The 72,089-nt window shown below is 37.5% G+C and overlaps 2 protein-coding genes across 2 annotated transcripts; one reads left to right on the top strand and one right to left on the bottom strand.

Annotated features, from left to right (window-relative positions):
• Positions 1-20,498: 20,498 nt before the first annotated feature.
• On the top strand, positions 20,499-25,569 carry LOC141628532 (protein FAR1-RELATED SEQUENCE 5-like). The gene is made up of 5 exons (XM_074441660.1): positions 20,499-20,571; positions 22,067-22,345; positions 22,437-23,663; positions 24,000-24,142; positions 25,462-25,569. The coding sequence occupies exons 1-5, from the start codon at positions 20,499-20,501 to the stop codon at positions 25,567-25,569; spliced, it is 1,830 nt and encodes a 609-aa protein (XP_074297761.1).
• Positions 25,570-43,923: 18,354 nt separating this feature from the next.
• Positions 43,924-44,358, bottom strand: LOC141628531 (uncharacterized). Its single transcript, XM_074441659.1, has one exon. It carries the CDS (start codon positions 44,356-44,358, stop codon positions 43,924-43,926), a length of 435 nt encoding a protein of 144 aa, XP_074297760.1.
• Between the last annotated feature and the right edge of the window lie 27,731 nt (positions 44,359-72,089).

Raw genomic sequence — 72,089 nt, 5'->3', positions numbered from 1 at the left:
CGGAAAACAATCAAGTGGACCGATAACAAGGGACTCCTTTCCAAGTTGACAACGGGAGAAGGAGAGATGTTCAAGCCAGATGATGCTTCCGATACTGAGTCTGAGTCTGAGTCTGAGATAGGTGTAACACCCCCATACTCCAAGTGCCTTACCAGGACCACTCAGGTATAAGGACATTACCATCTCGGTTACCCGAGGCAATGATAATCAAATAAAGAATAATGAAACGATATTTAAATAGTAATACTTTAGCGAAAGGTTACAATCCAAAAACCAAACCAAATACTAATACATGTTCTCAAAACGGCTGTCTACTGAACTAACTGAAATGTATATGAAAACTACTAAACTACAGCGGAAGACTTATATCATCTGATCGTGGCAATCCCAGCTATCCCAGTACTCATGTCATACCTGCTCAATATCTGCTCACCATCCCCGAATGGATCACCGCAGGTTTTAAAACATTAACCGGGGTCAGTACTATTTACACAAGAGGTATAATTAACAATACAGTAACCCATACAACTCAAACAATCATACACGATCAAGCACTCCACTCCATCTCCGTCACCGATCGTCCACCGGACTGGCCACGCGATGGGGACCGCACCGTTCCCACCTAAGCCCCGCTCATCATACCGAGCGATAACCTTATCCCATTAATGTGCACATCCCCTTCCGTGGCGGGTTCCACGAAGGGCGAAACTAGGGCGTGAAGCCACTCCCGCAAGTGACTCCACTCAGCCGAGAACGCATCTCGAGAACCACAGACAAACAATCACAATCACAATCACAACATCGTCTGAATCAACCAATTATACTAATTACAAAGACAACACCACACCACATGTAAGTAATACCGAGTAGGGAAACCCTACCCTGAAAGCACAATTGTCGGACGATCTCACAAATTTCAAGTCAAAAAGCTTCCTCTACGAATCCTCCTCCTAATTATACAAGCACATAATTACTACTATGCACATAACACAACAAAATCCCCAATTCCCAATATTAGGGTTTAACTAACTTTGACGAAATACAATAAAAACGGTATAAAGGTCTTACCCTCGACGCAAGGATTACAACGGTGTAAAGACAAGTGAAATCCAACCTTCCAAGCTCCGGGATTTGTTAACAATGCGATTAAGGTGATGAACGTAGTTTGCTTTCTCTTCTCACAGTGATTTAGGTTTTAGAAAAGTGATTAGAATGAATGACGAAAAGATTATATACCTTAATCGCATAATTAACGAAACCCGAGAAAACAACCTCCGTAAACCGGCTACTCGATCGAGTAGCCCCAGGTACTCGATCGAGTACCCCCCTACTCGATCGAGTATCGTAGTTACTCGATCGAGTACCCAACAGCCGTAAACTATTTTATTTCGCAAAACTCCCTTACTCGATGAGTAAGGCCTACTCGATAGAGTACCCCAAGACTCATAAATACGGAGTATTACGGTCTTCCCTCCTAAAAAGAACTTCGTTCCCGAAGTTCAAACCAACACAAAACAAAGACTCACACTACCACACTCCCGACTCAACAGTCGAAACAAACTCAATATAAAAACTTGTTACTAACTCAAACTCAACCCGACTCAACGACAACAACTATACCGACACAACGTAAAAGGGTATAAAAACTCTTAAAAACTCTTTGCGATCATCTCCTACCCCCCTAAAAGAAACAAGGTTACGTCCTCGTAACCAAACATACCTGATAAAAAAGGAAAGGGTAGCGCTCTCTCATGATCTCCTCTGCCTCCCATGTAGCTTCCTCTGTCTCGTGGTTAGACCAAAGGATCTTAAGCAACACTGTCTCACCACTCCTAGTCTTCCTAACCTTCCGGTCAAGGATCTGCTTAGGTACCTCAAGATATGATAAAGACTCATCTAGTTCTATGCTCTCTGCCTCTAACACATGTGACGGGTCACTCACATACTTCCTTGGTGCGATACATGAAACACATTATGCACTCTCTCTAAAGCAGCAGGTAAAGCCAGACGGTAAGCAACCTCCCCAACTCGCTCTAAGATCTCATAAGGACCGATGAACTTCTGACTCAACTTGCCTTTCATCCCAAATCTCATAACACCACGCATAGGAGACACTTTCAGAAGAACCTTATCCCCAACCTGAAACTCTATATCCCGGCGATGTAGATCTGCATAACTCTTTTGTCGATCCTGAGCTGCTCTCATGCGTTCCCTGATCATCTTAATCTGTTCAACCATCTCATGTACAATCTCTGGTCCTAGAACCACTGCCTCAGCACTGTCGTCCCAACAAATCAGACTCCTGCATCTCCTCCCATATAACGCCTCAAACGGTGACATGCCAATACTAGTGTGGCAGCTATTGTTGTAAGAAAACTCTATCAAATCCAACCTCTGTTCCCAGCTACCACCAAAGTCCATCACACAAGCTCGTAACATATCCTCAAGAGTTTTGATTATTCTCTCAGTCTGACCGTCTGTCGCAGGATGAAAAGTTGTACTCATCTTCAAAGTTGTACCCAAAGATTCCTGCAACTCTTTCCAGAACCGTGATATAAACCTCGCATCTCTGTCAGACACTATGTCCTTAGGGACTCCATGTAACTTGAGCACATTCTTTTGATAAGCCATAGCCAATTGTGCTTTAGTCCATGTATCTTTCATTGGAACAAAGTGAGCTGACTTGGTCAGTCGATCCACTATCACCCATATCATGTTATTACCCTGTTGACTCTTTGGTAAACCCAAAATAAAATCCATAGAAATGGATTCCCACTTCCACTCAGGTACCTCCAAAGACTGAATCTTACCTTGTGGTCGTCGTTGTTCCCCTTTAACTCTCTGGCATGTCAAACAACGGGCCACAAACTCAATTTATTTCCTTCTTCATCCAGGCCACCAAAACGTGTTCTTCAAATCCTTGTATAGCTTGTCTCCACCTGGATGTACTGAATATGGTGTACAATGTGCCGCTGTCATGATTGTCTTTTTCAGCTCCTCATCATTAGGGACACACCACCTACCATCAAACCTCAAACTACCATCTGTGTGAATGGAAAATCGGGACACTGTCCCTTTCTCTACTCCAGCTCTCCACTCAACCATCTTAGGATCCAAAGCTTTTTTACCTCGAATATCATCATAAAGATCAGGCTGCATTGTCAAATCTCCACAGCATCTCCTCTCTAAATCATATGTATCCCAAACTTCCCCACCTCATCTCTCAACCTCATCAAAGATAGAGCTGTACACAGGGAGTGTACACTCTTCCTACTCAAAGCATCTGCAACGACATTGGCTTTCCCTTCATGGTAGATAATATCCATGTCATAATCGCCAATCAGCTCCATCCACCTCCTCTGTCTCATGTTCAACTCCTTTTGAGTGAAGATGTACTTGAGACTCTTGTGATCAGAAAATACCTTAAAGGTTGCCCCATAAAGGTAATGTCTCCAAATCTTGAGAGCAAACACCACCGCACCCAACTCTAGATCATGTGTAGGGTAGTTCTCCTCATACAGCTTCAATTGCCTAGAAGCATAGGCAATCACCTTACCGTTCTGCATCAACACACATCCCAACCCATTCTTTGAGGCATATGTATAAACCTCAAAGTTCTCGATCCCTTCAGGCAATGCTAAGATAGGAGCTGTGGTCAAACGCTCCTTTAATGTTTGGAACGCCTTTTCACAACTCTCATCCCAACGAAACCTGTTCTCTTTCCTCATCAACGCTGTCATAGGTCTAGCTATCTTGGAGAAATCTTTCACGAACCGTCCGTAGTATCCACCTAAACCCAAGAAACTCCTAATCTCGTGACATTCTTTGGTGCTTCCCACTTTGTCACTTTCTCAATCTTTTAGGATCCACAAACTACTCCCTCCTTAGAGATCACATGCCCCCGGAAAAGCAACTTTCTCCAACCAGAACTCACACTTGGACAGTTTAGCATACAACTCATGGTCCCTCAACGTCTGCAACACGATCCTCAGATGCTCCTCATGCTCTTCCTTAGTCTTAGAGTAGACTAAGATGTCATCGATGAACACCACCACGAACTTGTCCAAAAGCATCAAGATTCTGTTCATCAAATCCATAAACACGGCGGTGCGTTAGATAACCCAAACGGCATCACCACATAATCATAGTGACCATACCTCGACGTGAAAGCCGTCTTTGGTATGTCCACCTCTCTAATCTTCACCTGATGGTACCCCGACCTCAAATCAATCTTGGAAAAGACTGATGCACCACTCAACTGATCAAACAGGTCATCTATCCTTGGCAAAGGATACTTGTTCTTCACCGTCACTCGGTTAAGCTCTCTGTAATCTATGCATAACCTCAAACTCCCATCCTTCTTCTTCACGAAAAGAACTGGTGCTCCCCACGGTGATACACTAGGTCTAATGTATCCCTTCTCTATCAGATCATCTAACTGCTTCCTGAGCTCCTCCATCTCTTTAGGACCCATCCGGTACGGTGCCTTAGAGATTGGCCCCGTCCCCGGTTTCAACTCAACGGTGAAATCTATCTCCCTCTTCGGTGGCAACCGGAATCTCGTCGGGAAAACATCGGCAAACTCTCCCACCACCGGTATCTCGTCAATCGCGTCGGACTCTCTATCCGGTCATCTCTCACATGGCACAAGATCAAAGGACATCCCTTCCTCGGATAAGACTTCAACGTGATAGTCTGCAATCAACTTAACTTTGGGTTTGACTAAAAACCCACGATAAGACACACTACTAATACCCTTAGGCCCTCTCAAAGAAACTTTCTTTTGATGACAATCTATCTTAGCTTTATACTTTCCCAGCCAATCCATCCCGACTATCATCTCAAAACCGTTAAAAGGAAACTCTAGCAAGTCTTTGGTAGGTCGACTTGCCCAACTATCATAGACACATCCCTAAACAACCTCCCACAAGATACGGACTCCCAAGGTATAAAAACTTTCTCACTTACAGGACTCATAAACTCTCAAACCCAACCTTTAACATGACTCGATGATGCAAACGACCGGGAAGCCCCGAATCAAACAAAACAAAGGTATGAATACCGTTAACAAGAAAGGTACCGGTGATAACATGTGCATCCTCCTCACCGCTTTCTTGTCCATCATGAAATGACTTTCCACCGGTCTTCCGTCCACCTCCTGGATAGTATCGGTGATGTGGCCGGCTTAGCACCCGACCCCCGATTGTTGTTGTTGTTGTTCGTAGCTGGTTTCGATAAGAATTACCGCCGTTGCGGTTACCTCCACTCGATAGCTCGGCTCCCCGGTTAGACCATGACCCACTTGTCAGTGCATTTGTTGCTCGCATAACTCGTGCCGGTCCCCGAGAATAACTTCCCCGACCCGTCCCCGAAAAGCTCCAGGCACACTCGTGCACTCATGTCTCTTGTGGCCGACACCGCCACAGCCAAAGCAAGTCATACCCCAAATTCTATCGCTACCCCCACGGCTACGCCCAAGGAAGCCCAAAGACTAAACCCCGACCCAAATAGAAAACCCTTAGCTTGATTGTGGTTGCCTTTCTTATGACTAGATTGGCCACCACCCTCACTCTCAACCTTTATTTTCTCAACACCGGACCTCTCCGAGCCATCTCCACTAACCTCTCAGCCCTCCCGGCTCTCTCATAAGCGTCCTTAACATCGCAAGGACTCCTACAAAGTTGCTTATCCATGATCTGAGGGGTCAACCCCTCTCAAACCTCGCCGTGATTCTCATCACTCAATCCCATGTCCTCAAAGATACCTAGACTTCTCATTAAACCGCTTTATAGTACTCAGCCCACATACATATCGGATGTCATCTTGAACCCATCGAACTCCTCCCTCGCCTTGCTTCTCACATGCCCGCACAAACTCTTTTCTCATAGCCCTACGGAACTCATCCCAAGGTATAGCAGGTAAGCCTTGGTTAGCATACATCTCTCTCGCACTCACTTTCACCTTATCCCACCACTCACCATTTGCCTCTCTCGGATAGAACGCGACTTGCTCTACTCTCATCTCATCAAGACAATGAACCAGTCCAAGATATTCTCCATCTCACGATGCCGAGTTGTCAAGAAGGTTTGGTTCTCCGGTCCCTTTGTACTCCTTTGGGTTGAACCTAGCTATGTAAAGGCTGATCTTAGAGTGATCAACCTCCTTATCCTTATTCACTTTCTTTAAGGCCTCCGTAAGAGCATCCTGGTGCTCCAACATCTTAACAATATCATCCGTATTCATGGACTCAGCTCTCGCATAGTAAGCGTTTCTCTTAGGCGGCATCTTGAAGCTATATATAAGAAAGGGTAGACATAAACACATGTACTAAACCTCAAAACACGAAAAAAACAGCTACCCGGGTGCTACTCGATCGAGTGTCCCAACCTACTGGATCGAGTAAGAGGCTACTCGATCAAGTGCCTCCCATACTCGATCGAGTACCTCGACTCCAGAACACAAACAGACCTTCTGACCTCTAACATACTCGACCGAGTAGCCAGACTACTCGATCGAGTGACCCCCTACTCGATCGAGTACCCCTAGTTACTCGATCGAGTACCCTAAAACTCGATTCTGGTCGTAAAAACGTCAAAAACCCACCCGATCAAGTCAGTCCCACTCGATCGAGTCATGCTAACTCCAATATGCTACCCGCGTGCTATAACATATTCTAACATGTAAAACAACTTATAAACACGATATCATTTCTTAATTATGCATACTATGCTACTCAACTGCTCATGCGATTAACCAACAATTATATCATGTTATTAATGCCACATAGTAATCACTCAACATGCTTCTCATTCCAACACAGTTCTATATATATATATCTCTTCAATTTCATTCATATTCTCAACTTCTACTTCAAACATCCAACATTTACAACACACCTCATCACATCCACACACCAGCGAACAAACAACACATATGACTTAACAGATATTCCCCCCATGTGACCGGTTCAAAATTGTAGGGCGAGTTCGCGACTTTAGCACGTCTCCCAAGCCTTTGCATTAGCTCCTACAACCTTTACCCCGGGTTCATTTTAATTGACTCCCTATATTCATTGGGTTCATTGGTTACAGGTTTCAGGATCGTCGCTCTGATACCATTTTGTAACACCCCCATACTCCAAGTGCCTTACCAGGACCACTCAGGTATAAGGACATTACCATCTCGGTTACCCGAGGCAATGATAATCAAATAAACAATAATGAAACGATATTTAAATAGTAATACTTTAACGAAAGGTTATAATCCAAAAACCAAACCAAATACTAATACATGTTCTCAAAACGGCTGTCTACTGAACTAACTGAAATGTATATGAAAACTACTAAACTACAACGGAAGACTTCTATCATCTGATCGTGGCAATCCCAGCCTATCCCAAAGTACTCATGTCATACCTGCTCAATATCTGCTCACCATCCCCGAATGGATCACCGCAGGTTTTAAAACATTAACCGGGGTCAGTACTATTTACACAAGAGGTATAATCAACAATACAGTAACCAATACAACTCAAACAATCATACACGATCAAGCACTCCACTCCATCTCCGTCACCGACTGTCCACTGGACCAGCCCTGCCAGTGGGGGACCGCAGCCGTTCCCACCTAAGCCCCGCTCATCATACCAAACGATAACCCTGTCCTATTAATGTGCACATCCCCTTCCGTGGCGGGTTCCACGAAGGGCGAAACTAGGGCGTGAAGCCACTCCCGCAAGTGACTCCACTCAGCCGAGAACGCATCTCGAGAACCACAGACAAACAATCACAATCACAATCACAACATCGTCTGAATCAACCAATTATACTAATTACAAAGACAACACCACACCACATGTAAGTAATCGAGTAGGGAAACCCTACCGGAAAGCACAATTGTCGACGATCTCACAACCAAGTCAAAAAGCTTCCTCTACGAATCCTCCTCCTAATTATACAAGCACATAATTACTACTTTGCACATAACACAACAAAATCCCCAATTCCCAATATTAGGGTTTAACTAACTTTGACGAAATACAATAAAAACGGTATAAAGGTCTTACCCTCGACGCAAGGATTACAACGGTGTAAAGACAAGTGAAATCCGACCTTCCAAGCTCCGGGATTTGTTAACAATGCGATTAAGGTGATGAACGTAGTTTGCTTTCTCTTCTCACAGTGATTTAGGTTTTAGAAAAGTGATTAGAATGAATGACGAAAAGATTATATACCTTAATCGCATAACTAACGAAACCCGAGAAAACAACCCCCGTAAACCGGCTACTCGATCGAGTAGCCCTGGTACTCGATCGAGTACCCCCCTACTCGATCGAGTATCGTAGTTACTCGATCGAGTACCCAACAGGTCAGAAACTATTTTATTTCGCAAAACTCCCTTACTCGACAGAGTAAGGCCTACTCGATAGAGTACCCCAAGACTCATAAATACGGAGTATTACAATAGGTCCTAAGATTGAGTCTAAGGAGTCAGGTGTTGAAAATACCCCTCCCCTAGCTTTCCCTTCCTATGCACCCTTTCCTAGTAGTGGTATTCTGGGGCCTGTCCCGAATACCCCTATCTCGCCACTGAGCTCCGACCAGTTGGCTCAAATGTTAGCGCATTTCGCGCAATTTCAAATCAATAATAATATGAACCAGTTTGCTTATGACTTGTCTCACTTACATTGCAATTCGAACTTTGAAAATGATTGTTTTAATAATGACATTGAGACTGAGGTCGAGGACGAACAGCTGGTCGAAGAAGAAGAAGAAATAGAACTACCTCTATAGTTGATAAAAGGGTTGGAGGAGTATGAACAGAAACTTCGGTCATCGAAGATACCGAACCTATCAATGTAGGTACAACCTTAGAACCGCAGGAGCTTAAAATAGGAACTACTTTAAGTCCCACCGAGAGACAAGGGTTCATTAGTTTGTTGCATGAGTTCAAAGATGATTTTGCATGGTCCTACAAAGACATGCCAGGTATCGACAGAGAAATTGCGGAGCACAGGATCCCCATCAAGCCGGGATATAAGCCAGTCAAGCAGAAGCTACGCAAAATGCACACAGATTGGTCTTTGAAAATCAAGGAAGAAATCGACAAGCAACTCAAAGCTGGGTTTATCAAGGTGTCAGAATACTCAGACTGGGTGGCTAACCTCGTACCAGTGCCAAAAAAAGATGGTAAAGTTCGGGTTTGTGTCGACTTCCGGGATTTAAACAAGGCAAGTCCGAAGGACGATTTCCCATTACCTCACATCGACATCTTGGTTGACAACACGGCATATCACGCGTTACTATCCTTTATGGACGGATACGCCGGTTATAATCAGATCAAGATGGCAAAAGAAGACATGCATAAGACCGCGTTCAGAACGCAATGGGGAACCTATTGCTACACAGTAATGCCTTTTGGGTTGATAAACGCAGGGGCTACATACCAAAGGACCGCGACAACGTTGTTACATGATATGATGCATAAGGAATTCGAGGTTTATGTCGACGACATGATTGTCAAATCAAAAGAGCGTGACGGCCACCTTGGCACACTACGCAAATTCTTTGACCGATTGTGCAAGTATAACATGAGGTTGAATCCACAGAAGTGCGCATTCGGAGTCACATCCGGCAAACTGTTGGGTCACATCGTTAGCCACCGTGGCATCAAGGTGGACCCATCAAAAATCAAGGCCATAATGGAAATGCCTCACCCGAGAACCGAGAAGGAAATTCGAGGTTTCCTGGGAAGAATTCAGTATATAAGCCGGTTCGTGGCAAAGTTAACTATGATATGCGAGCCAATTTTTAAGAAGTTGAAAGTCGGGGAACACGTCATATGGGATGATCACTGTCAAGCTGTGTTCAACAAAATCAAAGAAATACTATCTTCCCCTCCCATGCTCAACCCGCCAACGGCTGGATTACCGCTTTTGTTGTATCTTACAGTTACAGATACTGCAATGGGGGCGATGCTGGCACAGATAGTCGATAAAGAGGAAAGAGCAATTTACTACATTAGTAAAAAGTTCTTGGAGTACGAAATCAAGTATACTCAGCTCGAGAAGACATGTTTGGCTTTAGTATGGGCGACAAAGAAGTTACGACACTACATGCTTAGTCATAGTGTCCGCGTCCACTCGAAGATGGACCCAATCAAATACTTGTTTGAAAACCGATTCGAACGGAGAATGTCAAGATGGACTCTAATGCTTTCCAAGTTTGATCTAAAATATGTACCGCCAAAAGTGATAAAGGGAAGGGCGGTTGCGGACTTCGGGCGATAAACCGATAGAAGAAAGCGAGGTTGTAGATACGTGGTCATTTCCGACGAAGATATCGTTCATATAGACAACGATACGTGGGACCTCTATTTCGATGGAGCATCGAACTGCAGGGGATACGGGATAGGAGTTCTACTCATTTCACCAGAAGGTGAACATGTTCCCATTTCGATCAAGTTGGACTTTAATGTTTCTAATAACGCGGCCGAATCTGAAGCATGCCTACTCGGATGCACGGTGCTCTCGAGTTAGGCATCAAAAAGCTTATAGTACATGGGGACTCGTCACTAGTGATCAATCAAGTTGCCGGGACGTGGAAAACCCGAAGCGATAGCCTAGCTCCGTACCAAGCAAAAATAGAGGAACTAGAAAAGCTTTTCGCCGACGTCAAATACGTGCACCTCCCTAGAGATGAAAACCAGTTTGCTGATGCACTATCAAAGCTAGCCGCTCTGATCAACATACCTGATCATATGGATACTATGCCCATATGTGTCGAGCGAAGGTCATCACCGGCTTACGTTAATGTAATCGGAGACACGGAAGAAACCGAGGCTGAACCTTGGTATCAAGCCATTCTGAAATTTAAAGAATCGGGAGAGTATCCACCCGACATGGACAACCGCGGAAAGCGCGCTATTCGAATGCTAGCCGCTCAGTTCGTTAGAACCAATGATGGACAATTGTACAAGAAGACCGAGCAAAACATCCTTCTGCGATGCATAGACTCATCAACTGCAAAAAGAGTCATGGAAGAAGTCCATGACGGGGAGTGTGGACCACACATGAATGCCCATATGCTAGTTCGTAAAATCATGAGATTAGGGTATTATTGGACCACGATGGAGACAGATTGTCGCAAATATGTCAGACATTGCCATAATTGCCAAATCTTTGCGAATATACAACACGTGCCGCCATCACTGTTATATACTTTGACATCACCATGGCCTTTCTCAACATGGGGAATCGACATTATCGGAAAGGTCAACCCGTCTGGAACAGGTGGGAATTATTTCATGCTAGTCGCCATCGATTACTTCACGAAGTGGGTAGAAGTGAAATCATATAAAGTGCTACAAGCGAAGCAGGTAGCAAAGTTCATTCAGAATGAAATCATTTGCAGATATGGGGTGCCGCATGAGTTCATTAGCGACCATGGCACTCACTTCCAGGCTGAAACTGCTGTAATACTTGAAAAGTATAAAATCAAACACCACAAGTCGTCACCTTATCGACCTCAAACAAATGGCGCGGTGGAAGCCGCTAACAAGACAATCACTGTGATTCTCAGAAAAATGACCGACAATTATCGCGAATGGCCAGAAAAGATACCGTTCGCACTATGGGGATACAGGACGCCTATTCGTACAACCACTGGAGCAACCCCATTCTATCTGACATATGGGACGGAAGCAGTTCAGCCTGTCGAATTAGAGGTACCTTCTTTGAGAATTATGTTAGAAAGTCAGGTTCCAGAAGCTAGCTGGCTGCAGGCTAGGTATGATTCCTTGGTCATGCTCGATGAGCGACGGTTAAATGCGCTACACCATGTTCAACTCTATCAGAAAAGGATAGAAAGGGCATTTAACAGGAAGGTGAAGCCTCGAGGAATAAAGGATGGGGATTTGGTCCTAAAATCTGTCCGCGCTTTACTACCAATTGACCCGAGGGGAAAATTCAAGCCGAATCGGGGCGGTCCTTACAGTAAAGAAAATATTGTCGGGGCGCGGTCGGACTAACAGATCTAGATGGAAACAACCGCAAATCCGACGAATTTGGATCAATGAAGAAATATTATCCTTAGAACTCATTCTCAATGTCGTAAAATAAAATTTTGAATTGCAGTGCTTGCGAGCGAGTCTAAGCGTGGCGATTTTGCTTATTTGCTTTTTGTGCGTTATAAACTGATAGTTGTAGCGCATTTGTTTTGTGAAACTACGAGCTCGGTTTAATTCTGTTGACAACAGATACGTAGGCAGCTCTTTATAAGAGTACAACCGACCCTTCCTTTAATAAAATGAAATTTTACGCAGAAACTGGGAATTTTAATAAATAGTAAGTCTTATTAAAATCGGGCGATGCCCATTACAACTTTCAAAAAAAAAAAAAAAAAAAGCAAGCAACAAATGATAAGTAGTAGTATTAAATAATAGATTGGAGTCGAAGGCTCCTACATCTTCCTTTTCCCTTTGCCTTTTGAGTCCCGTGACCGAGGCTCCTGCGGAGGAGGGGTAGTCGCGTTCTGTCTAGCACGCTTCTTAGGAGGGATCATCATTTCCTCCCGAGGGCCCAGCCTATCTTTTACACTCAAGCGAGGGCCAAGTCTTCCTTCCAAGGCTGAGCCCGAGTGTGCCCTTGAACCCAACCGTTTCCACACACCTGTCACCTGTAAGTCAGTCTTAGAAGTTTTCTCGGTTTTAGCTTCAGGCCCAGATGCAGACGAAAGATCATTAGCGGAGAAGTCGCGACTGCTTCTGCCTTTGTCATAATATTTGATGTCGACAAGCTCATCCTTCCGCCACAAATACTTGCCTGAATCAGTTTTCTCATTAAGCCACTTAGTGTACGACGGGGATACCCAAGTAGTCTGAGGGCGCGCAGACACGTACCAAAGACGCCTTTGGTGCCACCTTTCGAGCCAATCATCACATATAGAGGAATTTAGTTCTCTTGTTCGTCCCAGAACAGCCTCACACTTAGGAATTACTTGTATACGGCCCATCTGACGCAGGACGCGGCCGGGGTAAATGTGAATAGACCGTTCCAAACCCAGTAGTTGCAAACGCCTGGTCTTATCATCCTCCGGAAGGATAGTAAAAGATTTGAGGCGAAGCCAAGGCATAAACCAGCAAAGGGGGTGACCTCCTTCTTCTGTCATTTTGTTTCTCCAATAAGCAAGGTGATTTGGATGCTCGTCTTCATACCGCTTAGCACGCATAGTTAGCATACGGGCAAGATACGAGTTTGACTCGCGAGGCGGGACGAAGAGCCAAAATCTCTCACAAAGCCACTCCTGCAAAAAAAAAGGAAGCGTAAAAAAAAAGGAAAAAAAAAAGAAAAAAAGAAAAAAAAAAAAGAAAAAGGAAAAAAAGAAAAAAAAGAAAACGAAAAAAGAGAAAAGAAAAAAAGAAAAAAGAGACAAAAGGAGCAAAAATCGTGGCTGAATACAGCAAAATCGGGGCAGATACACAGAATTGTGGCAGAAATCGTGGCAAAATATAGATAAGTCGTGGCGATAACACAAGAATTTGTGGTAAAAATCAAAAGCGAAGGACAGGGAAATCAAGAGGATAGATTTTGTTACCTGCAGCAGACAGGAGCATCCCGACCATTCAACACCAGAGTTTGTTTTCTTAGCATCTAAACCCCTAATAGTTTCAGCAAGAATAATCCAAGAAGGATTATGTCCTGTCTCCATCTGAGACACAATAGACACAAGCTTCGCTTGTCCTATACAAGTTGTCTTGTTCATTCTATCTTCGAAGACATAAAGATGTAACATGATCAATCCGAATGCTCTGCGGCAAAGATAATCGGGCAAAGTGAAATCTTGTTTCGCAAGATGCAAAATTTCCGATGAATAGCAAGAAGGTTGACTTCGTCACCAGTGACTATATCCTCAGACTCAGTCCTGGAGAGGCCAAGACAGTCTCGATATATTCCACGCCATCCCGAATGAAATTTCGGTATACCCGGTACGGCCTCAGCATCCCACCCTCCCAGGGCAGAAAACTCTTCCGGCAAAGGGCAGATCTCCCCCTCAGGAAAAGCAAAGACATGGTTAAGGGGATCCCAAAAGCTAAGGCAGTATTCCAACAAAGCAGGTTGAAGGCGGATCTGGCGTAAAGGAAGTAATTGCGCCAGTTGAGCGGTCTTTAATTCTTGTCTCTCTGCGACAGTGAAGTCTGTCTCCCATGCTCGCGTAACACTCACTAGATTATTCATAATAATTTATTTTGTTTGCACCAGTTTGAGAAAGCAGAATAAATTTTGAATCTTGCAATGCAACTCTTCCTTATATATAGAAAGTATAAGAGAAAGGCAACACCTAGGGTGACACCCCTAGGGTACCATTTTTTTAGCCGTGTGGGCCTTGGGTCGCGTGCCTCTTAGGCTCGCCCCAGTCTTTAGCACGATACGTCGGGTTTTCGCTCATTCATCGCATTTTGGGTGCGCCGGATTGGCCAATTTACCTTTCTATCCCCAGCAAGTCAATATTTGAATTAAAACCCGTGCACACTTACGGTTTTATTTTCCTTTTTGTTTTACGGTAGCGGGCTACGCCCACGTGGTTTACGAGTCATACAGAGTGTCTGAGTCGTATTTCATGCTCACCCATCAAGGTTCGATTTCAAAAAATTTCAAAATTCCAAAATACTTTTTGCGAATTATGGGTAGATGATCCAAGTAGTGGAATCTTCTTGGGTCGATGATCCAATCCTTCGAAATTCAAAAAAAAATTCAAATTTCAATTTTTGAAGGGTCGATGGCCCAATATTCTAAATGATGACAAATTTGAAATTCGGGTCGATGACCCAATTACTCAAAATTTTCAAATTCAATTTTCGGGTCGATGATCCAATCTTTTAAATGATCCAATTTTAAGATCGATGATCGAAATGTGCTTATGTGATGATTATTGCTTGTACATTTTCTATGTTTCAAATATAGCAGGATATGCTTCAACTGGGGGCTCTAAAGTCTTCAACTTTAGAGCCATCACAAACTGGGGGCTCTGAAGCCGTTGGCTTCAGAGACCATTATCAAGATGTAAAGGATGATATCCACCAAGAATTCAATTCAATACAAGAGTACGAAAAGGAAGAAATCCGTAGCTGAAAGCAAATGATGAATTTCGGACAAGTGCCAGCAGATGATAAATTTTGAGCAAGTGTCAGCAGATGATGAATTTTGGACAAACGCCAGCAGATGATAAACTTTGGGCATGTGTCAGCAGTTGCCGAACTACGATGCGGGTTTGATTCCGTCAGAAACGGATACGTAGGCGCCCAAGCATAAGGCTCAACCCACCATATATGCAATTTATGGGTTGATGACCAATGATGACAATTTGACGCAATAGAAGCAAGAGTTAATCCCCGACGAAGTTTCAGGTACGATCTCTTCTTATGGCTGGCGAGCTTATATACGCAAGTCTAATGGACTATAAACGACCCGCAAAATCCTCAGATCGAGAGGGACCTGGGGTATACTTTGACTTTCGCCTTGTCCAAGCCTCAGTCAAAGTGGGGGCTCTGTAGATACCCGTATCCGTCGATATTGGAATTTATAGAGAACTCGACAAACACCCGATGATGATAAGGACACATGTATTCTTTAGTTGTCATTGTCATTATTTGGGCTCGTTTTACGATGTAGAATGAGCGTTGTCGACGAAGTATTTTATTAATTTAAATGATATTTAAATTTATGTTTTTTAAAGTGAATTCATTTTATTGTTTTAATTTGAATTTATTTTTATAATTTTATTTTATTGAAATAAAATAGATATTTGATTTGAAAAATCATTCTTTAATTAATTGATTTGAAAAATCAATTTATATCGTTTATAAATCGTATTTGAAGAACTCGTTTTTTACGATGGTTTTATACGCGATTTTGAGCTCGTTTTCAACTCGTTTTGAGCACGATTTTCGAAGCAAACTCGAGCCAACTCCTGACCCATAACCCAACCCATCACTCACCCTCACAATCAGGCCCTAACCCCATGCAAAACCACGTCCAAACCCTCCCAAACTCACGACATAAACAGCCCACACAGCTAGCCCGTCACCCTTCAACCCGAGTCCATTAAACAACCCCAAACCCATTTAAAACTCGTCCAACCTGCTTCCTACCAGACCTACATCCATACCCGCATCCTATACCACTTATTAGTACCTTGCCCATTAAGAAACCAAGCCCAAAACCTTGCCAAAACAGCCGTGTACAGCAGCTCCAAAACAGAGCATGAACCCGTCCGTGTATGCTCTTATTCTCGTCTCAAATTCGCCTCCCTTCATGCTAAACCTAGCCTACATTCATCCTTACCTTAATCCCCAAGTAACCTAGCATCTAACCCTAACAAATCCTATCTCTTTATCCACGAAAAGAGCAGTCAAAGTGGAAGACAAACACAAGCAACCCGACGGCTCTTCCTCTCGGCTAATCTACCTTAAACCCTACTTTAACTCCCTATAAATACCTCCCCTATGCCATACTTTCATTCCTCGAAGTTCTCCCCACATCATACTGCAAATAACAACCATCAATCATCCAAAAAAACCCTAAACTAAAGCCGTGACAGCCGCTTGAAAACAGGGACACAAATCTTGTTTTCGAGTTTCTATCATGGTCTTTGGCCTTGATTCTCGTGCATAAATCCAATTAAAACTTCTGGTTTATTTCCATATTCACAAAATTCAGTCTTTTTAGTATCCAAGACATCTTTCGGATTGAAAAATCGTTGAGAAACGAAGTCGTGGTGAGTGATTGAAAATCGCTGCTCGAGTCTGCCTTTTGAACGTGTTGTTTCGTGATTTCAAAATTCAATTTCAATTGTCTTCGTCGACAACGGCCCCTCAAGATAAAATCTACGATCGATTACGACCCAAGACGGTGTCAACGATACATGTAGGTTGAGGGTGCATCAAATCCTCCTTCTTTCCCTTTTTATTTCGTTATTTTTATTTGTTTTTCTATCGCTTATTTTATATATTATACATCGTCTAACATCGTTAACTATGAAACATTAGTATAGTATGAGTATGAGTTAAAGTGCCATTCCGAATACCCGCGTTGACTTGAATTGGGAAAGAAATCCGCCAGATTGGTCGGTCGTATCCCCTTCTCATTTACATATCCTCGTATTTGGAATCGGACAGAATTAAATCAATCTAATTGACGTAGTATGTTATTTGTACCTTTGTTTTAACTTTGATCTTTTCATTCATCGTAATAGTAGGCCACCTTTACACAATTCTTTCAACTAATTTAACACCTCAATTTAGTTCGTTAATTCATTAGGCATCTTAGGAGTAAAATAACATTATTGTAAATGAAATTTGCAATCTTCTAATTTTTAATTGAATTCATCTTCCCATTCACTAATTTTCTCGCTAGCATGGAAGTGCGTGCTTAACACCTTTCCATTTGCACTCATTGACAAATTAGAATCGTTTTTAACCTAGTTCGTAATTATTTAATTTAATTTATAATTAATTAACATTTAATTTGTTTTACTTGTTTCTAATATTGTAAATTTTGTTTTTATTATTTTTTAAGGTTCAAAATATGTAAATTTAATTTAGTGAATTTTTCCGTAATTTATTTTGCTGATTTCGAAATTAAAATGCAATTAACTTTGTTTTCTACAAAAACCGTGCACTGCACGGGTCTGTTCTGACTTCTGATCCGTGCACTGCACGGGTCTTTTCTTACTTCTGATCCGTGCACTGCACGGGTCTGCCAGTTTTGATTTCTTTTCTTCTTTTGTTTCTTTAATTGTTTACTAATCCTATTTTAATAAATATGGATTGGTGAATAATTTTAATGAGTTGGGTTCAATTTAATCAATAAGTTGTACCTAATTTATTTCAAACCTTTGTATTTGTTTAATTTAATTTAATTAGTTTAATTCTAGTCTAATTTGTTTACTAATTAATAAATCGGCTAACATCATTAATCAATCTAACTTAGTTTTAGCCTTTTTGTTTACATTTATTTTATTTGTTAAGTCATAATAGTTTAAGTTGTTTTTTGTTAGTTTGTATTGTAATTTTGTATCATGTACATAGGTTTTATTTTAATTGAGTCAAAATAATTTCGATAGTTGTTGTAATTAGATCGAGTTGTAATTTATTTCTCGTTGTGTCGGCATGAAATGTCTGGGTTGTAATAGGATAGATCCCAATGGCTCCCCCATTCCTCCTAAGCCGTGTTTGCGCATCTTTTATTTCAAATCAACCAACATGCTAAAACAACTTTGATAAAGTTAGTATTCATGCATTAAACGACGTAGAAATTATTGTCACATGTTAGGGTTTTAAAACGATGTTTGCATATCATATATCGTAGTAGCTACGACCTTGTTTGAAATCCGATACTTGACTTAGTAGAGGCCGTTATTGACGGGCGGGGTTAGGTGTCCTTATGGGCTTCCTAACACGTACCCTCACCCCTTACTCAAAATCTGTGGTTTGTGGATCCGTGTAAATACCATTGGATTACGAGAGTTATTAAAATCAAGTGATATAGGGTACAGGTCTTTATCTTTAATCACTCGTAGTCGATTGGCTTTATGCTTTTCGATGAAAGGTGTAAAGTTGACTTGAACGGTTCCAAGTTCCCATAAAACTTGGTGGCGACTCTAATTTGTCTTAATTCGATTCGAAAGAACCTCGAGTCGATAATGCCTAGTGTGGATCCCGCGGACGCAGATCCCGAAGGCCTTGTCCACAAAGTTATACTCGTAAAGTATTAAAGTTACATTAATAAATCAGTGAAAATAAATAAATTTTAGTCACAATCACATTATTACATAAATGATAAATTTTTTTATTAGAAATAACCTAAAAAAAAAATTAAAGTTTCACTTTTAGTCATTAAACTTGCACTCGTATACCATTAAAGTTACAATCAAAAATTAGTTAAATTAAATAAATATTAATCACAACTATATTATTTCATAAATTCAAATTTTTATATTAGAAATAATCTAAAAAATTGAAGTTACCATTTTAAGCATTAAAATTTCACTTGTAAAACATTAAAGTTATATTCAAAAATCCATAAAATTTTATTTTTATTTACAAAATGACTTTAAAAAATTAAAGTTACAATTATAAAGAATTAAAGTTATATTCAAAAATTAAAGTTTCACTTATAAAACATTAAAGTTTCATTTCAAAAATTGCTTAGAAGTTACAAATCTCAACCATCCATCTTAGAAGATCTAATGGCTTAGATAAGGACTTAGGGACTCACCATTTTAGGTGGACTCATTTGAACTTGCCTATATATATATATATATATATATATATATATATATATATATATATATATATATATATATATATATATATATATATATATATATATATATATATATATATATATATATATATATATATATATATATATATATATATATATATATAGAGAGAGAATTAGGATCACATGAGTCCACCCTATCTTTTTGAGTCCGTGAGTCCATGATACAATATCACACGTTATATTAAACAATATCACGGCTTATACTCCAAAAAAAAAAATTGTGATATTGTTTTGTAATATAATATCACCCGCTATCTTTGAACAATATCACAGCTTACAGTATCACACGTTATACTAAACAATATCACAGCTGAACAAAAAAGTTTGAAAAAAAAATTCGAAAAAAAAAATCGTGATATTGTTTTGTAATCCAATATCACACGTTATTCTAAACAATATCACAGCTTACAAAAAAAAACTTTTTCGAAAAAAAAAATTTTGAAAAAAAAATTCGAAAAAAAAAAATTTGAAAAAAAAAAAAATATTTTTCGAAAAAAATTCGTAATATTGTTTTGCATAGTGCGTGATATTGTTTTACAGACTCATGGACTCAAATATTTAGGTGGACTCACCGGATCCCACATATATATATATATATATATATATATATATATATATATATTATATATATATATATATATATATATATATATATATATATATATATATATATATAGAGGCAAGATCCGGTGAGTGTAACACTTTTCATGAGTTTCCCCCGCATATATAAGCAAATGAGTTGACAAAACCCAATAATCAAAATTTGAGACGTCATTAAATTCACAAAGATCGCTCTCTCTTTCCCCCCCCTTTTCTCTCTACCGATTAAACACTCTGTTCATCAAAACAAATTTGTTCATCAAACACTCTATACACGCGGAATTTGTTCATCAGTTCTTCAACAAATTTGATCAACAAAATTCATCAGTTCTTCAAAATTTGATCAACAATTCATTAACTATTTTGATTTTTTCAATTAAAACTATCAATTTGTTCATCAATTTTTCTTCGAATACCCTAATTCTTCAAATTCGACTGAAGGTATTGATATTTCTTCCGATTTCTTATTTAATAATTGAATAACTTCAGTAATTGAATCAAATAACAAATTCTGACTTGATTTAAGTGTTTTTTTCCATAATTTTCAGGTTAAACGATGCTGAATTCAGACGATCAAACTCTTACTCTGCTTGATAATATTGCTGATAATCAAACAACGATGAATTCAGGTATAAATTTGTGACATAATGCTGATATAATAACTGTTGTTATTAGGTTGATAAGTTTTTTGTTAAAATTACTGATTGCATGTAGATTATTTTCATATTGTTACTCATTTTGTCGTTATAATAACAACTATATAATATTACAATAATTGCATGTAGGTTTTCATTCATGATATCATTCAATATCTAGTATTTGAATAACTGGATTACAATAATACAATAACTGACTTACAGTATTAAAATAACTTTGATATTACATTAAAATAACCGTGATGCATTGTGCTGGTCTAGGCTACCAATCTCATTAAAACCCTCCCCTCTCTGATAGAATAATTGGATTTGTATAATACAATAACCGCATTATAACGTTAAAATAATTGTTGTAACAGAAATTGTTTTTTTTCATAATAAATACTATTTTATAGGATCTAACATAAATATCCTTACAAAAACTACTCTTTAATAATGAAATAACTGTAATATTATATTAAAATAACTGTGTGTGCATTGTAGTGGACTAGGCTACCAATCTCACTAAAACCCTCCCCTATGTGATAGAATAATTGGATTTGTATAATACAATAACCGCATTATAACGTTAAAATAACTGTTGTAGCAGAAATTGTTTTTTTCATAATAACTACTATTTTATAGGATCTAACATAAATATCCTTACAATAACTACTCTTTAATAATGAAATAACTTTAATATTACATTAAAATAACTGTGTGTGCATTGTAGTGGACTAGGCTACCAATCTCACTAAAACCCTCCCCTCTCTGATAGAATAATTGGATTTGTATAATACAATAACGACATTATAACGTTAAAATAACTGTTGTAGCAGAAATTGTTTTTTTTTTCATAATAAATACTATTTTATAGGATCTAACAAAAATATCCTTACAATAACTACTATATAATAATGAAATAACTTTAATATTACATTAAAATAACTGTGTGTGCATTGTGGTGGACTAGGCTACCAATCTCACTAAAACCCTCTCCTCTCTGATAGAATAATTGGATTTGTATAATACAATAACTGCATTATAACATTAAAATAACTGTTGTAGCAGAATTTTTTTTCATTATAAATACTATTTTATAAGATCTGACAAAATTATCCTTACAATAACTACTATATAATAATGAAATAACTTTAGTATTACATTAAAATAACTATGTGTGCATTGTGGTAGACTAGGCTACCAATCTCACTAAAAAGCTCCCCCCTCTGATAGAATAATTGGATTTATATAATACAATAATTGCATTATAACATTAAAATAACTGCTGCTGCAGAGATTGTATTGTTTTGTTTTTTTATAGAATCTAAGATATTGAAATTAATAATACCATAATAGTTCTCTTGTTTTAATGTTTCCAGGCATTGAAATTAATACTACCAATGCAACAACTTTGTCTACACCTACCGTTATGCTCGAAAACAGGGAGAAAATACTATCCATAATCTGGGATTGAGATATACTCCAGATGGTAGTGAGGAGTGGAGTAGGATGGTAGAAAATGGTTTCAAGCCTGCTCTGGGGTTAATGTTTGTGAAGCTGGAGGAGGCAATAGAGTTTTACAATTTATATGCTGTGGCTTATGATTTCATACCAAGAAAGTACACACAAACAAGATTCCGTGATGGTCTGATAGACAAAAAATCAATGGTCTGCAACAGACATGGATTCAAAGAGGATCGCAAAAAACTCAAACCTGCTGTTGAATTTGAAAACACAGAAGAGAAAAAAGAAGAGGAAAAGATCTGTAGAGCCAAAGAAAACAAAAATAACAAGATTTGGTTGCAAGGCAAAAATACGGTTTTGTGCTGTATTCAATGACCTTAAGGAGTTAATAGGGTATGCCATTGATACGTTTTATGAAGGTCATAATCACAGACTCTGCTCACTCAAAGAAAGGGAATTCCAGAAAAATTTAAGAACACTTAACCTTTACATTAAGCAGACAATTGTTAACAATTGTAAATTCAACATCGGGGCTACCAAGACATTTAGAATTCTGGCGGAACAATCAAATGGGTATGCAAACATCGGTGCATCTCTCACAGAATTTAAGAACTTCAAAAGAAATATTAAATGTTACATAGGTGACAAGGATGCTGACATGATTCTCGATTATTTAAAGGCGCTTTCTGAATCACAAGATGGCTTTTACTATACATATCAAGTTGATGAGGATAACTGTTTGGCTAGCATATTTTGGGCAGATGCACAAGCAAGAATGAATTATTCCTTGTTTGGGGACACCATCACCTTTGATCCTACTTACGGTACTAATAAGTACCACATGGCCTTCACCCCATTCACTGGTGTTGACAACCACAAAAAATCGGTGACTTTTGCTGCTGCACTTGTCGATCATGAGAACGATGGGTCATTCATTTGGGTGTTTAAGAAGTCACTTGATTATATGGGCAACAAGGAACCTCAGTGCATTCTTACTGATCAAGATCCGGCAATTAAACTCGGGGTGCGTTCTGTATTCAAGAAAGCAAGACATCGCTACTGCATGTGGCATATAATGAAAAAACTTACCGATAAAGTTGAGTCACAGATTTGTAAGGAGACTGACTTTGTTGAGCGAATATGTGCAGTTGTTTGGGATACTGACTTGGAACCCATTGAGTTTGAAGAAAAATGGTCTCAAGTGATTAATGACTTTGAGTTGAATGATAATATTTGGTTGACATACATGTATGGAAAAAGGCACAAATGGATACCTGCTTACTTTAGGGATTTGCTTTTAGGCTGCCTTTTGAAAACTACACAAAGATCAGAGAGTCAAAACAGTTATTTCAAAATATTTGAGAGCATAGATGGCACACTTGCAGAATTTTGGTTGCGTTTTCAGAGTGCAATGGAACAACAACGCTATAATAAGAGACTTCTTGATGCTGTAAGTGACAGCACGTTGCCACAGGTTTCTTCTAAGACAATGATTGATAAATATGCCTCTAAAATCTACACACATACGGTTTTCTATGAGTTCCAAGAGCAAGTGCAAATGGCTCCATGTTCGTGTGCCGTTAGGGGATTTTCAGAGCAAGGAAACATGCACATTATAAGTGTTAAAGATGCATGCAGGAAGCATAGAATATTTCAGGTTATTTCATTTTATAAACATAATTGTCTTTTTACTTTAACATACAATAACTGTGATAAAAGAATACAATAACCGTGTTTTAACATTAAAAAAACTGATGGACTTCTACCTTGGTGTTCATTGCTAGTCTGCATAAAATAATTCATGTTAAACTATATAATAACTATGTTTGCCTTTTGAAATAACTACGCTGTAATGCAGGTTGCTCACAATAACGAATCAAAGGAAACAACATGTACGTGCAAGATGTTTGAGAGGAAATGAATCCTTTGTAAACACATTATATGGATTATATCAGGAAAAGGACTGCAAAGCATACCAGAGCAGTACATCGAAACCATATGGACGAAGAAATCATATAGAAAGCCTTTGTATGGACTGGATGGAAAGTTATTGCAAGACTACGATCCCACTGATTTGAGAAAGTTGGAATTATCAAGGGTATGGTCTGAATTTTATGCAACAATAAGTGTTCTTAACTCGATGCCTGAAACTAGATCAAGCAGCTAAGTTTGATGCTTTTATAATTCCGAGAGAAAATAAATCCAACAAAAGAGAGCTTGACAAAGGAACAAGAACTGGAAATGCTCTTAGGTTGTTCAGCAAAATCAAATATTACTGTTCTTCCGCCAAAGATTGCAAAAAACAAAGGAAGTGGCAAGAGAATGAAATCAAACAAGGATAAGGCAATTGAGAAGGCGAGCAAACCGAGGAGGCTATGTTATAACTGCAAACAAATGGGAAACCATGACAAGAGAAACTGTCCAAATCCGTTTGTTGAACATGCTTTGGAGGAAGAAGATGAAGAGGAAAATGAAATGGAGGATGAAGATGAAGAAGAAGAATGAAAAATGGATTACGCTTTAAAATAACCAAGATTACGCTTTAAAATAATCAAGATTATGCTTTACAATAACCGCATAATTGCAATAATTGTGTTAGACTTTTACAATAATCAGGGGTATACTTTACAATAATTGTGTTAGACTTTTACAATAATCAAAGTTATGCTTTACATTAATTGATGTTGAATTTTTTTGCAATTGTTCTGATTTTGTTCATTTAATAATACCTTGCGCTATTACAATAATCATGTGAAAACTTTACAATAATCACAGTTATGCTTTACAATAATTGATGTTGAATTTATTTGCAATTGTTCTGATTTTGTTCATTTAATACCTTGCGCTATTACAATAATCATGTGAAAGCTTTACAATAATCAGGTTTATGCTTTACAATAACCACAATTTACAAAAACTATAATTTTCAATAATTGACGTACCAAAATTCCATAAAAATATAGTACCAAAATTACATAAAATGTAGTATGTTTGTTTACATGATTCTTGTAAACAAACATACTATATTTTATGTGAAAGCTTTAAAATAATCAAGATTATGCTTTACAGTAATTGATAATGCTTTACACTTGCCAATTTGCTCTTTGCTGACGACAAGAATCATGTAAACAAACATAAGAGACATACCAAATTTTCATAAATATATTAATTTGATGAGTTGTAACTTGACACGGTAAAAGCTTATTACGTCTCAGAATTTGTTACAATAATCAAAGATCTGCTTTAAAATAATTGGGAAAGAGCTTTACAATAATCAGCTACATGAGAGCTTTAAAATAATCAAAGATATGCTTTAAAATAATTGGGCAAAAGCTTTACAATAATCAGCTACATGAGAACTTTAAAATAATTGCATTTGATTATTTGAATAACTGTCTGGAATTATTACAATAACAGCTTATAGGCATTACAAAAACGCTATCTGAAGAAATTGTTCAGTCAATCAATAACAGCTATCTAAACATTAGATTATCCAACAAAAATCCATCTACAATTGTTCGCTAAATCCATCTAGATACAATCAATTGTTCTTTTATGGTTTTTGCCGAGAAGAACCTTTAACGGCTGCTGTTTTAACCCTTTTCGTCCCCAATCTTCTGTCTTTTAAAAGATCTTTCTCCACTTCCAATATACTCCTCCTCAAAATTTCCACTTGTTCCAAAAGAAACGCTCTTGAATCGTTGGCATCTGACATCAACAAAATAGCCACCATCTCAAGCCATATAGGAATCCTCTCAACTCTCTTCTTAACCGAATAAAATCCCTTCTCGTGCTTCCCTTCATATGTGAGCATGTGAAACATGGTGAAAAATCCCGATTCCTTATCAGACTTGACATTCGCTTTTCATTCAAAATCAACATTCACGAATGTAAATGTGTTAATGAGAACTCCTTATTTTGCTGTTTTCCTTGTATCCAAAAAGTCAGAAAAACAATCAACCTACAGCATGTACAAACAAAAAAAAGGAATTAGAAAACATGAGTATACAATAATAGGTTTAAAATAATACAATAACTTTGTTACAGCAATACAATAATTCTGATTTAAAATAAAATTTGTATATAATCAGGATTTAGAAAAACGTACTGCAATCTTTGCAAGTCTGTAAGAATCGGATTTTTTCCAATCTTTATGCAACTTATGGTCCAGCACATCAACCGTCTTGTTCATAAAGTTCACACAAACACAAAAGTAGTACTTATCTAAAGACAACAGGATGAAGACAAGGTCCACATCAATCTCAGAGTTTACAACGTTTTCACCTAAAAAATAGGACCAAAACCGCACAACCTTGTCTTTCTGGCTATCAGATAGAGCATCACTATCCCCTCCTTGCTCTATCATGTCTTCAAAGATTCCCTATAAATACCATAAAAGTGTGAAGAAAATTGAAGATAAATGATAAAACATTCTACAGTAACTGCACAATGAAAAACAGATCATACTATATGTTGTTTCCCAAGGAACATCATCACTGGCGCTTCTTTCTCTTTAACCTCCATGAAATTCAAGACGACTGACCAGGCAGCTATTATGCGCAACTCAGTGTAATTTTCGAGCTTTGTAGAATGAATATTAGACCTATCCAAGATAACATTTCCCGCAGAAAACAAAAGTTCACTGCAAAGGAGTAAAAAAAAAGCTTAGTAATATTTTAAAACAATATAAAAAAAATCACTACCAGCTACAATAACTGAGTTTTTCATAATACAATAACTATGTTAATGTAATACAATAATCGATTATTGTATTACATTAACATAGTTATTGTATTACGAAAAACTCAGTTATTGTAATTTGTAAAAAAGATAGAATAATTGAACTTGTATAATACAATAACCACAATACAGTATTAGAATAATCACACAAACTTGTTTCTCATTGAGTTTGGAGAAAAAAGAACATACTCATTTGCAAGATTGTAATCATCCAAGAAACAATAATCAACAATTTGTTTCTTCTTGCTTGGCATAGCACGTGTATATCTGCTGTTAGCCCTCATAACTTTTGAAACAACAACAAGATTTTTATCCGCTTGCCACGCGATTTATTGAGCGGCCAAGACCATCGAGTTCGATCTCCTAAAACTACCTCACTGATCTAATCATCCCAGCGCTCATAGGTGTATCAGGCATCCTCTTTTCCTGTGCCCCGGAGAACTTACACCATCATCCGGTTCCTCCGCCATAACCCTAGCGACTTCCAAAGCATCGCCGACCCCTCATCGCTTCCGACTCAGCTAGCTTACGCTTCTCAACCAAAACAGGCAGGAAAGGTGCCTTTGCCTTTGTAAAAGCATCAACCAAATCCAACAACTGTTTCCTCAATTTGTTGATATCTGCTAAAACCAAGATGGCAGTTATCTCAGCTCTATATATGATCCTTTTCAATGGGTCATGCAACTCTGATTTGAACAACTCCCCAACATAAAACATCATATGAATCATGACAAAAACACCACAATCCAAATTCTGGGACCTTTCCGATTTCCACCAAAAAGCCACATTTACGAATTTGAAATTGCAGACCTCACCGCCTCTTTCAAAACCTTTCTCGACAAGAAAACTACCAAAAATTTCAACCTGGTTACATTTTTAAATCAAAATTCATCATTCAAGAACAAAAAACATAACTAGAAGAAGTAGATGAAAAAAAACTTATAATAAGGTACGTACAATAGAGTTGGTAGCCAACACCCAGATACTATCTTCAAAATCATCATATACACGATTGTCAAGATAGTCCACAGTCTTCCCTACAAAATTAACAACGACAGAGAAAAAATGATCTCCAAAATTAACAGGGATAAAAACCTGGCATGATAAAACAGACGTTAATAAACCTTTGTTGTTCTCAACGATAAAATAATCAACAGAAGAAAGAAAGAAGAGAAAGGATTGGAAAAATTACCAAATCGGCACAATTGTCAAGAGAACCTTGGCTGTTCTCAATGACAGTGTCCCAAGCATTACAAATTTCCTTTCTGTATAAATCTTTCTCATCATCAGTAGCTTTGATAAGCTTAAACAAAGAAGCCTATGAAAAATATTACCACACTGATGTGACCATAATTAGCGCATATTTAGCCCCCGAATTAGCCTTGTTCCCATGCTTTTTAGTGCCTATTTGGGTCATTTCTTATCTTTAGTTCTTTGTTTTGCATATTCTTTGAGATTTTGATCCCTTGGTAGGAAAGGAGTAAGAATCTTGCATTTTCATGGCAAAACGAGGCTAAATTGATTGTATTCAATGACCAAGCATCAAGAAGAGACAAGACTAGAAGGCCTTTGTACATATCATAGTAGAAGAACATGGTTGAGAAAGGATCCTTGCGTCCCCAAGGAAATCCCCAAGGAATTTATGAAGAAAAGGGAAGAAAAGTAGAAGAATTGACGCTGACCAACAATCCGAACGGATTGCAGACAATCCGCCCGTCCAGCCAGAACAATCCGAGCGTCCCTCCTTGGAATCCGCTCGGATTCCCCCTCAACAATCCGAGCGTCCCTCTCCTGAATCCGCTCGGATTGCACAGCCCAAATCCGGCCGTCCCGACTCTAATCCGCCCGGATTCTCGCACAAAGACGGATTTCATTCTTCAAGCTACGAAAAGAGAAGCCCTTCTCTCGGAAAATACCGGGTCCTCCTTGCTCAACTTAAAAGTGTAATTACTAGTTTAGCCCTTAGTTAACCCTAATGCATCCTCCCTAATTTTCACTATAAATACCCCATTAGGCTAATTAGAGGAGCATGTTCTTCTTATCAATAATTAGTGTAGTTAATATCAATCAAATCTCTCTTTAATATTGTAATCAAGTATTAATCAAGTTTTAATCCAAGTTTTAGTTCTTTAATCTCTCTTGTTCTTCCTTTATTTTGGGTAATTGAAGATTATTTGGGTTATTATTGGGAGATTGACAACCTCTCAATCTAGGATTCAAGTACTTCTATTATTCTTGCTTTATTATTGGAATCATTAGTAGGTATAATCTCTTAATCCCTTTTTAATTATTGTTAATTACTTTCATTTATTCATCATGTTTCATATTGTTGGTATGATTGACAACCTTGCTAGCATGATCAACATGATAATGAGTGAGTAGTCTCTTAGCTAGGGTTTAATGGGTGATTAGGGAAACCAACATGGGGAATGATTCATGCTTAAATCAATATGCTTTCATATCTTATTTGCTTGCTTGTTTTGATCTCAATTCATGCACATGTTATATTTGATGAAATGCTAAGCCTATGAATCCTTGCATTTACTATCATCTTCTATCTTTTCAATGAGACTTGTAAGACATAACCCAACTCGAGTCTCATTAGACCATGCATGTGTTGAGTAGGAAAGATTAAGTCGACTTGTAGGTGTTGTACAATCTAATCGATTCGGCTCCGGGACCCAAACTTTCCTAGGATTGTAAGATATAACCCAACTCAATCCATCACAACAATAATTGCTTGCTTATAATTTGAGAACATGTTTGTATGATCATATCCCATGATTCCCCTATGATCCCATGACACCCTAGTGCTTTTAATCAATTGTTTACACCCCTTATTTTATTCATCTTGCTAGTTTATTTTCATTGTTATTTTAGTTTAGTGACCTTCTACACCAACCCAATTTGTGACACCCCTAGACAATACTAGTTACAATAGAATTCTCATTTCAATACCCGTCCCTTGGGATCCGACCTTTACTTGCCTCTTTACTAATTGTAGAGTTGTTTGTGAAGTATAAATTGTGTTTTGTATCGACCATTGACCAACGACCACATATACTTAATTGTGAACACGAAATGGCATCGATCACACACTATAAGAGAAAATGAAGTATCACAATTGAAAAAACTTGGTTAACTGAATACAATAACAACTATTCTGCGTTACAATAACTATCATTATACAATATAATAACCTCTATAAAATCTAAAATAATACATCACAAAAATAAAAACACAATAACAACTTCATTATAATACACTAACCACACTAATATATTGAAATAATAAAAATAAATAATAAAATCTGAAGAATAGGAAAACTTGATTAGCTGAATAAAATAACAGCTAACATGATTTACAATAATCAAGTAACTAAAATAGAATAACTGTCATAACCATTGTAAATTTACTGATACAAAAATATATAACAAATTGCACATACCGAATGACTTGTACAGAAAAAACTTCTTGTGGGGGATAACCCTTTCCCAGCCTTGACCAGCATGTCATTAAGTAAAAATGACCAGCAGACAATCACGTTCGATGTGATCATAGTCTTAGCAGACAATGAAATAATGTCATCTCGAGTTAACATATTGTGAAATGAAAACACAACCAAATCCTCCCTGCCACATTGAAACAAATTATATAGTAAAAACAAATACATAAACAACAATAAAGCTTTTAAAAAATGGATATAATAGCAAAAAAAAAAAGAGGCAACGAAAAACATATAATGCTTACCCAATCCGTAGGTCATGATCGTGCAGAAAACAGTAATCAAGTACAGTCTTCCTCCGCCTTAAAATAGGAGCACAAAGCTCCTTGTACTCGCACAAAAAAGCAGACACTACAACTGCATCAGGATCAGGTGATTCACAATCTAAATCACACCCTATACCACAATTCCCAAAAAAACGTATGCTCAGGCATAACGTCTGAATGCAGCAGGTAAGTATTTATAACAGAACTATCTTGCGTTCTAGCCCCAACAAAAGCCTCGTTGACAACTTTGTTAACAACATCATCCACATTACTCAAGTGCACAGCTTCACACTCAACATCAATATTACCAATGTCGTCATTAGTTGGCACCTCCTCATTCGGTTTCTCAACCGCTACATCAGGGATCTTTTTTTACCTTTCTCCCGAGAATAAACCACCTTATAGTTTTCTGGATCAAACACTAAACCCCCATTCCTTTCATCTTTCCTCTTTTCATGCTCCTTACAAAAACTTTCATACAACGGCAGTTTAGTTCCCGCCTGTTTGATTTCCTCAGCTTTTTCACAAATAAAATTGAAATATTTAGTGAACAAAGAATCGTCGTCACTAATGAAAGCAAGAGTCAAAGAAACTGAAGTGGTTGTCGAAGAATCTTCAATTGTTGAAGAACCACACTCCTTTCCCATCGCTTCCTTCCGTTGCGTGTACAAATGGAGAAATATCTCAACATCCCTCTTTATCATCAAAAAATGTGCTTGGGAAACCTAAGAAAAACAAAAAGAATGAAAGAATAATTATACTAAGTCTTTACAATAATTGAAAAAAATAACTGCTACAAAGTTTTAAAATAACTACACTACATCTTTACAATAACTACAAAAATGATGGGAAGAATGATTGGAACTTACATCAGCAGCCTTTGCTCGAATAACATCATCAGTATCAAAACAGTCAGGCAGTTCCAGATACTTTTTCCCAGGTTCAGGTTTATCAACAACGACTGCACATACCTCGGCAGCTTTTGCTTCTCTTAAGCGTTTTTGGACAGGATAGACACCATTGATATATTCCCCATTCCCTAACGAACCAGAATTGAGCTCTAAAGTACCTTTACTAATAAAAGACTTCTCATCCCAGTGCTTGATAAGAGGAGTCTCAAAAGACATTGTATATTCCTTAAAACGCATACGATGGAAGTATGCCACCATAACAACAAGTATGTAACCACGCAAAGTAGACAACCCAGTTCTACACCGCTCAACACCCTCGACTAATTTATCAAACACATACCCACACCAATACAAATGGTGGATACGTGAAACATCTTGCACCGCTTTAAGAATTGAAAAGTCAATTCCATAATTTGAAGGGGAAGCAAGGACAATAGACATAGGATAAAGCACAAACAGCTTCCAAAATTCATCTCCCCTATTATCCCCCATAGCAGTAATTGCATTATAAACAGCAGGGATAGTAACATAATTTGTCCCTTCTACATTAAACTTCTTCCGGAACTCAGCTTTCAACGTTTCTTGTGAAGACAATAAACTATGTCCAGTGTAAACAACCTCAACCTTATCACCACCGTCTGGCAATCCAAAAACATCATACACATCATCTTTTGACAGAAAAAACTTGACATCTCTTGCTTGAAAAATATGAGCAGTTGCATTAAAGTGTTTTATAAACAATGGTATAACACCCAATGTCAAACTGTTCACTTTAAAATCAAGCAAAGCACCAAATCCGATCTCAATGACAGTCTTTCACTGATTTGGACCAAGTTGTTTTAACAGATTAACCAAACCATTAGGACAACAGCTTACTTTAATGTTTGCAGCACTGAAATGGAAAATCAAGCAAAATATAAAAAGAGTGACACATGAAAATAAAAGAGAAATAAACAGAAACTCATAACAGGGGGCAGGACACATATACTCACATGTTTAATCTTGGAGTTCCAGGAACCTTACTGAGCTTCATTTTTGGAAAATTTACTTTTGAGCGTTTTAAATCAGCTTTATTACCAACTTCAGGCTCCCTATTACGTTTAGGATCCATTTGTTTTTATCACTGAGCACAGAATACAAAATTATCAGAATAAACACAAAAAATATGACAACAACTAATACAATAACTGAGTTTTAATAATACAATAATCAGGATAAAGTAATACAATAACTGGACTTGACTAAAATGATAACTAAATAATACTACGTATAGAAAAACTAAATTACAATATTACAATAACTACCCCAATACATTACAATAATAAACATCACTATATTACAATAACAACATCAATATATTACAATAACAAACTTTTCATATTAAAATAACTGGACTTGACTAAAAGCTGACTTTAAAACACTAACCAAAGATCAATAACTAAAATAATACTCATTACAATAACTGAGTTTCTACATTACAATAACTACCACAATACATTACAATAACAACATCAATACATTACAATAACAAAAATAATTCCAAACACACAACATTATGTTCATTAGAATGTACACGAATTCACCACAAAAAGAAAAACCTCAACAAAAGATACAAAAATGAAAAAAATGAATTACGAAACCCTAAATTATGCGAAGACAATGAAAAAATATAATTTAACAATAAAAACACAACAAATTAAACTATATACTAAACAAAATGAAGAATAAACACAGAAAACACAACAAAATCAAGTAGAAAACAAGAAGACGACACATTCAAAATCAACGGAAAAAATTAATTCAGCTCATTGATTACCTGTTGAGAAGCACGAACAAATTGAGAACAACGATTTATGAGAGAAAATGACGATAATGAAGTAGAAGGACGAACAAATTGAGCACAATAATTGACGACAGCGAAGATGAACAACGAACTAAAATGGAGAACGGAGTATGGAAACTGACGAGAAAATGGGGGAAAAAAAGAAGTCAAATTGTCAAAATTTGGTTTATATATGAGATGTAAAATTAAATCTCAGCCACATATCTTATGCTAGATCAATGGTCCAGATTCAGAGGGGTAACTCACCAAAAGTGACCTAACTCATTTGATCATATATATATATATATATATATATATATATATATATATATATATATATATATATATATATTCGGGATCATATGAGAACCACTAGGATGATGAGAACCATGAGAACCACTAATAATACTACTAATATTAACATTACTAATTAATATTACTAATAATATTACAACTTTACGTGCTCAACTCCCCAAACCTTTCAATTTCATTCATTTCCCAATTTTCCCTTTCTCACTCATCTTCTTCTCTCTCTACGACCCTCATCATCCCCGTTTCCGATCGTCGCCATTTCCGTTCGTCTTCTCCAATCGTCGTCGCTGCTCATCTATATCCTACCTCCATCGTTTCCGATCATCTGCTTCTCATATTACGGTTCAATCCATTCGTCAGGAGCATTTTCGCGAGATTTATCAATCTCATTCCTACAAATTCAGGTACTATGCTTCGGATAATGGCGATTGTACTGTAATTTTATCATGCATGTATTTTTTCCTTCGACATTCATCAATTCCCCCGACATTCATCAATTCATATTAAACTATTAACCCTAATTTGCAGTAATTTCCCTAATTAAGGTCTTTTAATTGTTATTCTATAATGAATTCTTAGATTCGGGGAGAAATTGTAGTTTTAATGTATTGAACACATTTGCATAGAAAATCGAGTTTATACGTTGCTTATAGTTTAGCGATTTCTGCATTTTTGTTCTGATTGCATGTTCAAGTAATTTTTAATAATTGAATTTGCGGATTTGTGAGTTTTTATTCTGATTGCATGTTCAAGTACTTTTAAATAATTGAATTTGCGTATTTTGTGAGGGTCTTTTGGTTTTAAATGATCTATATTGTTTGGATCTGAAAGAATAGTCGAGTTGCTTGTTGTTTTCAGTATTTTTTAGCCAAGTAAGCTGAGGTTTTAGGATACTCGTCCTCTGTCCGTGCATGAAATAAGGTCCAACGTGCATAAAATAGGGTTCAATGTGCATCAAATAAGGCCCTGTCCGCATCAAACACGACGTCACTTTAAAATTAGCAGTAGGTTCATTGTCGATAAGGTGCCAATGCTTAATTAGTAGAGGGCCCTTGACTCGGAAAATCTGCATATTTTCCAAAATCTAAATGCTCTCGGTTGTGCATTGGCCGAAATTTGTATTTTCACCTGTGTTAACATCAGTCAATACATTCACAGATATGAGGCGAAAGACTGTTGCAAGGAAGAAAAACACACCAGTCAAAATTACACAAATAAAAGGAGGTAGATCAGTGAAAGATTATTTCCCACCAAACCCAACAAATTCAACTCTAAATGATGCTGTTGACCAAAGTATGTTGTAAGAAAATCTGCATAGTTTTGTCTGTTTTTATGTTTCATCCCTTCCTTACCCCAAAATAATGATAGACTACATTTTAATGCTCTCTCTAAACTTGGATGCAATACCTGTATTGCTTGCTTAATGTGATATTTCCTGAATTTATCTTAGTGTTTTTCTGCATGCTTTATGTGATTTTCAAATGACGGACTGCTTGTACTCTTTTCCTTACTAGTTCCTATTTCTACTTTTTTCATTCGAGAGTTCAATTTGTGATGCTTGTAGGTCATTCTCTTACTGGTCAACTACTTATACATAGCGAAGTATGGCCAATTGGTGCAAGGGGTGGGTAGTCAAAATTTATGAAGAAGATAAAGCACTTTTTGTCAAGAATTACGTAAGAGAAAAAAAAGAGGCTATGGGTTTGTCATTTGCTCCCTTAGACAAAGTTCAGCTTACCGACAACTGTTATCAAGCCCAACTTGATGATGTTTTCAATAATCAAGATCTAGTGACTAACATATTTAACCAACTATATTTTAACGAAGATAAGGCAAATGTGGCGTTGGTCTGTAGGAGTTGGTCTCAGCTTTTCCTCATACACCCAACTACACCTCTCATTGAACATGCATATGGCATTTCTCTACGGACCAATGATATCAATGGTGTAAGAATTGTTCGTAGGGGTCCTAAAATAATTTATAAAAGATGCAAATGCTTTATGACTGAAGATTTGGCAGCTAAATTGCTCCTGCATCATCAACAAGAGAACAATATTTTCCAAAGAGAACATCTTAATGCTCTTGATGATGCTGAACGTGCACATGTGAATGAGTTGCTTCATGCTTTAGCCACGCCATCTCCTGCACGTGACACAGCAGTTGCCATTTCAACAGACTTAGCAACTCGGGCCAGTTTACCTTTTTTCGGTTTTTTCCTCTATTTAGGCCTTTAACGGTTCAGGTCTTAAAGTTGCCCTATTTTCAGTCTTTTGTGGTACTCTTGTATAATTCCATGTATTAAGCCACCTTTGTATAATTATGTAGTCGGGTTTTCCCATTTTCAATGTTGTAAAGCTTTGTCATGTATGGATGATATGTTTTATTAATGAAGTTTCTTTTCCTTATTTTGTTAATCATCGAGCTTTTCATTATTTCATAATTACATGAAGTTTTTGGATCTATGGAACAGCCTTGTAGATGCATCAAAAAAAAATCTCAGTGCATTAAAATACCCCTGTATATGCCTCAAATAAGCTGCCTTCTTAACCTACTTACTTTGTCAGATAATCCTCCCAACCCAAATACTACAGCTGCAAAGCCAAAACAAATTCCTCCTCCACGTCGACAGGGTCCACGTATCCAACCAAAAGTTACTGAGCAAGTATCACCAGATATGCTTTCTGGTAACAACAATGGTGAGGGTTTACCTTTTCTTGTCCCGTTTAAAGATTTCCAGTATATGTCGTTTGTTCGAATATTAATGGTGATGGTTTAAGGTGTAATACCCTTATGAATGCATCAAGTAGCCTTGTATATGCATAAAAAAACAATCCATATGCATTAAACAACCATGCCTTGCGGTTTTCTTCTTGTTCGAATGATAATAGCAAGGGAAAGGGTTTAGGGTTGGATTAGGCGGACCCTAAACCCTTTCCCGTCCCATTTTAGGACACCCGAGCCCCTTTTAAAAATCTCGTCCCCAAAAAAGGGTTCACTCGTCCCCTTCTAGGCTGTCTTTAGGTTTTCGTGTTCGAATGACAATAGCAAGGGAAAGGGTATAGGTTTGGATTAGGCGGACCCGCGGTAGCGGTCCGCCTAATCCAACCCTAAACCCTTTCCCGTCCCGTTTTAGGAACCCGGGCCCCTTTCTAAAATCCCGTCCCCAAAAAAGGGTTCACTCGTTCCCTTCTAGGGTGTCTTTAGGTTTTCGTGTTCGAATGACAATAGCAAGGGAAAGGTTTTAGGGTTGGATTAGGCGGACCCGCGGTAGCGGTCCGCCTAATCCAACCCTAAACCCTTTCCCGTCCCGTTTTAGGACACCCGGGCCCCTTTCTAAAATCCCGTCCCCAAAAAAGGGTTCACTCGTCCCCTTCTAGGGTGTCTTTAGGTTTTCGTGTTTGAATGACAATAGCAAGGGAAAGGGTTTAGGGTTGGATTAGGCGGACCCGCGGTAGCGGTCCGCCTAATCCAACCCTAAACCCTTTCTCGTCCCGTTTTAGGACACCCGGGCCCCTTTCTAAAATCCCGTCCCCAAAAAAGGGTTCACTCGTCCCCTTCTAGGGTGTCTTTAGGTTTTCGTGTTCGAATGACAATAGCAAGGGAAAGGGTTTAGGGTTGGATTAGGCGGACCCGCGGTAGTGGTCCGCCTAATCCAACCCTAAACCCTTTCCCGTCCCGTTTTAGGACACCCGGGCCCCTTTCTAAAATCCCGTCCCCAAAAAAGGGTTCACTCGTCCCCTTCTAGGATGTCTTTAGGTTTTCGTGTTCGAATGACAATAGCAAGGGAAAGGGTTTAGGGTTGGATTAGGCGGACCCGCGGTGGCGGTCCGCCTAATCCAACCCTAAACCCTTTCCCGTCCCGTTTTGGGACACCCGGGCCCCTTTTTAAAATCTTGTTTTCCTGAAATAAGCTTGTATATGCATGAAATAAGCTGTCTTCCTGAAGCTAATCTGTGTTTGGTTTGGTGTGCACTAGTCTTATGAATTAATGGACTAACCTTGTATATGCATCAAATAACTGTTTATGTCCATTAAACAACTTTGTACATACATGAAATAAGCTGTCTTCCTGAAGCTAATCACTGTTTGGTTTGGCGTTCAATAGTCTAATGAATTCATGGACCAAGCTTGTATATGCATCAAATAACTGTTTAAGTGCATTAAACAACTTTTGTACATGCATGAAATAAGCTGTCTTCCTGAAGCTAATCACTGTTTGGTTTGGCGTACAATAGTCTTATGAATTCATGGACCAACCGTGTATATGCATCAAATAACTGTTTAAGTGCATTAAACAACTTTTGTACATGCATGAAATAAGTTGTCTTCCTGAAGCTAATCACTGTTTGGTTTGGTGTACAATAGTCTTATGAATTCATGGACCAACCGTGTATATGCATCAAATAACTACCTATGTGCATAAAACAATTTTGTATATACATGAAATAAGCTACCTTACTAATCTCGACTACTTTGTGAGATAATGCACTGTCAAACCAAACCCTACAGCAGCAGAGGCAGAACAAATTTCACCGCGGCAACGGAGTCCGCGTGTTAAAGCCAAAGTTCACGACGAAGTCGCACCAGAGTTGTCTCCTAACAAGAACAAGAGGAAAGCAGCAGCAACAAGCAAAGAGCCAACGCAAAGTATAAAAAAAAGAAAGCGTTCTGACAAGTATAAGCCTCTCCTCACTCGGATGAGTCCTTCCTTGATCACTAATTTCATCAAGTTGAGGCCATCCGAAAAGCAAATTGAAGCCATACACAGTATGGGGTTTGGAGGGTTGTTACAACTTAAGTCAGAAGAAATCAATGGCCATTTGGCCAGATGGATTGTCGAGACATTTAATCCGTTCAATTGTTCATTGATGAACCGCGATCTTGTTATCTCTGATGAGGATGTCCACGTTGCAACTGGACTTCCTATGGGACCGATTGACATTGTCGTAGCTGGTGTTCTGTAAGGAAAAGGAGTACACAAAGGCTGTCAAGAGGTATAAGGCTCAGTTTACCACCTCAGATATTACGAAAAAGGTTATCTTAGATAATATGATGGAGCAACGGGATGGTGGAGACGATTTCAAGAGGAATTTCCTCATCTATATCGTCAATGTTCTCTTGATGGGGGTAGTAGGTGATCATCCTAGCCCTCGGATATTAAGCTCCCTTTCAAATCTCGCCGATGTCCCTAACATGAATTGGTGAAAATTTTCACGGTCCCATATGATCAACAACGTCATGTCGTGGAAGGCGGCTATAGCTAATTCCCCTAAAACTTATTTTAAGGGACCGATTCTGATTTTCCAGATTATCTACTTGGATAGATGTGTTTTCATGACGAGAACGGTGCGTCGATCATTTCCCTTATTAGCGAATTGGACGGATGAGAAAATTAGAGAAAGGGTTAAGTTGGAGAAGGAGAAGGGGGGTGGCTTTGGCAAGGGCTCTGTTGAACCCATATTTGCTTATGTTGCAACTCATCATGAACGTGAACTTGTACCTGTACGTTTACCTGAACTTGAACCTCAACCTCAAATTAAACCTCAAAATCAACCTGAACCTCAACCTGAACCTGAACTTGAAGCTGAACCGGTTGATGAGAGGAAAGAATCCATCAAGGTTTTGGCAAGCACAGCCATTCGACTTGCAGACATTTATGGTGACTTTACCAAAGCAGTTAGAAATGCTAAGTGTAAGGCTCCCGCTTTCCCGGCTGTCACGCAAATGTCAAAGTTGGCAGATTGTTTATTTGAAGGATTTTCCCTTTCACAGCAGAGTACAGAAGAAGGTGAAAGGGAAGGTGCTGATTGTGAAAGGGAGGGTGCTACCATGGAGAAGATGGAGGAGGATAAAGTGGAAAAGGACAATGAGAAAGATAAGAATGAATTGAAGGAGAGAAAGGAGGAGGTGGCAGTGGAGAAGGAGTTGAAGAAGGATGAGGGTAAAGTGGAGGAGGAGGAGTTGAAGAAGGAGGAGGTTGACATGAGTTGTGCAGATGATGCGTTTCTAGACAATCCCACTGTCATGGCTGAATTAGAAGGGATCCTTAATAATGCATACACTCATGTTGGCAAGGTGTTTGATTCACATCATGAAAATTTGTGGAACGAAAAAAAGGAAAAGGAAAAGAGGGATGAGGCGCTTCTGGAAGGACCGTCTTTCAGCCTTTTAGTGGTGATGATGCACCATATAACTCTCAAGAGTTCCTTGAGTCCAGGTTGCAGGCTGCTTCAAGTGTTCCTTATTCAAGCACAACAACTACGACGTCTGTTCCAGTAGTTCGTCCTTTATCGCCAATATTGCCAATTCTGATCTCATCCCAAACATCCCAACCATTGCCTGTAGTTATCTCCTCTCAAGTATCGTTGGATGAATCGCCAATTGTGCCCTCTTCTCCAACTGCCCCCTCAGATTATGCCATTGAGAGGCAGGGGGCTGGTATAAGGGTGCTCCCTAAGAGGTGTGTTGAGGTAGCGAATGTTTACCGGTCACCTTACTTTATCAGAAACGTGGACATGGTTCGTGACTTGAGTCGATCGGAAAAACTGGTAGGAGACTATGCATTTTCAGAGGACTTAGATGAAGAGTATGTATCACTCTCCTATATTTTAATCTTATTCGGCATATATGTATTACATTTTCTTTGTATAACACTAAGTTTCATGTTATCATAATCAGTATAGGGAGGTTTTATTTAGTGCTATGCGGGCAAGACTCTCACACGAAGTCATATGAAGAGTTTGCTTCTTGATCGTCGAGTTCATACAGATGTCATTTCTGTGTGGTGTGATTATTTGAATGAGGGCAATAAATTCAGAAATCGTAAATGCCCTTGCCGTCTATTTATCACAGAGACAACTGACGTAAGTGTTCCATGGTCATTCTCAACCTTGGGTGCATTAGACTTTCGAATGCATGAAATAAGATTGTAGATGCACGAAATACCAATCTAGGTGCATTAAACAACACTGAACATGCATCAAATAAGTGCCCAATTATTACAAGTTTTTATTCTCTAATACGGGTCACCTAATTTAATGAACAGATTGACTCATTGGATGTCAAATTTGCAGACGTGGAGTTGGTAAGTCCTTCAAGATTTTCACATTTCCATGGCTGTTCTCAACTAAGTGTCTTTCTTTTCATTATTGTCTTTGTTTTCAAAGTCGTACAGGTTTTCATTCCTATTGTTACACCCTTGCCATTTGTCTTCTGTTACCATGTTAGTAAGAAGCTGTTAGAAGTGATGCACTTGATGCCTCCGTCAACTGACTATTCTCACCATGTTAGACCTGTGGTATATCTTCAGATATTTTTGCAATAAAGTGCCTGATTTTCGTCTAATTTTTGTGAGAGATTATTTACTTGTCATTGTTTTACCTTTTTCAGAAGAACTTGTTGGGTACGCTTTCAAGTAAGCTTCCAAACTTGGTGTCTTCATGGCTTTTGATTCCTAAGTTGTATATTCCGCATGTTGTCGTTGATGTCGAGCATGATACTGGAATCTACCTCATGCGTCATATGGAGATGTACAACGAGGCTAAGGGACGCTTAGGTTCAAAGGTGGGTCGTAAAGGGAGTAAGTCTGTATTATTTAATTCAACTTTCCCTTGTATGTGCATTAAATATGAAGTCACTGATGTTGATTTCTTTTGTTGTTATTGTTCAGAGAGTTGATGTTAAACGTTATGTTGTGAGGGTTTGCAATGAAATTCTAACTTGGCGATACAACTCTTATAAACTTCAAGTGACAACTGCAAAGAAAGGCTTACAAGAATGGCGGTCGATTCGGTAATGCGAAATCTTAAGTAGCTTTGTTTTCCGTTTTTCCGTTTTTCCATGTTAATAAAGGAGCTTTTATTTTCCCCTTTTCTCGAATGAAGCGCCACATGATGATTTATCATATACTGGATGCACACTTGATCAATTATATTCGGAATAATAAGAAGAACAAGGAGTAAGTTCTAACTGACCATACAGCTTTTTAAAAACTTCAGTTTTTGTCCACTCTCCGTTGTTCCGTGTTTTCTAATCTAATTGCAACATGTGCATCAGTAGTGAGGTCGTTGTAGAAACCGATTGGTTGCAAGTTACCCAAGACGCGCTGCACTTTGCCGCCAGAAATTGGGTAATGGATATGGTTATTGATCTTGTTGGTATTCGTACTACACTCGAAAACCCAAGTGTTGTGTATTTTCCGACAATCATAAAGGTATTCATATTCCTTATTGTGTCAAATGCTTGTTTTTGGTTTTTGAAATGACAAAGAATTTTGACAAATGTTCTCAAATTTTCAGGGAGTTGTCGGTAAAAAGGGGTTTCGAAGTCAATACGTCCTACTTGACTACTTGCCCCTCAATCTAAACACAACCCAACTGGTAAATAAATATTCTCTTACTTTTTTTTCCATGCAATTTTTTCCCAATGCATTTTTTTTCCATTTGAAGTCGATCAATCCTACTTGACTAGTTTGTAATATTTCAGGCTTTCTTTCCTTATTGTGTGGAGAGATCACATTGGTTTGCATGCGTTGTTGACTTTGGGAAAAGGATGAACTTCATACTCGACTCCAACCTGCCCAGGCGCCGTGAAGTCAGGCAAAAGTTTTTAGTTGAACAGGTATGATTTATTAGTTTTTGCACAAAAACATGTTACCCCTCACTTATTATATCCGGAAGGCTGCTCAACAGTTTTTGACTGCCCAAAATGCATTGTCGAATGAAAATATTGTTGGTGATCTTTATGTGCATGAAATACCCTTGTATGTGCATGACATACCCTTGCATGTGTATTAAATAGCCTTATACCACAATCACTCACTGTCTTGTTTTTGTATAGCTCATGCCTGCTTTGGAGATCATCGTAAGAGACTCTCCAAGATACACAAGGTTGTTGGAGATCAAGACTTTTCAGTGGGAGATTGTGCAAGTGCCTCAACAAAAGAATGGGTATTCTTGTGGAGTTTATTTGTTAAAGTGGCTAGAAAATTTGTGTGATCAAGCATCATGGAGTGATGAGCGTTCTTACGAGGTATAAATTTTTCAACAAACTTTTGTAAACATTATTCAGTATATTATATTTCAAGCATTTCAATATTTATTGTCAAATAAAATTTTTACGTAGGATTTGGATGAATATGGTACGAGTATGATTGCACGTCTCATCAAATGGAAGCGAAACAAGAGAAAGGTAAATATAAAGAACCTTGAATGCCTAATTTAAATTTTGCCTAATTTTAATCTTCTTTTCATTAGATTCTGTCTCGTAGTGACTTTTACGTAACAAAGATTTCCCCCTCCCCCCCCGTTTTTTGTAGGATTATCACTAGGTGATATTTTCGAAACACTTGAGTCGAGGGATGTGCAAAGGGAGTGGCAGATGACCTAATCCAAAATTCGAAACACTGCCATTTTTTGATCTGATTCCTTGAGTCGAGGGATGTACAAAGGGTGTAGACCCTGGAATATTAGATTCTTGTGGAGTTTATTCTGGAATATGTAGTACACTAAGTCTTGAGAGTACATATTAGATTTTGGAATATGTAAGGCGTGTAAGACATGAAGTCATGTTTCTGGACTAATTCTAAAAACATGTCACGGGGCAACTAAAACGAGAAACAATTTTCAAAATTGGATAACGAACATGTCACGAGGCAACGAAAACGAGAGACAATTTTCAAATTTGGATAACAAACATGTCACGAGGCAACGAAAACGAGAGACAATTTTCAAAATTGGATAACAAACATGTCACGAGGCAACGAAAACGAGAGACAATTTTCAAAATTGGACAACGAAAAGGTCAGAATGAAATCGAAAATATCGTAAATGCATTAAAACTGTTCCACATGCATGAAATAACAGTGTGCATGCATGAAATATGTAACTCATGTGTCCAAGGTCAAATCTTAAAGTAATCTCAAGTGAACTTTTAAAATGTTGCATTTTAATTTAGATTTTGGAATTTTATTATTAACTTTGACGGTTGGGGATGTGGTAGCAAAGAAGGATGTAGTGGTAGATCAAATTAATCGCCGTAAGGTTTCTTGATACTCGCATAATGTGTGCATGAAATAACGTTCTTTGTGCATGAAATACATGTGTATGTGCATGAAATACCGTTGTATGTGCACGAAATAATGGTGACAGGAACACTCAGGCTTTTCATTCTATAAGTGTTACATTCATTCGTTTTAAGAAAAAAAGTCTAACATCTATCAAATAAAATAAAAATTCCCGAATTATTCAATAAGGCAAATGTCCAATATCTATCAAATAAAATAAAATTCCCGAATTTCTCAATAAGGTAAAATAAAAAATTACTCTACTCATTGTCGGTTGTCCTTCGGTCACAATTCCTACTGTCGTGGTTCGCCATCTCCCCACAGGCCCTGCATTTTCTTAGCGTTTTCTTGTTCACTTCCCCAGCTCGTTCTCTTTGTGAGATCAACCTTTTTCCCGACCCTTTGTTTTTGCACTGCCTTGGAGGCAAAACCTTAATCTCACTAGGGATGCTTGTTCCTAAAAGCATCCCCATTTCAGCATTCTTGTCCTTTACCTTTGCAAAACCAGTATTTCCACTTTCATCAGGGGTAATTTTTACCCTTTCCTTGAACTCACGCAAAATCCCAAGCAACTCATCACAATGCCCAGGACTCTGTTCAACAAGTGCCACACAAGTAAACAACTCTAACCATAACTCGCCAACTTTGTTTTTCTGTACATCCATTGATGTACAATCGCAAGTAACAACCGCCATTAGGGCCGACGATTGATGGCGGAGTTGCTAGTTTGCTCCACCGACTAAGCGGTAGTCACTTGGAACTTTCTGAATTCCCCGATCTTTAAAGACACACAGAGCATGTCGACAGAGCATTCCATGTCTTTCAAACTTCTTGCAAGTGCATACCACTGAAACATCATCCTTCTTAAAACCAACCTTATACGTTTTATTTCGAACTTGATCTATGATATCTGTATATAGAATTGGATAGGTTTTATCTTTTTCTTTATCCCCAACACCACATGAATAGCAAGCTGCTTCGACTTCCTTTTGAAACTCGCCGAAAATTGTTGGAGTGTAGATTTCTGATGCATGCTTTTCTAGGGCTAATGGAGTCGACAACTGGGGGAAGGAGTTTTTTTATTGTGCAACAAGTTTCGAATGAGTCCATCTTTGAGCATCCATTGCACTCTCAAATCTCGTCCAAAACTCGACTAGGGTTAAATTAGAATTAGTGAAGTTGCTGAAAAAGTACTGACTCTGACCTGGAGGTCGTTCTCATCAAGCCTCCTAAAAACAGATCACGAAAGTAAGCTGGAACCCACATATTTCTAATGTTTTACTTCTCCTTAAGCCACTCGTTATCCGACAACCCATGAGATTCAACTACTATTGTCCACCTTTCCTCAAATTTAGGCGGCTCCACATCATCGCTCCAAACACATCGGTTTATCTTCTTCAGGAACTCAGTATCTTTATATATTACAGGCCCTACTTTCTCAGGCAACTTTTTTAGTATGTGCCACATGCAATATCTGTGTTGCACCTTGTCTTTCGAGGCTAATTTCATTCCTTCTTCTATCCCCGCATCTTCATCAGTTATCATACAAACTGGATGACGACCCCCCATAGCCTCTACGAATTTCATAAATAGCCAAGCAAAGGACTTCTTACTCTCATTTATAATAAGTCCAGCCCCAAAGGTCACGCATCTCTTATGATTATCCACCCCTGTAAAAGGACCAAATATCATCCTGTACTTGTTTTTTCTAAAGGTCGTATCGAAAGAGGTCATGTCCCCGAATAGCAAATAGTTTTTAATACTAATAGGGTCAGCCCAAAACACATGTGACAATCGACCTATCTCGTCTACCTCAAAATCAAAATAAAAAGATGGACACATGTGTTTTATCTTCATAAAATGCTCAATAAGCATTTGAGCATCTCCCTCTGATAAATAATTTTTGATATCTCTAGAAAAGTTCTTAAAGTCTTCCAATGATGCACCCACATTCCTATAACCTCTAACATACTCCTTGAACAACCTATACGACTTAACTGGACCTATGTTATTTTTGGAGTTGTCAATTATCATTTTTTTGTGAACTACATTCAACTCTCTCGTTTGTGTCAAATGTACCATTGTTTATGGTGTTTGTGGCATATGATTATGACCTTCATGAAAATCATATATTTGGTATTTACCCATATCAAGACCTTCCTCCAAAATTCGCTTAAATTTAATACAAGAAGGACATTCTATCCTAGTCCTTTGCCTCCTGTGATTTTTCCCTTTCGCTTCACATACTCCAGCCTTATTACACACAACTTTTTTTATGCGTAACAACACCATTTTTAGACTTTTGTGAGCTTAATCTAGTCACAAACCCACATTCTTTTGCATATGCTTCATAAAACTCAACACCTAGTTCAAGGTTATCGAACAGCATACCAATATCAGGCTTAAGATGGTTGAGACACTCAAAAACCCGATTCGTGTTGCTTGAAGAACCTTCTGCTGCCTCCTCGTCCTCTGCCTCCTCTACTATGATATCTGCATATGTGGTGTAATTAAAGTAAGAAAGATGAGGGATACAAAAGCATATGAAATGTACCTTTAAAAAGCTGAAAACATCAAGCAACTACCAGGATGAATAGAATTGTACCTTTAACAAATTCGAAAGTCACAACTTCAGGAACATCATGTTCAACTGCTATTGCAGATATTTCTAATATAGGCTGACATGCATTAGCTTCAACATTCGCTCCTTCGTTTGTAATGACATTTGAAGAAGTTTGTGATAGTATTGAGGAGTTGCCATTATTGCTGCAACAAGAAATGTCAAAAATAAAATAAGCAACAATACAACAGTATAATTCATGAAATTGAGTCCCTGATTTTAACAAATGTAGGCAATTTCACAATTTCTCCAACCCTAATTTCTCAATTAAGCCAATTTGATTCACAAAATCACATTTTGATGCACCTAAACAGGAATTTGATGCATATAAACAGAATTTGGATGCACATAAACGGTCTCCAACCTTAATTTCTCAGTTTCCCCAATTTAATTCATGAAACCCTAATTTATGAATTACGCCAATTTGATTCACAAAATCACATTTTGATGCACCTAAACAGGAATTTGATGCATATAAACAGGAATTTGGATGCACATAAACAAGATTTTGATGCACATAAACGGTCTCCAACCCTAATTTCTCAGTTTCCCCAATTTAATTCATGAAATTCTAAATTCAGAAGCATGATTTATCAATCCAGAAACTTAAGAGACGAATCAAACCCTAATTTCATGGTTTCAACAAATTTCTCAAATCCCCTAACCCTAATTTCTCAGTTTCCCCAATTTAATTGACGAAATCCTAAATTGTAACCATAATTGTTCAATTCAGAATTCTAATCGGTTAATCAATCCCTAATTTCACGAACAATCTAATTTAATCGACTAAATCAACTAATTTCACAACAAATAATCATAAAGATCGAAATTTTACCTCGAATTTAAAGGCGTCATTGATTGAAGCAGCGTCACAAGGTTGATTGTCGAAGAATTTATCGTTCGATTGTAGAGAAAGAGAAACAGGAATTTGATGATGGAAGAGGCGATGGCGGAAGGTTAGAATGATGAGAGAGAAGCAGAATTAGGAAATGACTGAGATTACGCGGGTTTGGGGGAGACGCGCGAAAAAAGTTGTGGGTTTGGTTAAGGTAATCTCAGCGTATTATTAGATAGTTAAGTGGTTCTCATGGTTCTCATTATATGGGTGGTTCTCACTGGATCTCGACCCTATATATATATATATATATATATATATATATATATATATATATATATATATATATATATATATATATATATATATATATATATATATATATATATATATATAAAAATTGAATCATGTGAGGCACCCTTCTTAGGGTAAGGCGGCTGAACCATTACTCACCATTGGATCTAATTATTACAAATGCACCAGATGTTGACACGTGTCCCCTATATACTCCCAACTAACTCATTTTCCCTCATTTATAATCTCACTTCCCCTCATTTATTTCTCTCTCTTCCTTCAGCTACTTTTCCGCCATTTATTTCTCTCTCTTCCTTTCAGCTCGTCTTCGCCATTCACTCCGTCTTCGCCATTCGCTGAACTCCGGCACATTTGTTCCGCCATTGAAGTCGACTTATCCTCTTCTTCGTATGTTCCTTTTCGTTTCTTTACTAAATCGACTTCGTTTGATTTCTATGCATTTCGTTTCTGCTCGATTATGCTCGCAATTTGATTGAAACTTTCTGTTATTTTTTATTTTCTATTTCTTTACTAAATTATTGTTGTTATTATGCAGGTTTTGATCACTTTGTGAGCATAATCGAACACAGTAGGAACGCATAAAATCAATTGCAGTCGATTTCTACGCTTTTTCGTATGTTCCTTTCTATTTCTTTACTAGATTTCGATTTTTTTGCATATTTAGTTAAATTTTAGGTTATAAACTTCATTAATTAGTTTAATTAAGGAGTTTTGCTCTTGTTTTACTATTTTCCTTCACTCGACTTCCATTGATTTTTATGCGTTCCTTATCTGCTTAATTATTCTTTGAATTGACGTTTCATTGTTATTGTTCATTGTTAGTTATGTCCGATTTCATGTATCCTATGTTTTTGTTAATCTAGGAGGTAAATTTGTGAAACCAGTAGCTTATTGTTATATTATCTTCAACCTTGGACTTAATGTTCGTCATCTGTTTGTTAAGATTTCGCTTACCTGCTTCTGTGAAACCTATAACTTATTTTGTGAATCTATGAGGTAAATTTGTGAAACCAGTAGCTTATTGTTATATTATCTTCAAACTTAATCTGACTTCTGCTGTTGTTGCTTCATTTTTAATTTTAGTAGTTTTGCCTCTATTTTGCCAGTTTTGGCCTGCTTGAGTACGGTATTTTGTGATTAGCTTGTCATTCTTTGGCTGCTTGTTGCATTTTCAGAGGTTTGCATAAATTACACTTGCTACTTTGTCTTCTTAAATGTGTTCTTGCTTGAGTGTTCATTGAATAAGGTCTGAGATTACAAAGAAGCAGAGAAACAAATTAAGAAAAAAGGAGCAAAATAGATGACTTTAACCACTTATAATGACCAAGTTTCACAAAACAAGCCCTTAGATTCACTGAATAAGGTCTGAGATTCACAAAACAAGGTCTGTGAATTTACCAAATAAAGGTATGAGCAAAATAGATGATTTTAACCACTTATAATGACCAAGTTTCACAAAACAAGCCCTTCGATTCACTGAATAAGGTCTGAGATTCACAAAACAAGGTCTGTGAATTCACCAAATAAAGGTCTGAGCAAAATAGATGATTTTTACCACTTATAATGACCAAGTTTCACAAAACAAGCCCTTCGATTCACTGAACAAGGTCTGAGATTCACAAAACAAGATCTGAGAATCTACACCTTTTTATTTTCCCTGCTTTTGTGATTCCTAGATCTAATTTTGTGACCAAGATCAAGTCTCATTTCGCAAACTTTATGTCACTAAAAAACAAACAGCTATAGATTGAATAAGTTCCGTATCCTCTTCGTCATTATCATTGTGCTTAAATTACTTATTATTTTTGTTTTTATGCAGGTTTTAATCGTTTACTTAGCATAATCAAGCACCGTTGGAACGCCTAACATCAATTGAAAAGCAATTTTCCTGCTTCTTTGTACGGTTTTCCCTCTTTCTTACCTATTATCACTTAAATTCAGTTAATTGACCATAGCTTATTGTTATAATGTAATGTTCTTTAACCACTTATAATGACCAAGTTTCACAAAACAAGCCCTTAGATTCACTGAATAAGGTCTGAGATTCACAAAACAAGGTCTGTGAATTCACCAAAAAAAGGTATGAGCAAAATAGATGATTTTAACAACTTATAATGACTAAGTTTCACAAAACAAGCCCTTAGATTCACTGAATAAGGTCTGAGATTCACAAAACAAGGTCTGTGAATTCACCAAATAAAGGTATGAGCAAAATAGATGATTTTAACCACTTATAATGACCAAGTTTCACAAAACAAGCCCTTAGATTCACTGAATAAGGTCTGAGATTCACAAAACAAGGTCTGTGAATTCACCAAATAAAGGTATGAGCAAAATAGATGATTTTAACCACTTATAATGACCAAGTTTCACAAAACAAGCCCTGAGATTCACTGAACAAGGGCTGAGATTCACAAAACAAGGTCTGAGAATCTAAACCTTTTTATTTCCCCTGCTTTTGTGATTCCTATATCTAATTTTGTGACCCTCCTTCACCTTTGTTTATTTTCCCAGCTTGTTAGTCCAACTAACTAGGAATTTGGGTTTTGTATTTTCATATTTTTTTTTGTTTAACTAATAGTTGTATTTCACTTGTTTCATAGACAAGTATGAGAACTTGGTGCAGTGGTTGTGTTGTTAATCTTCTTGAGCAAGATCAAGTGTTATTTCGCGAACTTTACGTCACTGAAAAACAAACAGCTATGGATTCTCTTTTTCGCCGTTAAAGGAAGTTATAGTGCCTGACCAAATATATCATTCTATTTTTAATAATCAAGATCTTATACAACAAATCTTCTCTAAAATTGATCATTACGAAGATAAAGCACATATGGCTCTCGTATGTCGAAATTGGGCTCAACTATTTCTGATCCACAAAAGTGCACCTGGGGTCACCATAGCATATTGGCTTTTTGTGGACATAAATGATGTGAATGGTGTTCGGACTATTCGTAGAGGTCCTAGAATAGTCTTTCAAACATGCAAATGTTTCATGATGGAGGATATGATTGCCCAATTCTTATTGCATTATCCCCAAGCAAAAATTCCATCTGAGAGTACTCATCTAAATGCTCTTGATGATGTTGCACGCAGTCAAGTTAATGAGTCATTGCATGCTTTAGCTACGCCGAGTGAAGAATGAGATATAGCTATTGGCATTGCTGCTGACTTACTAGTCACTCGTAGAAATATATCTTTTCTTGACTTACCTTTGATGATGTATATATAGCCTAGAGTTGTCCCTTGTTTGTAATGTACTCTCTGTGTAACTAGGGCTTCGCACTTTAAGGTTTTAACTTTGCCCTTTTGTTATTTTGTATAATTTCGTAGTAGTGTCAACCTTCTATATAATTATGTACGTCTTAGTTTAACATTTTGGATAACATAAATTATCATGTAATCTTGTACTTTGTTTTAAATATTTGCATGGATCACTTTTCTATGTATAATGTAATGTACTTTACTTCTGATTTTCCATTTAATTTTGTATTTGTTATCTTACATATTGTTCCATGCAATGAACAAGGCAAAGGGTTTAGGGTTGGATTAGGCGGATCCGCGGTAGCGGTCCGTCTAATCCAACCCTAAACCTTTTCCCGTCCCGTTTTTGGATACTCGACCCCTCTAGTTAGATCCCGTCCCCCAAAAAGGGTTCACCCGGCCCCTCTAGGGTGTCTTTTGGTCTTCCGCCATTCAAATTAGTTAAGCAAGGGAAAGGGTTTAGGGTTTTATTAGGCGGATCCGCGGTAGCGGTCCGCCTAATCCAACCCTAAACCCTTTCTCGTCCCATTTTAGGACACCCGTCTCCTCTAGTTAGATCCCGTCCCCTAAAAAAGGGTTCACCCGTCCCCCTTATAGGGTGTCTATTGATCTTCCTGCCCCTCGAATGAGTAGCAAGGGAAAAGGTTTAGGGTTGGATTAGGCGGATCCGCAGTAGCGGTCCGCCTAATCCAACCCTAAACCCTTTCTCGTCCCGTTTTAGGACACCCGGCTCCTCTAGTTAGATCCCGTCTCCCAAAAAGGGTTCACCCGTCCCCCTGTAGGGTGTCTTTTGGTCTTCCTGCTCCTCAAGTGAGTAGCAAGGGAAAGGGTTTAGGGTTGGATTAGGCGGATCCACGGTAGCGGTCCGCCTAATCCAACCCTAAACCCTTTTCCGTCCCGTTTTAGGATACCCGGCCCTTACTTTAAATCCCGTCCCAAAAAAAGGGGTTCACCCGTCCCCCTTGTAGGGTGTCTTTTGGTCTTATTTTGTGAATTGTGGAACTTATTTTGTGAATCTTGGAACTTATTTTGTGAATCCTGGAAGTTATTTTGTGAATCCTGGAACTTATTTTGTGAACTTATTTTGTGAATCTTCTAACTTATTTTCTAACTGATGTAACTTATTTTGTGAATTCTGGTATTTAATTTGTGAACCTTGGTACTTATTTTGTGAACCTTGGAACATATTTTGTGAACTTATTTTGTGAATCTTCTAACTTATTTTATGACTGATGGAACTTATTTTGTGAATGCTGGTATTTAATTTGTGAACCTTGGTACTTATTTTGTGAACCTTGGAACTTATTTTGTGAATCTTGACCATAACATTCTGAAACTTGTAACTGAATTGTTGTATACTTTACTTAGTTTGCATTTCCTTATTAATGAATTTTGGTGTATTAATTTAAATAATAAACAAACTAAATATAGTGCAGTTTTTTTTATTTTGTTAACTTATTTCCCTTGCTTTGTGAATAATAGGCTTTACTGAGTTGTAGGAAGCAAGCCAAGCTAGGATGAAGCGACGTGTTGAGGATGTATCGAAGCTCGAACCACTCTATCAAGTACCCCCTCAAGCTACTTCGAACCACTCCGAGCCACCTACAAATAAGAAAAGAATTTACAAAGACAGACTGCCTGTGTTGAGGACTCGGATGTCTCCTGCTGGGCTTTACAACTTTCTCAACAATAAGGACAATCCACCATCAAATAAGTAGATTCAAGCTATACAACAAATAGGATTTGGTTCTCTCTTGCTTCTTCAAACAGATGTTGTTGCGGGTACCTTGGCGTATTGGCTAGTTTCGAATTACAACCCCTTTAAAGGATCGTTGTGTGGTGGGAAACTCCCTGTTTTAGAGGAAGACATCCATTTGTGCCTGGGATTGCCAATGGGTCCAAACATTGTCGAAGAAGCAAAAATTGGAGATAAGTGCCCTTCTTATTTGTTTGTTTTGGAGGAGTTCAAAAGTCACTACACAGGTAGTCCCATTGATGTCAGAGACATATTGCACAAGCTCTCTACACAAAGAGATGGTGGAGATGATTTCAAACGCACTTTCATCATTTATATCTTCAATGCTCTTTTAGGCGGTGTTGTAGGGAATCAGGCAAGTTTGAGACTTCTTAAAAGTTTGGTAAACACTGACATAATCTCCAAATTCAACTGGTGCAATTTCATCAAATGCAAATTGGCTGCCCAAGTTGAGTCTTGGCAAAAGGAGGAGTGGGAGACCAAAAAGCTGAAAGAAAATTGGTTTGGTGGACCTATTATGGTCTTGGTTTTCATTTATCTTGACCGATGTGTCTTCAAATCACGCCTTGTTACTCAGCAGTTTCCAACGCTCTCAACTTGGACTAAAGAAGTTATATCCAAGAGAGTTAAGGAAGAAGTGAATGACAAAAAATCGGACAAGAAAACTTTCGGCAGGGGTTCTATTGAGCCTCCAATGGTCATCAACAACCATATTCCACAGTTGTGTCCTACTCCTCCAAATATTGATCTCGGCCAGTCTTCCAAGTCAACAATTAAAGATAAAGCATCTGAAGCCGAAGCTGAAAAATTAGCTCTACCTGGGAATGAAGGCACTGGTGAGTTTGTCCATAAAATTGCGCTTTCCGCAAAGGCAATGGCTCAAGCTTTTGCGGACTACAAATCACTTGCTAGTCAAGCTCCCTCCAAACTGCCTTCAACAACAACAGTGAAGAAACTAGTTGCAGCTGTAGACGGCATAGCAGAAGGTTTTAAGTTATCTCAACCAGAGGATGATGCTGAAAATGTGAAGGATGTGAAGAATGAGGAAAAGGTATCGGACATTATAGATGAGAATATCGTTGAGAAAGTGGTTGATGATATTCATGAGAATGTGGAGAAAGGTGGGGAGAATATGGATAATTTGTATGGGTGGACTAACGCTGATTTGTTGGCGGCATTGGATGCGATGGGTGAAGCTTTGAAACCAATAGCGCCACATCATTCACCACCACCAAATGCAGAATACCCATCCTTTAGGCTCCTAGTAGCTGATGACCATTTGTTGTCTCCACCTAAACCTGCAACATCTTCTCAACCTGAGCCTGACACATATGCTGCTAGGTCATCCCTCCTTGTGGATGTCATCCCTCCTTTCACTGAGCCCACTCCTTTGGTAGGGAACACATCCTCTTACGCTGCTCTGGATGATGTTCTTCCTGTCAAGGACGTCACTGAGCCTACAATTATTGAGATAACAGCTACTCCTCCTACTACGGTGGTACGGAACACAACTCTTGAGATTATTTCCCTACCAAATACTCCACTTGTTTCAACAATCGATAAACCATCTGTCAAGCGATCTGTCAGTAAAAGATCTGTTAGTAATGTCTATATTCGTCGATCGCCACGTCATTTGGCAAACTCGATTGCCAGTGTTCCTTGCAAAACTCCAACTACTGCTGCAATCCCATTTCCCTTATCCCCATTTTCAATTGAAGACGATGTTCTAATTCGTGGTAAGAGGAGGGTTGTAGTTCCAGCGGAAGTTTTCCGATCGCCCTATTTGCAAAGAAATCTTAATATTATTAAGGATTTGAATCAAGCTGAGAAACAACTATTAGATTTCATACTTGGCGAAGCATATGATGAAACGGAGATTCTTTTCCAAAGTCAATGTCAGACTTTGACAAGGAGCCAGTTGCAGAGTGTGGCTGAAGGCGATTAGATATCTTCTCATGTCGTAGATGTTTATTGTGAGATCTTAAATAGTATTGAGATATTCAGATCCCGGAATTCCCCTTCTCGTTTATTTGTGCCGTATAGAAATGAAAGTGTTAGTCTTATTACTCTCTACTTTATCCAATTCTCCAAGTCTATTTTACATGATGTTGACTTATAATCGTTACTCATACTGATCTTATTTTTTGTTCCCAGTGTCTCTACAATGTTGATGTTTCTGGAGTTCAGCTAGTAAGTCTTTGATTTTGGCCTGCTTATATTTCAACTTAAGTTCATTTTTGTCTTTTTAATTCAGTGACTTTTTGTTCTTTTTTCAGGTTTGCGCTCCAATAGTCTCCGCCTCACGCCCACCTTTCTTGATTTGTATCGACCTCAGAACTAAAAGTAGCAAAATGTAAATCATCCATCCTATGAAACGCAGATCTGTTGATTATTCTTGTTTTATACAACCTGTGGTACGTCTATTGTTTCCAATTTGCTTAGGAAAATGTGTGTTATTGTGATTCTACTAGGAATTGACTTTGTGAATGTAGGACTTTATTTTGTGAAGCCTACACTTAAGGTTTGTGAATCTTATCACTTTAACCACTTATGTTGACCAAGTTTCACAAAACAATCCCTAAGATTCACTGAACAAGGTCTGAGATTCACCAAGTAAGTAAAAGGGCAAAATAAGTGACCTTAACCACTTATGTTGACCAAGTTTCACAAAACAAGCCCTAAGATTTACTGAACGAGATCTAAGATTCATAAAACAAGGTCTGAGGTTCACCAAAAAAGGAAAAGGGCAAAATAGGGGACTTTGTGAAAGTAGTCCTTATTTTGTGAATCCTAGATCTTATTTTGTGAACCTGTGGTCCTTTACCATTTCACTCCAATTTTTACAAACTAAGATGTATGGTTCACATGATTCGTAGCTAGTGTCTGTTTTGACAGTCTTGTACCTTACATGATTCCTAGATAGTGTCTTGTACCTCACAAAATAAGTTTTGTTCATACATGTGCTAAGAAAGACTAATTTCTCTTTTGTTCATACAGAAAGAAAGGCTCATCCGACTTCTTAAACCAAAGTTGGCAGCACTGACAAGTATTTTGTGGACGCCAGAAGTTTTTATCCCAAAATCAAACCTAAATTCTGATGAAATTGATAATGGCCTCTATTTATTGAACATATTGGAGAATTACAAAGGAAACAAAAGTGATTGTCCAATAACCATATATACTGTAATATTACTTTTTCAACTCTATTTATACATTGATAAATACAAATTTTATAAGTTTGCAACACATTATTATTCCCCTTTTTCCATTTATAGTAAGCTCAGGTGAAGCGTTTTGCATTGAGGGTGTGCTATCACATTATTACATGTGATAAGAACGTATTAAAAGATAGAGTGAAAAAAGATGCACTAGAATGAAGTCCTGTACCGCTATAAGAACCTTCTTCTTTTAATATTATCAAAATTTTCTTGCAAAACCTTTACATTTTTTAGTACTTTAATTGATTAAATAATCTTATATGTTCGTATTATGGCAGTGGCTCTCGATCACTTCCTTACAGTGACCAGCAATTGTTGGATTATGTTTGCAGATCAAAATCGGCACAAATTAAATTGTAATGATTTTGCTTTGATTTTACAATATAAAAGTTATATGATTTTGCTTTGATTTTACAATATAAAAGTTATATTGTCAGAGATATTGACTAATTGCATTTCCTCAATATTTTAAATGATACTATGGTGTCCACTATGTGGATGGAAGTCACAAGACAGGCTTTACAGACCCTTGGACCATGTGGCTTTGTTATGGATCAGGTAAGTATCATTTTCCTTTCCTTTTTCTTTTCATGTTTCATTTTACTTTTTTGTGAATCCTATAACTTATTTTGTAAATCCTGGAACTTGTTTTGTGAATCCTGGAAATTATTTTGTGGATCTTGGAATTTATTTTGTGAACTTATTTTGAGAATCCTAGAACTTATTTTGTGAATCCTGGAACTTACTTTATGAATCTTAGAACTTTATTTTGTGAACTTATTTTGTGAATCCTGGAACTTGTTTTGTGAATCCTGGACCTTATTTTGTGAACTTATTTTGTGAATCCTGGAACTTGTTTTGTGGATCCTGGACCTTGTTTTGTGAATGCTGGAACTTATTTTGTGAATCATTTACCTATGTTTTGTTAAATTTGATTTTGTAGGTGATTGATATGTTTGGAGTTAAGTCCACACTCGGTAGATCAGATCTCCTCTACTTGCCAACGACAGTATATGTGAGCTTCAAATCCTTTAGATGTTGATATTCAAGTATTTGCTTTCTTAATGTTGCTCCGCTCTGGTTTACTAAAATGGTCCTACTTTTGTCACATGCAGACCGTTCATGCCGAGCGCAACCCAGCTATTTGGGGTCAATACCTGAAGTCTGATTACATTCCATTTGATGGGAGCAATATCCAAAAGGTGAAAGATCCCTCTTCTGCTATTTATTTTCTTCTTTATTTATTTTCGTTCATGTGTATTGTTAATTGGTTTGTCTATTGCAGGTTTTTATCCCTATGCTTAACGATAAGTGTCATTGATACCCGTCGTTGTGAGTACCAAAGATAAATTTATAATTCCTATTAAGACTAACCTAGGCTAGTGGTAACAGGGTCGAACCACAAGGAGGCAGTTGTAAATTCTAGTTGTCTAAGTTCAGTCTACGGTAGCAGATGTGGGGGTTGATTTGAATTGGTCTACAGCTAAGAGTAAATAAAGACAATAAACTAAATTAACGATTTAAACAGATAAAAGAAGGGTACTAGGATGGTCGGTTCATTATAGCTTTGGCGGCAGCAAACTAAGTCGGTCTGAATCAAACACAGGTAAGGCGGGAAATAAAGAGGTCCTCTCGGTCCACTCTTAACAAATAGCATCTCTCGATCTCGCTATAGGTCCCTAATGTCACTAATATTGACTCTCGTCCTGAAAAGTGACTAACGGTCTAAACTATACTATCTTTCGATCTTAGCACAGTCTAGTCGATTTAATTGATGGTCTAATAACCTCCCCTACCTTTCGATCTAATGGGTCAGTCACGAAATAGGTGTCTAACTGGTCGCATGCATTCGATTCGTTAAATACAAGATTAAAACAATTAAAACGAATATAAAACCCTACGAGGTCAGTCGATCGACTGGCAATGTCAGTCGATCGACCAACACGCGAGACAGTCCTTTTTAATCTAATGTCGCCTATGCCATAAATCGCCTACATCCTAGCACTAAAGAATTAGCTACTCATGATGAAAGTAATAACAACAATAAAACTAACAGCAATTACTGAATTCATGCTTAAAGTAAATAACAAATAGCGATAGAACGATAATTGGCTTTGGGATACTAATCTAGCAAATCTTATACTAATGAAGAAACTAAAACAATAAAATGGAATCAGGGCAGAAGGAATACCGAGATTCAGAGAAACGATTAAGAACAAGAACAGAAAATCCAATGCTAACCGATGTTCCAAACCCTAATTACTCGAATAAACTAAAACTGAAAGTACTGTATTGTGATAAAAACTTGGATAGAAAAACTGATATCTAACTTGATTGTTTATGTTACGTTATATAGCAATCAACGTAACACCTTATTTCCTAAACCTAAACTTCACGGGCTTCAAGATTCACGGTCTTTTAATTTACGTCTGGAATAGCGATCTGGTCAATCGACTGACAAGGCTGGTCGATCGACTGCTCCTCAGCAAACAATAGCTTCTGGAATCCGAACATTGGTCGATCGACTGAAGGTGACGGTCGATCGACTGGATGAGCTGCTACTTGACTTCTTTTAACTCGTGGACTTGTCTTTTGGGCCTTGGATTGCGCACCAAGCTCGTTCCTTAAGTGATTCCTTTACGTCATTTGCAATGCAGATTACTCGGGGACGGATTTGGCTTGATTTCCCGTTGAATCCTTCACATTTTCGCAATAATGTACAAAATAATTTTAAGTAGACGGAAATAGGGAGAAATGTAGCATAAACTACAAGAATGAGCTCTGAAATGCGTGTAAAATGGGATGTAAAACATCATATAAAAGACACGCATCAGTCATCATTGGTGGGCTTGCGTTTGCGATTTAAAGCAAAAGGTAAATTTCATCCTCGACTCGAGCACCGATTTACATGCGTATCCTGATAACCACACAGCCCAAGAGATTGTATGACTTTTTCCCAAAATATTTTGGAGTATTTATCTTTAGTTTCTTAAAAATATAACCATGTCATATTTTTATGTTCTATTGGCTTTTTCATGTTCCAGTTGTTCCAAGTTTCATCTGTTCTTTGTGGTGGTCCATCTGCATTTGAATCTTTGCGGTTGATGCACATGAACGCAATTGTCAACCTTAAAGTCCCTTAACAAAAAACATGGTATGTAACCATGTATCTTCGTTTTTTAGGCTATATTTCTGTTTTTATCGTACAAGTTTGAATGGTTGAAACTGGACCTGAATGGTCCCTCTCTGACCAAAACCAAGTACCCAATCCCATATTGCTGAAATGAATGGTTGAATAGTTGATCTTCACTTGAGATGTTTCTTTTACTTATAAATGTTTATTTATTTGTAGTTTTGATTGTGGAGTGTTTGTGCTGAAATGGTTGGATGCGTTGGATAATGAAAGTTTATGGACCAACAGTGAATATTTTGAGGTATAAATTTACGGGTTTTGCCTCCTACCTTGCCATTGCTACATATTAAATATATACTGTATGAAAATCTCTTTTGCAGAAATTGCCGGACCATCGAAAGAAGATAATATTGGAACTTCTTAAATGGGATAAAAATATAAAAACGGTACACTTCCTTGACTTAAAATTAATGCAAAGTCCATTTGGTCATAACTTTGGTGAACATTTTGTAAATAATTTTGGTGAAAATCTCTTAATTGTTACTTGTTTTTTATGGTATAGGTGTTTCATTGATGACATGACAGTCTTTTTGCAAGCAAATGATCTTTCTCCGATGTATATGTGTTCACTGGCGGACATCTGTTGCTTCAGCAGGCCTGCTATATCTATCTTGCGTTGATGTACTCAGAATTCGAAATGGTGAAATTCGGCCATATGACCTTGTTTGTTTGTAATGGTATAGGTGTTTCATTAACCATGAATTGATTAGTCTGTATTCTTGTATTTGAGTAGTCGAGAATGTATTGAGTAGTCGAGAATGTAATGCTACAAGAAATTGTGAAACTTGTATTTGACCATAAGATGAGACGGTTGTACTTCGTATGACGGTCTTTTATTGAGAGACAACGATGTTTAATGCAAGCCTTCTCATTTCATTAGCATCTTTTTCTGTATTATGTACATTACATGATTAATGGATTCGGGTCTAGATATACCTTTGGCACAATTACATGTTTAATGTCATAAACTAAAGGCTTTACTTCATTGGGAAAAAAAGATGCTGGATTCAGGCTAAATTGGGAAATGATGCTGGATTCAGGCTTTACTTCATTGGAAAACAATGACATCGACTAAAGACTAAATTCACAAAATCCACATTATAAAAAAGACTAAAGACTAAATTCACAAAAATACTTAATGCTAGATTCAGGTCTAGGTTTCATAATTTTATGTTCCAGTTTCACAAGATAAGTTCCAGGATTCACAACATTGAGTAAAAGAAACAACTTAAGTGAAGATCAACTATTCAAGACCAAGTTTCACAATTTCATGCTCCGGTTTCACGTAATTATTTCCAAAATTCACAAAATTAGGAATACAAACTTCTTAAGTAAAGATCCACTATCATGACAAAATTTCAAAATTTCAAAATTAGGAATACAAACTTCTTTTTCTCTTAAACTTCGATATTCACTAACTGTCTCTCTCTTCAACTTCCATATTCAGTGCTCCAATTTCACTTCCGTCTTCGCCATTATCCGCCATTATCATTGAGCTTTTCGTCTTCCATTAGCATTACAGTTTCTACTGTCGCTATCATCCGCAAATTAGGTATTTTCTATCTACTTTCTCAAGTTTCGATTCATCCTCCTTTTGTTTCGTATTCTTCGCCATAATTTTCAATCAACTTCTTTAATTCGTCAAATTATTGTTTTTATTATGCAGGTTTTTGTTATTGAGGGTTTAGAGTTTTTGCGAGCATAATTTAAGTCGATTTCTCCTCTTTTTTGTATGTTCCTTTCCATTTTTTTAGTAGATTTCGATTCTCTTGCTTATTTCGTTCAATTTTAGTAGTCTCTATATTGCCAGTTTTTGTAAGCTTTCTTGCGTATGGTTTTGTGATTACTTTATCGTTCTTTTGGATGCATGTTCTTTGGATGCATGTTTCAGTATCTTATTGTTGGTTAATGTTCTTTTGGATGCATGTTCTATATTGCCAGTTTTAAAATGTATTGCTGGTTAAGTTTTCAGTAGCTACATCTCATTTGCATTTCGTGAATCTAGCACCTACTTGTGTGAATCTAGGACCTAATTGTGTGAATCCCAGACCTTGTGTTGTGAAACTGGAAGATAATATTGTTATACTTGTTAATAAGTGGATGAAATCACCTTCTCTGTTGTCAAACTTACTTAAAATGTTTACATTTTGGATTTTAGTTCTGATGTTATTTTGCCTTATTTTGCCTTACTTAGTTTGCATTTCCTTATTAACGAATTACAAATGCCTTATTTTGCCTGAATAAGTGGATGAAATCACCTTCTCTGTTGTTGGTTAATGTTCTTTTGGATGCATGTTCTATATTGCCAGTTTTAAAATGTATTGTTGGTTAAGTTTTCAGTAGCTACATCTCATTTGCATTTCGTGAATCTAGGACCTAATTGTGTTAATATAGGACCTAATTGTGTGAATCTCAGACCTTGTGTTGTGAAACTGGAAGATAATATTGTTATACTTGTTAATAAGTGGATGAAATTACCTTCTCTGTTGTCAAACTTACTTAAAATGTTTACATTTTGGATTTTAGTTCTGATGTTATTTTGCCTTATTTTGCCTTACTTAGTTTGCATTTCCTTATTAACGAATTACAACTGCCTTATTTTGCCTTACTTAGTTTGCAAACCAAGCCAGGATGAAGCGACATGTTGAACCAGCTGCTGATTCTACTGAAGCACCTACTGAAACTACTGAACCACTCTCTGAGCCAGCTACAAAAAAGAAAATAATTTACAAAGACAGACTGCCTGTGTTGAGGACTCGGATGTCTCCTGCTCGGCTTTACAACTTTCTCAACAATAAGGAGAATCCACCATCAGATAACCAGATTCAAGCTATACACCAAATGGGATTTGGTTCTCTATTGCATCTTAAAACAGATGTTGTTCCGGGTCACTTGGCGTATTGGCTAGTTTCGAATTACAACCCCGTTAAAGGATCGTTGTGTGGTGGGAAACTCCCTGTTTTAGAGGAAGATATTCATCTGTGCCTGGGATTGCCAATGGGTCCAAACATTGTCGAAGAAGCAAAAATTGGAGATAAGTGCCCTTCTTATTTGTCTGTTTTGGAGGAGTTCAAAAGTCACTACAAAGGTAGTTCCATTGAGGTCAAAGACATATTGCACAACCTCTCTACACAAAGAGATGGTGGAGATGATTTCAAACGCACTTTCATCATTTATATCTTCAATGCTCTTTTAGGTGGTGTTGTAGGGAATCGGGCAAGTTTGAGACTTCTTAAAAGTTTGGTAAAAACTGACTTGATCTCCGAATTCAACTGGTGCAATTTCATCAAACGCAAATTGGCTGCCCAAGTTGAGTCTTGGCAAAAGGAGGAGTGGGAGACCAAAAAGCTGAAATAAAATTGGTTTGGTGGACCTATTATGGTCTTGGTGTTCATTTATCTTGACCGATGTGTCTTCAAATCATGCCTTATTACTCGGCAGTTTCCAACGCTCTCAACTTGAACTAAAGAAGCTATATCCCAGAGAGTTAAGGAGGAAGTGAATGACAAAAATTCGGACAAGAAAACTTTCGGCAGGGGTTCTATTGAGCCTCCAATGGTCATCACTCAATATAAACCACATGCACCTTTGCTGCTTCTTACTATTGAGTTTAGGAAGTCTTCAAAGCCAACGACTGAACACCAACAATCTGAAGATGAAGAACCTACTGATCCTTCTCTACCTAACAACTCAGGTTGTACTACTGAGTTTATTAATAAACTTGCGCTTTCTGCAAAGGTTCATCCTCCTCTACCTAACAATTCAGGTAGTACTACTGAGTTTGTTAATAAACTTGTGCAATCCGCAAAGGTCATGGCTCAAGCTTTCAAGGAGTACAAATCTCTTGCTAGCCAAGCTCTCAGCAAACTACCTTCCTCAGCAACAGTTTCTAAACTAGTTGCAGCTGTAGATGGTATGGCAGATGGTTTTAGGTTATCTCAACAAGACATTAATGAGGAGGGTAATGTCCAAGAGAGTGTGGAGGGTAATAGTGGGGATAGTCTGGAGAGATTGTATGGGTGGTCTAAAGCTGAATTGTTGGAGGCATTGGACGTGATGGGTGAAGCTTTGCAACCAATACAGTCATGTCGTTCACCACCAAAACCAGAATGGCAAATCATACCACTTGGTGAACCTTTAATGTCTTGTATTCAATCTGATGAACAACCTAATCATCTTTTATCTCCCTCTCATAATACTGCTATTGATGATGTCCCTTCCGTCAATGATGATGTCCCTCCCATCAATGATGAACTACCTGACCATTCTGAGCCCACAATGGTAGCGGATGATCATCATAATCAAGAACGGTGGGTTCAGTACAATAGGAGGAGAACAAGGGAAAGAGATATGCAAACAAGTTCCAATGCTATTGATGATGTCCCTTCCGTCAATGAGCCCACTCACCCCACTGTTACTATTCCAGCTACTCCTGTGACTTCTACTCTTTCTCCTCCTGTGGTAGGGAACAGTGATCCTCCTTCTACACCATCTACTAGTAAGGAGTTGAGGGCGTGCGATCAAATTATTACATGTTCTGATAACAGTGAGCCGACTCACCCCACCGTTACTGTTCTAGCTACTCCTGTGACTTCTACTCCTCCTCCTGTGGTAGGGAACAATGATCCTCCTTCTACACCAATTGTTTCCCGCCTCGATAAACCATCTGCCAATAAGGAGTTGAGGGTGTGCGATCAAATTGCTACATGTCTGAGAACCTATCCAGAGAAATAATACAAAATGATGCACTAGAATGGCCTCGATACACTGACATGGAATTGCAGAATTTTGTTCGAAAGAGATCAAAGACAACTCAACAGTAATGTCATATTTTTGCTTTGATTTTTTGATTTTTTTTATTGTAATAAATATATCTACTAATTGCATTTTATCAATAATGAAGTGAGGTTATGGTGTCCACTTCGTGGATGGAAGTCACAAGAGATGCTTTGTAGACCCTTGGACCGCGTGGCCTTATTATAGATCAGTTAAGTAACCCCTGAGTATTATTTTCCTTTTCCTGCCCATGTTTTCATTTTGTTCACGCCACTCAACCAGTTTCATTTTGTTCACGTTTCACAAAATCAGGTCACTCGATGTGTATGTTTTCTAACAAATTTAATTTTGTAGGTTATTGATATGTTTAGAATTAAGTGCACACTCGGCAGAACAAATTTACTCTACTTTCCAACAACAATATTTGTCAGTCACAAATCCTTTAGTTGATATTCAAGTATTTTGCGTTCTTAAAGTTGCTTTGTTTCTAAAATTGCCTTTTTGTGACTTGTAGGGTCTTCATCGAGAAAACAACCCCATTATTTAGGGTCAATACATAAAGGACAGTTACACTCCAGTTGATGGTAGCCATATCGACAAGGTCAGATATTTGTGATGTTTATTTTACTTATTTGTAGGTCATTGATATGTTTGGAACTTGTTTAGTGAATCTTGGAGCTTATTTTGTGAATCCTGGACCTTATTTTATGAACTTATTTTATGTATCCTTGACCTTATTTGTGAACTTATTTTGTGAATCCTGGACCTTATTTTGTGAATCTTGGAGCTTATTTTGTGAATCTTGGAACTTATTTTGTGAACTTATTTTGTGAACTTGTTTGTGAATCCTGGAACTTATTTCGTGAATCCTGGACCTTGTTTTGTGAATCCTAGACCTTATTTTGTGAACTTATTTTATGTATCCTTGACCTTATTTGTGAACTTATTTTGTGAATCCTAGATCTTATTTTGTGAATTTTGGACCTTATTTTGTGAATCTTGGAACTTATTTTGTGAAGTTATTTTGTGAACTTATTTGTGAATCCTGGAACTTATTTCGTGAATCCTGGACCTTATTTTGTGAATCCTGTACCTTATTTTGTGAACTTCTTGACCTTATTTTGTGAACTTGTTTTGTGAATCCTTGACCTTATTTTGTGAATCCTGGACCTTATATTTCTTATTATAGTATTAATCTCTTGGTTTGTCTTGTACATTTACTATCTCAGGTTTTTATCCCTTTCCATAGTAACACGCCGCCGGAGCATTGGTGGGCTTGTGTCTGTGATATAAAGTAGGGAAAAAAATTTCATCCTTGACTCAAGCAGGGATATTGATGTGGATCCTGACAACAAGCATGCCAAAGAGCTTGTATGATTTTTTTTTTCCAAAATATTGTTATTGCCTTTTCTTTTAAAAGTATACTCCAAAATATATTTTGATCTTGTTATTGCCTTTTCTTTTTCAGTTGCATCATGTTTCATCTATTTTGGGAGAGTCATATAAATCTTTGGAGTTCATGCACACGAACGAATTTGTCAATCTCGAAGTCCCTCAACAAACAACATGGTATGTAAGTATGTATCTTTTTCCTTTTGTTAACAGATCAATAGTTATTATTTTGAGCTTGTTGATTTTAAACCATTTGCTGTTTTTTTTTGTCTAGTTTTGATTGTGGAGTTTTTCTGTTGAAGTGGTTGAGTGCCTTGGACGATGATAGTTTATGGATCAAAAGTGAATATTTTGAGGTAAGTTCATTAGTATACGAAAATAAAGCCCTATCTTTTGAATCTAAGACCTTGTTCAGTGAATCTTAGAGCTTGTTTTGTGAAACTTGGTCATTATAAGTGGTTAAAATCAACAAGTTCTGAGATTCACTGAACAAGGTTTGAGATTTACAAAACAAGGTCTGATATTCACCAAATAAAGATAGGTTGGTTGTCTATATACTTCATTAATATATGTCGCACTTTGCAGAAATTGCCACAATATCGAAAATCGATCATGTTGGAACTACTTAGATGGATAAAAATACTAAAAAGGTACACTTCATTGTCTTAAAAATGATGTGAAGTTCATTTCTTCATAACTTTAGCGAATATTTCGTAAATAAGTCGATTGTACTTGTTTTTGGTTGTATAGGTGTTTAATTAAAGAAGACAATTGTCCGTGTTGATGGGATAATGTGAAGTCATAATATGCAAAAGTGGGTCGAGGCTCCTGTAAAGATTGTTGCCTTCATCAACTCTTGTAAAGATATTTGATAGTTGTAAAGTCATAATAATTTTTCTGGGTCACTAATGTGACTTATGTAGCTAATTTGACATTGAGTTGAGCAATTTGAGCTTGGCTTGGACTACTGTTATACGATTTCCCACATTTAAGTTCAGCTCACGAAATCACCTTTCGTAGGATTCACAAACTTTGCTAGTAAACAATTGGACAAATTAAAGTCAAGCTTTCATAACATTGAAAACAAATAAACGTCGTAAGTAAATCAACAAGCTCTGAGATTCACTGAACAAGTTTTGAGATTCACAAAACAAGGTCTGACATTCACAAAATTAAGAGCAAAATAGATGATTTTAAACCACGACCAAGTTTCACAGAACAAGCCCTAAGTTTCACAGAACAAGCCCTAAGATTCACTTAACAAGGTCTGAGATTCACAAGACAAGGTCTGAGATTCACAAAATTAAGACCAAAATAGATGATTTTAAACCACGACCAAGTTTCACAGAACAAGCCCTAAGTTTCACAGAACAAGCCCTAGGATTCACTGAACAAGGTCTGAGATTCACAAAATAAGGTCTGAGATTCACAAAATTAAGAGCAAATAGATGATTTTAAACCACGACCAAGTTTCACAAAACAAGCCCTAAGATTCACTTAACAAGGTCAGAGATTCACAAGATAAGGTCTGAGATTCACAAAGTTAAGAGCAAAATGGATGATTTAAACCACGACCAAATAATGTCACAACATTGACTGAACAAGGTCTGAGATTCACAAGATAATGTCTGCGATTCACAAAATTAAGAGCAAAATAGATGATTTAAACCACGACCAAGTTTCACAGAACAAGCCCTAAGATTCACTGAACAAGGTCTGAGATTCACAAGATAAGGTCTGAGATTCACAAAATAATGTCTGAAATGATAAAAATTCTTGATGCTAGATTCAGGACCAAGTTTCACAATTTTATCTTCCAGTTTCACAAGATAAGTTCCAGGATTCACAACATTGTTCAAAATAAAAACGAGCTTAAAACTTGTCTTCTTCAATCGTTATGTCTATTCTCGTTGCTTAAGAATACTCCTTTACATCAATCTTCATCCTCGACTTCTTCCCCTTCTTCCTCTTCTTACGATGTGTCTCCCTATGTGAAGAATCAAACCTTGATTAGATACTTTTTTAAAAAAAAAAAAAAAGAATTAGTAGACAATAGTAGTTGCGTTTTCAAGTAATACTAAAATAGAAAGACAAGAGTAGAATTATACATACTTGATTCTCAGGAGGATGCTCTGCAAACTCATTTGGACAATTTCTTTTATCGTGGTGTGACATGTGTTTACATTTAGCACACAACCTTTTCGGTTTTTTTGCCTTCATAATTGCCTTATTTTTGTTGCTCACCATCCTTTTACCACTACCTTTGTTTTTAGAGACTTTAGGTGGTAAGATCTTGATTTCTTTTGGAGCCTTGCAGTTGAGAAGAACCTCCAATTATTGTTCTTTGTTCAAAGGCTTTGGGTTTGGCTCCAACTTTTCTCGGAATTCTTTAATTAGCTTGGCAAACTCTCTCATATCTGACTCTTCTTTTCTTTTGAGCATACCAACAGTTGCGTAAAGCTCAGACCACACCCGAGACATTCCAAATTTACTATTACCAGTAAAATCATAGTTTTCCAACAGATTTCCATTCAAATCATAAACCGGGTTTCTGAGTGCATTCTTACTCCACCTACGCAAAATGTATTTCTCAGGTATTTCCTTAAACTTTCCCGAGCAAATCCAAATGATGTGGTAGCATAAAATACCTTTCCTTTCAAACAATTTACATGCACAACGGACATCCATTGTTCTCCTATTGTACTCAACTGCATATCTCTTTCGCTTGTTTGCGTCCTCAACAATTAAAACTTCAAAGTTAGTTACTGGATCTGGTGGGGTGTATCCACAAAAACTACACGCATTTACCGAAAATTTAACCTCCTCTTGGAAGTTGAAGAACACTTCATGTGTATAGACCTTCACTGCATGGCCTCCCAGTTTGACCCGAATAGGGTTTCAGGCATTGAGTTGTGGCTCTGTGCTTTAAGAAGCTTTAGATTGTGCCTTTGTTGGTCCATGGCACTCTCAAATATCATCCAAAATTCTACGAGAGTCCCATATTTATTTTCAAATCTCTTGAAGAAGCTATTCGAACTCTCTGATCTTTGTGTGATTTTTAAAATGTTGCCCATCGGCACATTCCTGAAATAAGCAGGTATCCACTTATCTCGTTCCGCAAACTTGCCAGTCAACCATTTATTTCCTTCTAACGAGAACTCGCTAATGCCCTTAGCCCAATTCTCTTCAAATTTCTCAGGCTCCAAGTCCTCGCTCCAGACAACATTGTTCAGACGACTTAAGAAATCAGTCTCTTTGCAAATTGTGCTCCCAACCTTGTCTGTTACTTTTTTCATAATGTGCCACATGCAAAAGCGATGTCTTGCTTTTTTGAACACGGCTGCAAGTCACAAAATCCACATTATCTATTGTCAGAGTATTATCTTCTATTATCACAAATCAAGCTTTAAGATTCACTAAACAAGGTCTCAGATTCACAAGAAAAGTGAAATAACAAAATAGGCAATTTCAACAACTTATGACCAAGTTTAAGAATATTAGCTTTGTGTTTCACAAATCAAGATCTAAGATTCACAAACAAGCCCTAAGATTCACAAAATAAGGAAAATAGCAAAGCACATGATTTCAACCACTTATGATCAAGTTTCACAAAATTACCATATGAGTTCACAAAACACGCTCTATGATTCACAAAATAAACTTCAAGATTCACGAATAATGTTCCTAGATTCACCAAATAAATAACCAATTTCACAAAAGTAAGATATTCCAAACACACTGAATCGCATTTATTATTTAGGCATCTTGGTCACCGATGATGTAATTGGGTTCTTTGCCACCCATTGCTTTAAAACATTTGAAATGCCCAAATAAATGACTCATCGTCTTCATGCTCTAAAAGCACGCATCCAAATGTTATTGACTTTTTGTGATTGTCAATCTCAGTGAAAGGCGCGAATTTCATGTTATATTTGTTCGTTCCATAGGTTGGATCGAATGAAATAGCATCACCAAACAATGCGTAACATCTGATGGAATCCGCATTTGTCCAAAAAATTTCTTGTCAAAGCATCACAAGATTCATGTCTGTTTCATATGCAAATACCAACCCTTTTGTCTCTCGGAGGGTTTCTAAACGAGAGATGAACATATGTCCATCCTTGCCATTAAGTAGACACTTTACATTCCTTTGGAAATTTTTGAACTGCATAAGGGTAGTTCCCACATTTTCGAAACCCTCTGCTTGTTCCTTGCATAAGTTGTATGTTAAACTATCCCCAACATTCAATCTTGAATTTTGGATAATCAATTGCTTATGATATTCGTTCAGTTGATTTATATTGACAGCAAGTTTCTCAAATTCCCTATTTTTGACAGGTGTCACTGGGTGATTGTGACCCTCACAGAAATCTTGTACATGTTTTCATGGAACATGAATTTTATCATTGCTTCATAACCCCACCTTTTAATTTTAGTTATTCTTGTACCACTTTGCTTATTGGAACTCTCAGCCTCACCTGCACCTCCACCCTTTTTCGTACTGGTTTTAGCAGCTTTTGTTTTTCTATTTCCACTTATTGCACCAGCTTTTGTTTTATCACCAGTTTCAACGGTTGTTTTGCATCAGCTTGGGGAGGACGTCTTTTCCTGTTATTAAAACCTTGACGATGGCAAACCATGCATTTTGTTTGAATAATACCATCTTTAAACCTCTTGGTTGAAGACTTCCTTTGCTTCAAACCCACAAGCAATAGCATAAATTTTATAGAACAACATCGCTGACTCTAAATCCACAAATGTTTTGCCAACCATGGGTGTAAACTTCTCTTCAATCCTACTTATCCATTGCTCAGTGCCACCCGGTGTGTAAGTTACCAGAGTAGTAGGTGTGGAAATAGTTGGCATTGTAGGGGTTGTTAAGAGAAGAGTAGAACCCTCACCCGACTGACGTAACCAACATTAGAGCAAGGAACCTCACCGCAACCGACACGAGGCGTCACACTACCCTCTGAGTTATTGTTGTTGACATTTGAATCAACACCTAAGAAGATAAAATGTTCACAAAGTCACATCTCACATTCACAAAACAAGGCTTAAGATTCACTAAGTAAGGTCTGTGATTCACAAATGAAGGAAGTATAACAAAATGAAGGAAGAGAGCAGAATAGGTGATTCAGAAATAAAGTCTCAGAATATTAACTTCGAGTTACAAAAATTAAGCCTTAAGATTCACAAAACAAGGTATGAGAATCACAAATAAAGAAAAAGAACAAAATAGGTCATTCCTAAAGAAGGGTTCACATTGACAAGGACTGAGATTCACAAGTCCACTTTTTGGTTCAGATTATTAGTTTAGTTTTAACTAGTTTTTTTGCCCGTGCGTTGCACGGATATTAAAATAATGTATGATAAATTTTACAATAAAATGGAATATAGACATATTTTACATCGTTTATGTCTAAGATTTTATGTATGCCGCATGACCAATAAATAATTCTCGTTAACATAATATTGACATAAGAATGAAAAAGTGTTTTATTAATAAAATACTCTTTTTAGGAAAATAAAACCAATATAAAATTTATATATATGATACTTGGACTGATAGTTTTTAGAATTTGTTCATTAATGTCTGTTTGTTTTTCAATTGGTTAAGGAAAACAATAATATTTACTCTGCATAATCAACTCAATGATAAAACAAATCCCCTTCTTTCGAATAACAACCATAATTTATTCATTGCTGGATCAAATTGTAATTATATAAAAACATTTAAAGGTAGTTAGAATGTTATATCTCCCGGTCAAACTATAGAAGTACGTTTGAATGTGAACCAAATTCCGACGCAGTACTACATGGCTAGGGCTGCTTATCACGACCCCCCCCCCCCCTCTCCTCTCTCTCTCTCTCTCTCTCTCTCTCTCACTCTCTCTCTCTATAGCAATAGTCTTGGTCCTCATCTTCTCATTTGAAACAAAATCTTTCACGCAGACCCATATTTTTCTTCCCTATTCACACACATGATCTCAAACAATCTCATCCCTTGAAAGATCGATCCTTGTCTCCAAAACTTATCTCACATTTATACAACCAAGTGAAAAACTAAACCCTTAATTCTAGAAAAATCTACCATCCAATGGAAACTAACCATTACTCTCGACAATGTTTTTTTTTTGGAAAATAAAACCAATATGAAGTTTATATATATGATACTTGGGACTGAGAGTTTTTAGATTTTTTTTAATTGGTCAAGGAAAACAATAATATCTACTTCGCATAATCAACTCAATGATGCAACAAATCTTCTTCTTTAGAATAACAGCCATAATTTAATCATTATTGGGTCAAATGATAGTTACGTATAAACATTTACCGGTAATTAAATGTTATATCTCCCGGTCAAACTATAGACGTATCTTTGAATGTGAACCAAATTCTAATGCAATACTACATGGCTGAGGCTGCTTATGACCCTCCCCTTATAACAATAGTCTTGCCCCCCATCTTCTCATTTGAAACAAAATCCTTCATGTAGATCCCTATTTTTCTTCCTTGTTAACACACATGATCTAAAACAATCTCATCCCTTGAAAGATCGATCTTTGTCTTCGAAACTTCTCTCAAATTTATCCAACCAAGTGAAAAACTAACCCCTACTTCTAGAAAAATTTACAACCCAATGGAAACTAACCCTTGCTCTCGATAATGTTGTTGGAATTAAGATTTTACTTTAATTTGTGGATTGATGGGGGTCAAGATTATGTTTACAATCTAAAATGCAAAGCTTTTATCTCTCTCTTGAAAAGTCCATCTAACTAACAGAAAACTAACCGCTACTTTCTGAACTTCATCATTTTTACATCCCGTAAAGATTAAGTTGAACATGACAAAAAAATGTAGAAACTTAGGTTTTGTTTGATAACGACAGATTGAACATTTTTTTAGTATTTTGAGAGTTTTTACACTATTTAAATAACAAATGTACTATTTTGAGTGTTGATCATCGACATATTGAAATAGTAGATTGTGGTGTAATTTCATGTTTTACATTATGACCTTTAATTAGTATATTATAAGAAAATAAAAATTGAGTTTTTTT

Source organism: Silene latifolia, chromosome Y, assembly GCF_048544455.1.
Source record: "Silene latifolia isolate original U9 population chromosome Y, ASM4854445v1, whole genome shotgun sequence".
NCBI lineage: Eukaryota > Viridiplantae > Streptophyta > Magnoliopsida > Caryophyllales > Caryophyllaceae > Silene > Silene latifolia.
The sequence above is the reverse complement of the archived record's forward strand: the minus strand, read 5'-3'. Positions and strand labels throughout refer to the sequence as shown.

Excerpts from the sequence above, each read along its gene's own strand:
- LOC141628532 (XM_074441660.1), top strand. The coding sequence starts at position 20,499 with ATGCTGAATTCAGACGATCAAACTCTTACTCTGCTTGATAATATTGCT. Across the intron at positions 23,664-23,999 it reads AGGAAACATGCACATTATAA|GAAAAGGACTGCAAAGCATA; the intron begins GTGTTAAAGATG and ends GGATTATATCAG. Across the intron at positions 24,143-25,461 it reads GAAAGTTGGAATTATCAAGG|CTTATAGGCATTACAAAAAC; the intron begins GTATGGTCTGAA and ends TTACAATAACAG.
- LOC141628531 (XM_074441659.1), bottom strand. The coding sequence starts at position 44,358 with ATGGCGGTTGTTACTTGCGATTGTACATCAATGGATGTACAGAAAAAC.